Raw genomic sequence first — 71,377 nt, 5'->3', positions numbered from 1 at the left:
CCTGGGTTGGGTGATGCGTAAGGATTTAAGGGAACGAACAAAATAGACATTGTCTCTGCCTTCATGTAGCCTGCATTCCACTCAAGAAGACAGACATTAAACAAATAAATGTGCAAACAAATGCATAGTTGCAGATCATGATGAACACTATTAAGCCAGTGTGTGTGTGTGTGTGTGTGTGTGTAGGGGGCGGGGGTGACCTGAGAAGGAAGAGGGAGACTGAATTTAGATGGGAAGGGCTTCCCTGATGGCTCAGTAGTAAAGAGTCTGACTGTCTTAACAGTACAGGGGACAAGGGTTCGACCCCTGGTCTGAGAAGATCCCACATGCCTTGGAGCAGCTAAGCCTGTGCAACTACTGAGCTTGTGCTCTAGAGCCCAGGAACTGAAACAAGAGAAGCCACCACAACAAGAAACCCACCCATCGCAACTAGAGAGCAACCCCCATTCTCCACAACTAGAGAAAAGCCCGCACAGCAACAAAGACCCAGCACAGTCAAAAATAAATGAATTTTTTTAATTTAAAAAAATGTTTTAATGGGAAATATTTTGCTCCTCTAGAAGCAAAATCTGATGCAAGGTTTTGACTGTAAGGAGTTTCTTTTGAGGCGATTCTTGGAAGTACCACAGGGCAATGGGGCATGCTGCTGCTGCTGCTAAGTCACTTCAGTCGTGTCCGACTCTGTGCGACCCCAGAGACGGCAGCCCATCAGGCTCCCCCGTCCCTGGGATTCTCCAGGCAAGAACACTGGAGTGGCTTGCCATTTCCTTCTCCAATGCATGAAAGTGAAAAGTGAAAGTGAAGTCGCTCAATCGTGTCTGACTGTTCTCGACCCCATGGACTGCAGCCTACCAGGCTCCCCCGTTCATGGGATTTTCCAGGCAAGAGTTCTGGAGTGGGGTGCCATTGCCTTCTCCGAATGGGGCATGAGAGAGAGCCAATAAGGAAGCCAGAGGATGTAGTCATAAGTAGGGTACCACATGGGCAAATGTGTCACTGCCCGTTGACAGTGTAGAACACACCTCAGACTATCCCACCTGAAGGACAAGAAACTGGGGCAGTGTCAGTAGCTCAGTCATGTCTGTGACTTGTGACTTGGGACTGCAGCTCACCAGGCTCCTCTGTCCATGGAATTATCCAGGAAGAATCATGGAGTAGCCATTCCCTTCTCCAGGGGATCTTCCCCACCCAGGGATCAAACCCAGGTCTCCTGCATTGCAGGCAGATTCTGTACCGTCTGAGCCACCAGGGAAGCCCTCTAGAAACTGGGGCATCTCCCCACCAAATCCCAGTAGTCATAGTTGGGGGCAATAGTGCAGGCTACCCTCCTGTGGGCACTGCCCATTCAGACATCCAGTTAGAGCCTCAGGCAAAGGGCCCCAAGTGCTGGCGGAAGGAGCTCTCACTTGACTTGAGCCAAGGGTCAAAGTGGCCCTCCCTGAGCAAGTGCTGTCTCAGAGAAGTTCAAGCCTCAGGAACACAGGACTTGTAGATACTGTATGTTGTTTCTGTGTGTTATTTGTGGATTTTTACTAAACACGACCCCAGTGTCAGCACTTAGGACGTAGCCTTCCATAGCAATGCATTCAGGATTTTCTTCCCAATGACTATGGGTTTGCAATGACTGGCCACACTGCCCACCCTAGCCCCCACCCACCCCTCCTCCTTTGTGACTAATGGAAAAACATCGGCAAAATTGCCCACAGGCAGGCAAGGTGGAGCTGTTTGTGCCCAGGAGAGTTTTCCCTTTGTGTGAGGTTAACTGCCAGGAGTTGTGGGCACCACACCCTGCAACTGTGACCTCAGCTGAGCTTGCAACAGGGAGGCTGGCCCACCTGAAGTTACCACCTAGCAACTCACAGGGCTCATTCAAACCTAGTCAGTTCCCCAGGAGGGGAGGACGTGCATATAGTGAAATCTGGGAGGCCCCACCTTTGTTCAAGGGTGGTCACATTAGCAGAAGACCATGCTCTTGACATGTGCCCGATTCACAATCGAGGCTGGCAGGTGGTTCTCCGGCTCTGGAGCCCTTGGTGACTTTCCAAGAGAACACATGCAGTTCCTCCAAAAACCTTTGCCAGGCTGGGCTCCACCAAATCACAGGGCTGCCGCGGACCGGGCATGACGCTACAAAAACAGCATTTAATAAACTAGAGTAACAAGAGGAGAAAATAAGTGAGTAGCTGAAAGGAAAGGTATTTTTACTAAGACAATGTAATACCCTTTTATTTTCAAATAGCTAAGTAGAATTTCTATAAAATTTTCAAAGAGCGTGTTTGTCTTAATGACCCTTTTAAAGCATCCTTTTCCAATTCCATTGCTACAGAATCTCAAATATATGCTATGCCCTGGGTTAAGCAATTTTTTTAAGTTAAAAATAATAAAAATAACTGCTGAAGTAGTGAAGGCACTTGGCAGGGTGGGTGAGTGAAGTCAGGAATGGAGCTCTTGCCACTTGTCAACACATTTCCCTGCTGTGTGAGCACTGCAGTCGTCACCTGCTGCTTACCTGAGAGGCGGCTTGCTTGGGGGCTCTTGAGTGCGTTCCCAGGCAGCGGTTCATCCCTGTGTCTTGCCTGGGTCACTGCCACCCTAAGGACAGCCAAGTCAGGAAGGGGTGCAGGGAGAGGAAGAAGGAAGGAAAGGGAGTGAGGAGGGAGGAGGGAAAAAGGAAGCCAAGGTAAGGGAGAGGAGAGGAGAAAGGAGAGGAGGTGATGGGAGAGCAGATGAGGGGAGAGAATTCTACCCAGCTTGGAAAAGCCAGGAAGTCAAATTCCTAAGCCTGTGATAAATAGAATCCCAGCTGTACCAAGAACAGACCAGTGGTAAAATCATTCACACTTGGAATTCCTGACAGTGGAAAATAAACTCATCATTGCTGGCAAATGGAAACTTAGGTAGGGATGATGACGTCCGGGACTCCAGCTCCCACATCCCGGGTCCTTTGGGCACAGACACTTTAGTGGGTTAAGAAAGCAGACTGGGGGCCTGCCTGATGCGGCACCCCTGGAAGTCTTCAGGCCAAGTTGCCCAAAGTCCAGAAAGGCAGAGAAAAGAAGCCGGAAGGAGGCAGGGAAGAAGTTGAGAGTCCGGAGATGGGAAAGAAAGCAGGCTGGTCTGGAACAGGGAGGGGTAAGAAGCTGAAGCCTGAATGCAAGAAGCCGGGGCTGGGAGGGGGGCGGGCATGACCTGAAGGAGAGGTCCAGGATGAGGAGTGAAAGGAAGGAAGAAGGCTGCTGGGCTGCGGGGAAACCCCAGGCTGCAGCAACAACGATCAGAAGCCTCGCCTGTGGGATGGACAAGACTTAGTTGCTGGCATCCTGGGTCTGCCCACCCCCATGCCCAGTGGCAGGGTATCCCCGAAGGTTGGGCTTGGTCAGAAGCTCCTCAGGCTTTGGCCTCCTCTGCATCCAGCAACGCTTCCACCTGACGTGTGGGGCGAGGCCTGGGCAGTGCCTCACCTCCTGACTCCAGCCATCTTCCCAGTCCCTGACACCGGTCTCATCCATGGAGGGCAGCTGGTCTCTGGGTCACTTTTTGAATATAAGTGCCCTCCCCTCCACCTCTGACAGGTGCACCTGGGACTTGTCTGCAGGCCGCCCTCAGCTCCTGACACAGCTCGTCCTCAGAGAGTGGGTGAATCTAGGAGTTTGTAACCCCACTCCCAGGGGCACCCTGAGCAGCTGACAATGCCACGTGAGGGAGTGTAACAGCTCACTTCTCTTGCCTGGAGTCAGGACAGACTGTGAGGTATGACTTACCCTCCAGAGCCCCCCCTAAGGAATCACTTCCCCACAAATCCTGTCTCAGGGTCTGCTTCTGGGGACACGGAAGTTCTAGGGCCTATGCGCAGGACCTGAACGACAGTTAGCGTGAGTAGACACGATACCAACGGTGCTTCATCCAGTCCTCAGAACCGACGGCCCCGCTAGTACTGAGCATGCCACCCCAAAGAGGAAGCGGAAACTCCGTGATGAGAAAGGGACTCTCCCAGGGTGGCACAGCTGGTGAGCAGAGCAGCCGAGATTAAAGCCAGCTGCTGCCAGCTCTGAAGCCAGCATTTAGTCCTTGACATCCCACTGAAATGAGGTGGGGGCTGCTGGCTCTCCTGTGCAGAGCCCGGCTGCTTCAGAAGGGAGCTAACATCTCTGAGGCCAGCCGGGTGCTTAGGACGAGTGATCAAGGAGAGAGAGAAAGCTCCATTCAAGCCCTTAGTGTAGCGATCGATGTGTCTGCCTTTACCGGCTCACCTGGACCCAGGTCCCCAAATTCCTGCTGGATTTGCCTCTGCACCCAGAAGTCTTTGGCTAGGGGCCAGCTGGCTCATCAACCCTCCCCCATTCTCCATGAGTGTGGCTTTTTTTTTTTCAAGACAAACCCCCCAAAGCCAGCACTTACTAGGAAGAGGGCAAAAGCTTCCCCAAACGCCCCATGAATACATGTTCAGGGCTCCATCCACAGTGACTGATGAGTCATCTGATGACCAGCTGTCAGCACAGAGTGTTAAATATAGAAGGAGAAAGCCAGCGGGGTGTCTAGGACCTAAAGCAAAGAAGAGGAACAGGCACCTAGGAGCTGAAGCCCCAGCTAGGGGGTGAGTCTATAGGGCACCTGGAAACTGTGCCCCCCAGGTCCCCCAAATAAAGGGATCCAGATCAGCGGTGCCCCAGCACAGCATGCTGCTTGATCAGGAAAGAGACAGGGCCGGACGCGGGCGATGCCAGCGAGCTGACGATGATTACTGCTAATGATGCTAATGGTAGAATAATCGCTCGGAGAACTTCCCGCTCATCACCTAGTGTTCTTCCCATCAAACGCACAGACGGAGGATGTACTAACAGCGCTGCCACTTAGGCAGCCCAAATTGAGTTTCCGAACCCCAGGCTTGGTTAGGGTAGGCCTGCGCTATCCAATACAATGGCCACGAGCCACGTGTGGCTATGGAACACTTGAAATGTGGTCAGTCCAAATAGAGGCATGCTGTAAGCATAAAATACACACCGGGTTTTGAAGGTTTAGTCCCCCCAAAACAATGTAAATGATCTCATTAATTTTTTTTTTCCTTGACGACATGTTGAAATGATAATATTTTGGATAAAGTGGGTTAGATGGGATATGTTATTCAAATTAGTTTCACCTGTTTCTTTCTACCTTTTTCATGTGGCCACTAGAACATTCCAAAAGGGGTATGCGGCTCACATTTGTGGCTTGCATTATATTTCTATTGGACAGCACTGGGTTACAGGCTAGAGGCCAGAACCTTCAGGAAATCCTGGCTATGCCCTCTCCTGACAAATAAAGCCTGCTTCCTGGTTCAAGGCTGAGGGAGGCCAAGGCTGCTCTCCAGACAATGCCAGTGGCCAGCAGCAGCTTCACACCCTGGCTACAGCTGGCCCAGGTGGCACCCAAAAGCCCTTGGGTATCTTGCCCTTCACATCTTCAGAAAATTCCCAGCCTTCCTGGGAAGGCTGATGAATCCTTTCTGGCTTTGTCTGTCTTCCCCCAGCCCCCACTTCACCCCCAAGAAAGTTCAACTTGAGACTGTGTGATTACAAAGAAGAGACGCATAAAATGAGGCCACTTCATAAATGAAGTCCCCTTTCCCTTGCATATGCAAACAGCAGAGTCAATCAAAGGAAAGAAGGGAAATGAGAAACAGAAAGAAAAATGCAGATGAGAGTTATCACAATTCTCACCCAGAGGGAGAAACTGTATCCCTGCACAAATGTCACACCCTCTGCCCACAGAGACCTGGGGGGAAGGGGAACACGTGCATGCCAGCGTGTATGTGAGGGTACACCATGCATATGTTTGTTGAGCACAAGAGAGCACCAGAGAACGGTTTGAGGCAGACAGAAACCAAACAAGGAAGAGAAACGCCAGAGGAGGCAAAGCCAAACAGAGGCTCAGTGTGTGTGTGTGCGTGTATGTGGTGTGTGTGTCTCTCTGTGTGGTAGGGGGAGAGTTGACAGCATCCCCTTTGTGGCAAGGGCTGCCCTTCCTTTCTGTGTCAGTTTAAATTATTCACGTCAGGACAATGGAAAGAATATAGCAAAATAAAAAATGCATCGGGGCCAGGAGGGCCCTGGATTGCTGAGTGGTAGAAACATCCCGGGGGGAGGAAGGCTGCCTGCCTTGCACCCAGGAGTGGGCTGGGCTTCAAGTGGATTCAGTGGGTGGGGGGTGCCCTTCTGCTGGTTCCCATTCCTCCAGTGTTGACAGTGCCAGGGCTGCCAGGGGCCAAGCCTGGAGGGTCCCTGCAGACCACAGCCCCTCCTGCTGCCTGCCGTCTCCTTCTCACCCCACAACTGGCTCATGCTTTGTACCAGCCTCCTGCCTGCCCTCAGCTGACCCCTCACTGGTGAGTCCAGAGACCCTAGGTGGCTACCAGTTAATCCAATCAAAGCAGCTTTATGTGCTGCCAGGACAAGATCAGGGCCAAGGGGTGCCCCCACTCCAGGGCTCCCACTCCTCCCACGTAATGCATCCATGGATAGGCCTTCTGGGAACCTGTACCCGCCTTGGCCACCTCGCTGGAAGAGGGCTTTTCTAAAGGAGGGTGCAGGAAGAACGTGTTCTTCTGTTCAGGCTGCTGTAACAAATTATTCGATATTTAAGACCAGGGTGGCTTAAACAACAGAAACTTATTTGTCATGGTTCTGGAGGCTGAAAGTCCAAGATCAAGGTGTCAGCAGGGTTGGTTTCTCCTAAGGCCTCTTTCCTTGGCTTACAGACAGCCGCCTTCTTGCTATATCCTCACGTGATCTTTCCTCTGTGCAAGCAGGTCCCTGGTGTCTCTTCCTCCTCTTATAAAGGTACACACTCTTATGGGATTAGGGCTGCACCCTTGTAACCACATTTAATCTTAATTACCCCTTTAAAGGGGGCTTCCCCAATGGCTCAGAGGTAAAGAATCTGCCTGGAATGCAGGAGATGCAGGAGACTCAGACTTAACTCCTGGGTCAGGAAGATCCCCTGAAGGAGGGCAGGGCAATCCACTCCAGTATTCTTGCCTGGAAAATCCCAGGGACAGAGGAGCCTGGCAGACTGTGGTCCATAGGATCACAAAGAATCGGAGACGACTGAAGTGACTTAGCACGCATGTACACACCTCCCTAGAGGCCCTATTTCCAAACACAGTCACATTCCGTGGTACCGGGAGTTGGGATTTCACCGTATGACTTTGGGAAGACACGATTCAGCCTGTAACAACAAAGAACAGAGAAGGATAAGGCCAAGCCAGCACAAGGACAGGGGCAGAAAGTGGGGACAGTTCAGGGTGAACCACTCCCTCTACCTGCCTTTTTAGGGCTGTCTCCATGTTTGATGCCTAGGTTGGGAAGATCCCCTGGAGAAGGAAATGGCAATCCACTCCAGTATCTTGCCTGGAAAATCCCATGGACAGAGGAGCCTGTCGGGCTACAGTCCATGGGGTCTCAAGAGTTGGACATGACTCAGTGACTAAAACACCACTACTAATGTACATTTATAAAAACTGAAGAAGAATTCTCTGGGGTAGGTGTTTGGGGGAATTTTCTCCTTGCAGCTGATAGTTGCTGTTTTTTCCTGGGACCAGGAATTTTGTATCCCCAATTCCAGCTCAGTGTCTGGCTCCTAGCAAGGAAGCTATCATGGGGACAGAACAGAGGCTATTGAGCAAGACTCTGGGTCCCTAGTCATTTAGCATCTTTTTATTTATTTATTTGTTTATGTAACTTTATTGATTTATTTTTGGTTGTGCTAGGTCTTCGTTGCTGCGTACTCTTTTCTCCAGTTGCGGCAAGCAGGAGCTACTGTCTAGTTGCAGTGCATGGGCTTCTCATTGTGGTGGCTTCTGTTGTTGCAGCTCCCAGGCTCACACAGGCTCAATAGCTGTGGTGCACAGGCTTAGCTGCGCCACAGCATGTGGGATCTTCCTGGACCAGGAATAGAACCCGTGTCTCCTATCTTGGTAGGTGGATTCTTCACCACTGAGCCACCAAGGAAGCCCTCCTTTAGCATTTGGTCACTAATGGAAGTGACTCCAAAATGAATCTAGACTTAATTCACAGAGGCTCTTACAAGGTTATTTTAAAAAATTAAAGAGAAAACGTATAATGGCAGATTGCATTTTCCAAGATGGCCACAACAAGATCTCCCATGCTACAAGCCCATTTTACAATCTCATGTCATTCTCCCCATCAAGAGCTGGGATCTATGGTCCCTCCCCTTGACTCTGTCTGGATTTGTGACAGTGGTAGAAGTGTCACTATGTGACCTCTAAGGCCTCCATTCTCAGGATACTTGCTCTTACAAACTAGCTGCCATGCTGTGGGGAAGCCCAGACTACACAGAGAGGTCTCATGGCGATGTTCCAGCTGACAGCCCCAGCTGAGATCCCTGCTAACAGCCAGCATCAATGACCACATATGTGAGCGAGGAAGAAAGCCTTCCTTAGGACCTCAGCCCCAGGCATTGTCTGATGCAGTGGCACCAGACAGACACAGAGACAGAGAGAGAACTGTCTAGCTGAGGACAGACAACCCCCACAACAGCAGGAGATAATAATGAAATGATAGTTGTTTTATTTTTTTTAAGTCACTAACTTTTAGTGCAATTCATTATATAGCAATAGATAACTGGAACACAGGCCCAAAACACACACACACACCCACACACACACACATGCAGAAAAATCCCACTTCACAGAACCTGTTTAGGGGCCCTGGGTGCTCACTACGTAGGTCCTGTGGACAGGCTGCCAGGATCAAGTCCCTTTTCCAGCACTTCTGGTCTACTACCTTGGACGAGTGAATTCACACACCTCTGCCTCAGTTTCCTCATTTCCGAACAGAACAGGATGGATATGACGGCAAAATCTGATAACCCACATCAAGTGCTCAGATCGGTGCCAGGCATGCAGTAAGCACTCAATAACTGCTTGCAGTGATGATCTTAGTCAACATCGCTCTTTCCGCTTCCTAACAGGTGGGCTGAGAAACATGCCATTTCTGGCAGACGCTCTGCTGACTGTCTTTTTCCATCACACTGAGGTCACTAGCTCTGCCCCACACTTATTTGTTTTGTAAAAATGTCAGCAGCTGGGCCGGTCCCTTCCCCCAGCCCTTGTGGGAAGTCAGCTCCCCTCCCCCTGCGGTATTTGAGCTCTGCTCCCTGCCACTGTCATCTCTCTCCTTTGCCTTGCAAACCATTGATTGGCAGAAGACAAAACACTAGCTAACAGCTGACCTGAGACCTCTTTTTAAAGTCCCTGGGCCCAGCCCAGCTACCGAACTGTGGGACGCAGTATGGGCTGGCAGCGGATGACGACAGGACAACAGTTGGCTAGACAGGCCTCACCCTCTGGTCTCCCCTACTGTGGAGTGACTTAACGTTACAGCCCGGAGATGCCCACTTCCTCTACACGCTGCTGGCAGGGGGACCCACCTCCCGGGGGTGGCTCCCGCAGCCTACAGGGGACCAGGCCAGTAGAGGTTAGTTCCTGCTGGGGGGATGGTGGGGATCCACAGAGGGGCAGAGAATCCTCGGCGTAACCACAGAGGCAGAGGTCCTGCCCCTTAAGAACTGGAGAAGCCGAGAGCAGAGCAGAAGGAAGTCAGCAGCGGGGGCCCTTTTCTGCCCAGCTGAGGCTTGCCTGGCCTGGATAAGGGCCCCGCCTGCCTTTTTCTGAGGCAACCCCTTGATTCTGCCCCACCTGAAATCCCCTGTCTGGGGCACACCCCTGCCTCCTCTGACTTTGGAGCGAGGAGGGGGCCCAACCTCACAGTGAACTACCCACACAGTCTTCCTTCTCACTCCCCGATGGTGGTAACTGGCTTCCCTACATAGCACCACCCCTCCCCCCATACCTCTCCTCCTAGACCTCCTGCCACGTGGCTCCAAGTGGCCAGTGCGTCCTCAGGCCTCTCCCAGGCCTCCTTTCTTTGCAGCTACCAGCTCTGTCAATCGGACAATCCTCCCCAGGGCAAGATGTTAAGTGTCCTTGACCCCCTCCCTGGTCCTTAAATGTCAGTAGCAGCCCCTAGTCATTGTGACAACTAAAAATGTGCCCGTATTTCCAAATCCACCCCCCAGGGTGGGGAGATGGTTCCTGAACAGGGAAGCACTGTTCATCTCTGGATAAAATTCTTTTTACTCCACAACCATCGCGGAGCTGCACCTGCCTGCAGGATCAGTTATGCATGGCCCTCCTTCCGCTGTTCCCACACTCACCTGTGCACCCTGAAAGCTGGGGCTCTGAGTCCCCTAGCTCGATTCCCCTTTACTAAGGCTTAAGTTTGGGTTGCCCCTGATAGATGATTCTCGGCCTGGTGTTTACTGCGACATCCTTTGTAGAATTTCGCACCTCCCCTTCCATCGCTGGCATCACTTTAAAAACTAAATAAATAAATAAGAGCCACCATTGTGGAAGTGTTCCATGGGAGTTGTTTGTTCTTCAAGGTCTATTGAGTCAAAATTCCCAGTTTAACTTTGAATGCTCAGCTCCACTGCCTCTACTGTGAGGTTGGCATCCGTACCTTAAAAAGAGAAGGGAAATCTAGTCATCTAAAGAAAGAGAAAAGAGAATAAAATAATTCCCCCTCGACAGTGTCTACGGGATGCATCCACTTTTCAATATAACGTGGGGATGCTGGCCCCTTTCATCCGTTTCCTTTGAGCTACATTTTTACCAAAACCCACGGCCGGCTTGGCATAAAGTGCCCATACTTGGATCGACCAGGAGGGAAAGCATCTATTTTCAGAGGGACATAGCTTTGACCCTCCTGCTGACAGTGAAGCAGGTCTGTGGGTCTAGCTGAAGTCGGTCCAGACACCTTGGGCAGTTTTCCTTCTTGGAACAACTGCTCTTAACACCAGTGGGTTCTTGCCGATGTCTTAGATTTGCAATCTTATAGTCACAGCCTAGGCCTCACAGTGATAGGGCTTTTGTCTTCGGGGGTCCACTTTAACCTACAGCTTCTCTTCCCAGAACAAGTCATGTATGTGTACATGTGGGCTGTGCCCACCCCCTGTCCCACAGAATTTTTGCACACAATCACAAAGCTCCCGGAAGCCTGTCCAAAGGCAGTGGATTGAGAGTGAAGCTTTCTTTTATTCCAACAGGGAGTCTGATGTCAAAACAGCTCTGGTGACACAGAGAGATAGGATATGCTTCCAGCAAGTAAGGAGATCGACTTGGTAGTGATTCTTCCTGAAACGAGCTGAGAGCCTCATAAAGATGATGGTTGCTGTAGAGAGCACCACTGGTTTGCAAATACAGCCAGAGATAGAGAAAGCTTCCAAAACCTACTGTTGCTCCTAAGCACACCAAATATATGTGGATTACTAAGGAGGGAGGCCATAAAACAAAATAACCTTGAAAAACTCAAAACCCATTGCCCCCAAAATGAAACAGTTCATCCTGATGGCAGTTCCTGGAGTTAATGATACTGCGTTGCTTCCACGTGGATGAGGCTTTGCACAGTCCATGTTGCTTTCACGGGTGTTACTCCATCAATCTCTCAACCATTCCGTGAGGAAGCCAGGACCAGTATTCTTACCCCCATTAACAGGTTATGACAAAAAGGAAGGTTCAGAGAGCTGCAGCGGTACCTGAAAGGACATGTTGATGGGTAGTGATAAGGCTGGAAGCTGACCCCCAAGTTCAACAGTCATAGGAACCGGAGGGGGTATTATGCCATCATGGAGTAATCAACTGATAATAAATATAATAACCACAATTCGCTCTTGTAAGCCAGGTCCCTAAACTTCTACCCCCAGTGTTTTAGCAGCCCCATTGGGTTGTGAAAAGGAATAACTCTAAATGTTCTTTTCTGAAATTTAAACTCATGCCTCTACTTCCAAATATTTTCCCGTCTCTTCCTTCTTTCAACCTGGACTCAGAGGATGTTGGAGTTAAAACAGCCAGAAAAAAGCAAAGAGAAAGGAAGAAAAGACAAAGGAAAACTGGATAAAAGATAAAAGAGTCACACTGATGCTAGTAACAAAGCGATGGGATCTGTAAGCAGAAAGTGGGGCGGGGGCATATTGGGAAGCAGGAAGCTATGTGGATGGGGAAGGTCATAGTGGCAATGCTGTGCGCCCCCTTCCACCTCCCACCCCCGCCCCCGGCCAGCAAGACTCAGTCCCAGTTTTAGCAAATGTTTAGCCACTGCCAAACGTGTGTCACTATCTTTCTCTTCTCTTTGCCATCTGCCACCCAACCCTTAGCCAAGACCTTATATTTTAGAGTTTTTGTTATAGCTGAATCCCACTTCTGGTACCAACTTCTATATAGGCTAGATTATCCTGCAGTAACAATTAGCCCCCAAAATCTCACTCCTTAGTCCCCTCAAATCTTTTTTTTTTTTTTTTGGCAGCACTGCACCTACCAGGGCTCAAACCCATGCCCCCTGCGGGGTAAGTGCAGAGTCATAACCACTGAACTGCCAGGGAAGCCCCACTTTTTAAAATTTTTTTCTTTTTTTTCCCCCAGCCCCTCAAACCTGAATCATTCTCTCTGTAGTCTTCTCATCTCAAGGAGGCTAGACCAAGGCTTCTTCATATGGTGAAGGTAACAGGTCAAGTATTATAGGCCTCAATGCCCAAGCACTTGGATTATGCTTCTTCATGTCCCATTGGCCAAAATAACTCATGTGGCTAAACCTAAAGTCAGTGTGAGAGAGGCCTACCTACGGATGTGGATACTGGCAGGTATGATCCATTGGGGGCCATATTTGTAACAATCCCCCACTCACATGAGCAAAATATCTCCCCACCCACAAGGTGCCTGAAATGTCATCATTTAAGTTTTAGACTTTCAGTCTAAGCATTGCCGTCTTTTGGCTTACTCTAAAAATCAAGTATGGTTTCATTGCGTATCCTATGACCCAGCAATTTCATTTTAAGGCATATACCCAAGAGAAACAAGTGCTTATGTTCCACTAGCCCTACAAATGCACAGAGCAGTTTTATTCAGCACAGCCTCAAACTGGAAATTATCCAAATGCCCATCAAGAGGAGAATAGATAAACTGACCATGATGTAATCAGACAAAGGGACATGACACAGCATTGGAAAAAGAACAAATGACTGCTCCCTGTGACCATATGGATGGATGGATGGATGGACGGATGGATGGACGTCCTGGGCGATGTTGAGTAGGAGGAACCAGACCTGTATGAACATATACTGCATGATTCTAGTTAATGGGAGTTCTCAAACAAGTCTGTATTGTTAGAAAACAAAATAGTTACCTTTCGGGCATGTCAAAATGTAAGCTGCCAGGGGCATAAGGAACTTCTGGGCGAGTACTGATAATGTCCTGTATCTTTATTTATTGCAGTATAGTTGATTCACAATGTTATATTAGTTTCAGGTATATAGTAAAGTGAATCTGTTATACATACAATATATATCGTTTTTCAGATTATTTTCCATTATAGGTTATTACAAGATATTGAGTTCCCTGTGCTATACAGTAGGATCTTGTTGTTTATCTATTTTGTATATAGAAGGGTGTATCTATAAATCCCAAAGTCCTAACTTACCCCTCACCCGCATCTATGTCCTGTGCTTTGATCTGGGTGATCATGAATCTATACTTATATAAAAAGCCATAGACCTGTACATTTAAGATTAGTGGACTTTACCGAATATATTTTAAATCTTAATTGTTTCCAAAGTACAAAGAGTAGAAGTAAGAATAGGTTTCTTAGCTTGGTGGCTCTGAATGTGGGGGGTGGGAGAAGACAGAGCCTGAGGAGTTGGGAGTGGGAGCACCTGACCCAGTTCTGCTCCACCTTTGAAGCCAGCAGGGAAGAGACCTTGCTGCGGGGTGCGGAAGCGTTCCCCATCTCCAGCCCTGGGAGGGGGTACTTGGGGCTGGGGCCCAGTGGTGGTGGCTCTGTGGGCCCCTGTGGGGAGGGAAATGCTTTGATGGGCCTTTGTTCCGGGAATTGATCAAGGAAACGAGCTGGTAATGAACAGCAGAAATAACAATAATTAATAATGGGTAGAATAAAAATGGATTTCAAATCCTGCAGCTAATTTGCCAGGAGACTTATTTCTGTGGCAGTCAGCCACTCTCCCCTCCTCAGACTGCTGTAAACCAGGAAGTGGCAGGACCAGGGCAGCCAGTTCTTGTGTGTGGGGGCGGATTGAAGAGAGAATGACGGAGGTGGGGAGGAGGGTCAAGGAAGCACAATAACTGTAGGGAGCCTGGACTCCGGGTCCTGAGCTGGGGCATGGGCTCTGCACTCTGCTAGAAAGGGTAGGAGACCTCAAATTTCAAGGATGCCTCTCAGAGGCCAGGCAGCCCTCCGCGCCCCCATGATGGCTGCCAATCCCAGGGAACCGCCCACCGGGGCCACCCCCTCCAGCCCTTGGACCCTTGACATATACCCCCACCAGTTCTATCCCCTCCCAGGAGCCAAGGTTGAAGGGGGAGGGGAGCAAGACCGCACAACAATGGAAGGAAACCCTTTGTCAGAGAAGAAAGATTCTAATTGGAGCCCTAAATGCTCCAGAAAGATTATCTTTCCGGTTCCCATTGCACAGAGAGCAGCTAACAGTCACCCTGCCTGCTAACCCTCACTGCCCTTTTCCACCCCCCGCCCCCGCCCCCACAAACAGGCTGACTTGTATAGCTTTATCACTCCGATAAAAAGTAAGTGCTCAGAGATCCTTCCAGCTTCTCCCCAGGATGGGCAAAACGCAGGCCAGGCCTGTTTTGTTGGGTTTTAGTGCAAGATCTTTGCGGGGAGATGGTCAGTGCTTGCAAGGGTGACCATCTATTGGGTTGAGTCTAAGACCTGTTCGCACCAGGCTGAACTTAGCTACTCTTTCCACTAGGGCCCAGGCTGTTGCCCATAGCATCTAGCCTTCTAAGCCCTGCCCCCCGCTTTTTTCCAGGACCAGGGGGAAGCCCAAATCTATGGGTGCAGTGCTGTCTTTGGCCAGAGTCCTTGGAAGTAGAATGTCTTAATCCCGAGACCGGTGGACGAACTGCTTGAGCAGCTGCCTACATTGACAAACGGTTCTCTCCCATTTCAACTTTAGCAAAGTGGATTCCTCTTGCTAAAGGCTAAGTACTCGCTGAGTTGCAAGTTTTAGAAAATGAGGCCATTGTGGGGCTATTTCTGAGAGAAAGAAAGGCCAGCGGTGCCAGCGCCAGCCCCGTCCACCTCCCACAAGAACTGGGCACCATTATTTCTACATCGGGGAAAATTCCATCTCCCGTTTCAGAAAACAGCTGAATCTGGCTTCATCTTCTGCAAAAGTATGCATGGTAGGGACAGGGCAAGCATTTAACATTAAGGACAGTTCAGAGCAGGTGACCAAAAGGAAGCTCAGAATAACCGTGACTAGGAAGGCTTGACTGGCGAAGCCCCTGCAGCAAGGGTGTCAGCTGTGGAGTGAAGGGGGTAGGAGAAAGACCCTGGGGGGGCAGCGAGCTGAGAGCAAGGCTCCAGGCCAGGAAGCCAGGCCCCCAGGAAGGAGCCAGGAGAGGTGGGGCTCCCAGTAGTATTTGAAACCAGTGATATTAGTCGGCTCAGGCTGTCGTAACGAAGAACCACAGGCTGGGTGGTTTCAGCAACCGAGTTTTACTGTCTCACAGCTGTGGAGGCTGGAAGTCAGAGATTAACGTATCAGCAGGGTTGGTTTCATTCTGAGTCCTCTCTCCTTGGCTTGGAGACGGCTGTCTTCTCCCTGTGTCTTCATACCATCTTCCCTCTGTGTGGGTCTGGGTCCTAATCTCTTCTTACAAGGACACCCATCACATTGGATTAGGGCCCACCCACGTGACCACCTGTTAACTTAATTACCTTCCAAAAGACCCTATCTTCAAATAGTCACATTCTAAGATACACTGGGAGGAAGGGCTTCGACATATGAATTTTGGGGGAGATGCAATTTACCCATGACACCAGGACAGAATTTCTCTCTTGCTTCCATAATCACGACCTGTTCCCACTCCAATCAATGTAGTTGCTGGGTTGGGAGGAGCTGCAGAGCTGTGGACCCTACCTACACAAAGGGGTCCTTGTCTGCCCATTCCCCAGGCTCCTTCCTATGCAAATTCTCCTTAGCAGCCAAGTCCTGCCTCTTTCAAGAAGCCTTCCCTGACTGCCAAGTTCACATGGAGTTCCTTTTGCCAAACATCACCACACTGTGGGAAGGGTCATTAGGGTTCAGCTCTGTGACCTTAGTATAAATCTGCTTTCTTAAGTAAGACCTTTGAGGATACCCTGCTGCTGGGAAAGACTGAGGGCAGGAGGAGAAGGGGGTGACAGAGGAAGAGATGGTTGGATGGCATCACTGAGTCCATGGACATGAGTTTGAGCAAACTCCAGGAGATAGTGAAGGACAGGAAAGCCTGGCATGCTGCAGTCCATGGGGTTAAAAAGAGTCGGACATGACTGAGTGACTGAACAATAACCCCAAAGCACCCCCTCTCCCGCAACACACACACTGCCAATATCTTTTTCCTCTCTTTCCCAGCCAGACAGTTTGGAGAGTTGAGATTGGCTGTACCCCCAGCTCCAGGGATCAGCCTGATTGGTTTAATCAGAGGACATACATGACCGCATTGGTCCAATCAGAGTGAACATCAGGACTTTGGCCGGGAATGCTGGATCTCTCTCCTAGGCTGGGTTTGGTTGAGGGAGAATACCAGGCTTAGAGTACACAGCTGCAACAAAGGTGGGGGAGATGGGGTGTGGCAGGGTGCTAGATGATCCAGGGATTTGGGTGGGACAGGGCAGGGCACAAACACTATATGGAGCCACTGAAGCTTATCCAGAGGAAACAAAGCAAATAATGGGTGCTAGAGTGATATTTAAGCCTTAGATCAAGCCATACCTGAAGGAGGGTACCCCTGGATCATTCAGTAACATAAAGCCATAAATTTGTCCTTTTGCTAACATTGGTTTGAGCTGAGTTTATAATGGAAAGATCACTAACTGATAAAATTTCCTCAGATCCTCCAAAGAGCTTAACCCCATGATAACAAAGACACACAATAAATATTGGGTTGGCCAAAAAGTTCATTCAGGTTTTTTCATAAGCTGGTATGGGAAACCCAGAATGAACTTTTGGGGCAACCCAGTACTGCATGCATGCTAAGTCACTTCTGTCACGTTCGACTCTTTGCGACCCCATGGTCTGTAGCCCATCAGGCTCCTCCACCCATGGGATTCTCCAGGCAAGAACACTGGAGTGGGTTGCCATGCCCTCCTCCAGGGGATCTTCCTGACCCAGGGATCGAACCCATGTCTCTTAAGTCTCCTGCATTGGCAGACCGGTTCTCGACTACTCGAGAGAAGCCACCTGGGAAGCCCCAACCCAATACTACAGAATCACAACATGTGAAGACTCTGTAGATGAGGAAACTGGGACCAGAATTAAAGGGATTTGCTGAGTCTAGTGGCAAGTGAGTGGCAGAGCCTGGGTGAGAGCCTAGGTCTCAGTCGAGGGCCTCTGCCACTGCAGGGACAAAGGCCACTGTTCCTCCTGCCCTGCCCCCCAAACCTTGTCCCTGGGGGGAGAGGGAGGGGCCAGAGAAAGCCAGTGCGAAGCCGCAGCACCCTCAGCCCCCCAAACAGGAAGACTCGGTTGCAGCCAGGAGGCCAGAGGGGAGGTGAGGCAGGAAATTGAGTGGCTCTGTATCAACCACATGTGCCATGCCACCTGGAGACTCTGAGCAAGAAGCCGGTGCAGAGATGGGGAGCAGCTGCCAATGTGGGCAGCAGGCAGGTCCATGTCCCCAGGACCTCGGGGGGCCCCATCCCATGCTTCAAAGAGCTCTCTGCCCTCAGGAAGGCTGTCCTCAAGTGGAACGGTGGGGCTGGGAAAGCTCCAATAGGGGCAGAAATATGTGGTCCCTGGAACAGAACAGTCAGACATTTGTGACAGACAAGTGCTTATGGCCATCTGCATAGCAATCAGATGCCTTGGATTTTCAGACCAGTTGGCATTTCAGTCAACGAATGTTAAGCTCCAGAAGCCATCTTGGGCCATGAAGTGACTTTAGGAAAAAGAGCTGAACCAGTTGCTTACTGCTATGTAACAAATCACCCCAAAGCCTAGTGGCTTAAAAGAACATCATTTGATGGTCTTGTTTTGTTTTCTCATGGTCTGGGGGTTGACTGGCCTCAGTTCAGTTGTTCCTGCTCTTTTGTGTGTTTGTGGGCACATGGTGGCTGGAGTTAAATCAACTCCTTGCAATGCAGGAGACCTGGGTTCAATCCCTGGGTCAGGAAGATCCCCTGGAGGAGGGTACGGCAACCCACTCCAGTATTCTTGCCTGGAGAATCCCATGGACAGAGGAGCCTGGAAGGCTACAGTCCATAGGGTCACAAAGAGTCAGACATGACTGAGCGCTCACGCACGCACACACATACACACACACACACCTCATGCATCTGTCTCCAACATGGTGGCTTCAGAATAACCGAGCTTCTTACATGGCAGCTCAAGGCTCCAAAGACCTGTGAGAAGGGGCAGAGAAAGAACCAGATGGAAGCCATATCTCCTTTTGTGACCTCACCTCAGAAATCCCTCATTGTCACTTCTGCCTCATTTAATTCATTAGAAGAGTCTGGCCTAGGATCTTCCCTCATAGTTTAGTAGCTAAGATTCTGTGCTCCCAATGCAGGGACCCCAGGTTCAATCCCTGGTCAGGGAACTAGATCCCACATGCTGCAACTAAGACCTGGTGCAGCCAAATTATATATATATATATATATATATATATATATATATATATATGTATATGTATATATATATGTGTGTGTGTGTATATATATATATACTAAGTCACTTCAGTCGTGTCCGACTCTGTGCGACCCCATGGACGGCAGCCCACCAGGCTCCCCCGTGCCTGGGATTCTCCAGGCAAGAACACTGGAGTGGGTTGCCATTTCCTTCTCCAATGCATGAAAGTGAAAACTGAAAGTGAAGTCGCTCAGTGTCCGACTCTTAGCGACCCCATGGATTGCAGCCTAACAGGCTCCTCCATCCATGGGATTTTCCAGGCAAGAGTACTGGAGTGGGGTGCCATTGCCTTCTCCTTGTGTGTATATATATATATATATATATATAATATTTTTTTTAAAGAAGAGTCTGGCCCATATACAAAGAGAGGGGCCTTAAACTCCACCCGGTTGGAAGGACCACTGAAGAATGTTCGGACATGGTTTTCAACCACCGTTAGAAGCCATACTTGGCAAAGCAACAAGGTCAAGGGGCCTGGGTCTCACCAATGCCGGAGCTGCTGGGACTGCCTAAACCTGAACTTCTTAAACCGGAGAGAGAAATCGAACTCTGTTCTGAACATGCTGCTGTCAAGTGGGGTTTTTCGGTGACCCTCAGCCCAACTTGACCCTAATGAACAGAGAGTACAAACTGCTATGTCGGGTTCCTGGCACGGAGCAAGCTCTCAAAGGGAGGGAAGTTAGGGGGTGTGTGGCAGGGACGATCAGGCCATCAGAGCTCAAATACTCCCCTGTCCCCTAAGTTCACTTCCAGTATGTCCCCATATTGATTTGTTAAAATGAGAAAACACACAAAGGAAAGCTAAGGAAGTAGAGTGCAAACAGTAAGTGCCTATCAACGGAATCAATGAATGAATAAGTACAGAGGCTTAACGGACAAGGGAAGGTCTCCAAAGCAAAGGCTCTCACATGTGGCCGAGGGGCTCAGGGTGGCTGAAGATCACATTATGAAAAGTCCTTTGTCTTAGGATTTGTCTCTGTTCCTCTCCTCCTCTTTCTCTTTCTTCTTTCCCTTCATTTTCTCCTCTGCTTCTCGCCCTCTCCCTCTCCCTCCCTTTCAGGTTTTCCTCCTCCTCCTTCTCCCCCCAGCGGCTTCTTCGGTCTCTCTTCCCACACCCACCTAGCTCCTATTCTTCCCAAGGAAACCAGGAATGTTCTGATGCCCTGGACAGAGGAAAGAGAAAAATCAATCCCTTCATCGATCCCATGTCTTTGGCAGGCCTGGCGGATGTGGTCCCAGCCTCCATCCACCCTCTCCTCCCCTTCCCTCACCACTTCCACCCACGTGCTCCAGTCACCTCACCACATTCCTCCCCACTTCATGCCTTTGCGCAAGCTGTCCTCTCTGCAGAGATGTCTGCCTCATCTCCCCTTTCTGTTCCGGCAACATCTACTTGTCAATCACCACCCAGCTCAGATGTCACCTTCAGTGGGAAAGGCCCCAATCTGAGCCTTGGGGGAAGGCTCCTGTCCCTTGTGTGCCCAGAAGCTGGTGCTTGCGTGGTCGGAACACTCGTTCCACTGGATTGGTGCAGTTTGTCTTGGTCTTGCATTGCAGACCCTCTGAGAGTACACTTTCCAGAACATTTGCAATGCCAGCTCTAATGACTTCCTGGATCACAGCAAAGACTAACCCAGAAGAGGGTGTCTCCTGTGTTCCGACACCTGGAATGAACGTCTTCTTGGCATCTCTCAGATCAAGGCAGGTGGGCAGCCCTTATATCGTGTCTGGACCCTGGGTGTTCCTTGGACTGGTTCCCTGAAATCTGAGTTTTTAACATGTTTGAGCGATGTCTTACCCACTTATTCCCTGGACACTTCTGTTACGATCAATTGTATTTTTCAAATACGTCACGGCAATATTTCCAGTCCCATAGGTTCTTCCAGAATCTTGCCACTCCCATCAAGAGGTGGTGTCTTTTTGAACCTGGGTGGGTGTAAGTGATGCTATGCGACTTCATGCTACTTCATAAAATGCAAACAACTTTCACCTGTCTCTCTCTCCTTTGGGACCCTCACTCCTGGAACTTAGTTGCCATGCTGTGAGGAAGCCCAAGCCACCCGGAGAGGTCACTTGTAGATTTTTGGCCAACAGTCCCAACTCAGCTGACAGCCAGAATCATATGCCAGACATATGAGCAAGCCAGCCTCCTTCCTGGATGAGCACGCTTGCCTGACAAGCAGGCTCCCCCAGTATCTGCAGCAACAGAGAAGCCCCTGGCAGAAAACACAAGGCACAGATGCAAGGTTCGCACTTTGGGTGAGAGGCTGTCAGGGTGAGTTGAGAAGAAGCCCTCATGGAACTGTTGGCCGCAGCCACAGCTGGAAATGGAGGTCAGGCTGCCAGGAAGTGAGTCTGGGCACCAGAAACAAACAAAAAAAAACCTAGCAACTTCTTTAACCCCTCGGTCTCAGTTTCCTCATATGCAAACTGGCAATCCTCAAAGAGCAGTTGTGAGGATTACAGTAGATGACCCATGCAAAGCGAGGGCCATGTCGGAAAGGCTCAATGAATCTTAGTCTGCTGGGAAGGAAGAGCTTCGGGGTCTCAGGAAGACTTCCGTAAATCTGTAGCAGATCAGCTGCTCTTGAGAGCCATGAATTCCCAATGCAAGCACCCAGGGCTCGGGATAAAAACGAGTGTTCTGGAATTCTGAAAACCTACCTTCTTAGATGCCTGGGATTTAATGTTCATTCTATAGCATAACATGGAGAACAGGCAGGCATGAGAGCAGCTTTCCTGCCACAGGGAAAGGGAATAAAGTTTCCACCAGTTTGAGAGGTTGGTTAACTGGTAGAAAGGTCTCCAGGTCAACTGAAGCCTGGGACAGGCCTGAGGGTCTTACGGTACAGAGATGGGAGAGGCACGGAAAGCCCAGAGAGGTTGACCAGCGTGGAGAGGAGAGAGGGGCCCAGGCCTTGCTCCGCAGCAGCCTGTCGGGACAATTGCACAGCCTAGAGAATCCCATGCACAGAGGAGCCTGGTGGGCTACAGTGCCTGGGGTCACAAAGGGTCAGACAGGACTGAGTGAGCACACACGCATGCAGAGGTAAAGGGGCCGTGAGTACATGAGGGGCCTTGGCAGTGGTCCCGAGGTTGATGCAGGCCCTGCACACTCCAGCACAGTGGGGGGAACAGCCAAGAGCACCCATGCACCCATAGTACCCCTAAGGGTTAACTGAAGCCTCCCCCGCACACCCCGGGGCATATAAGGAAACAGCATGCCAGGCCCCTGGACCCAAGGCTGCCAAGGACATCAGGCTCTGTGTTCTAGCCTAGGAAGGACAAATGCAACTCGTCCAAGGTCAGTGAGCCCAGGGGAGGGAGGGGGAGCAGGAAGCAGGGTAGCACGTGGACCACAAAGAACTCCCTCCCTCCCTCCCCAACCCACCCTTCCCCAACCCAACCCTGCAACTCAGACCAGGGCAGAAAAGGTAAGGAGACTCAGCCCCAAAGTGACCATGATCTCAACCCAAATGAGTTGTGCCTGGACTTGCCAAGTGCAAGCTCCCCGCCACCAGCAGAAACAGGGGCTCAAGAGCCCAGCTAAGCCTGCAGTTTGGGAGAAATAGGGTAAAGCACACCTGAGGGTCAGGACTTTGGAACTTCACTCCCCTGCATGTCTTCTCTCAGGGCTTGGAAACCACAGCAGGGAATGAAGTCAGAAGGTAGAATCTGCTTGACAAGCTGGGACTTGCTCTCTGGGGGTCCATGCCCCCATGGGGGCACAGCCACCAGGTGGGGGAAGGCAGAGGGGGAGGGGCAAGATACCAGGAGTCTTTCAGACAAAAACGTGTGAGTCTCCTTTTTGGATCCTGCTGGGTCTCTCAACAACTCTTAATTACCAGCAATCAGCTCTTAATTACCTACAACAAGAGAGACCGGGAAAACACAGATAAATGAAATCCATAGATAATCCCCAAACCCCAATTTGGTCGATAATATCATCTAGCTTCCCCAAGCAACCTCTCGCCAGGACCGCTGATCTCCTGACAGGTCATGGTGTGGAATGACCCCCCGTTCCCCAGCTGGCCTGACCCTTACCCCTGGTACAGAGAGAGAAGCCCGCGGGCCCCAAATAACGCCCACCTCCCTACGATGCTCTTTCCCACCAGCCCAGGGTGGAGGTGGGGGGTGGCTACCAGGCGGCAAGCCTCCGGCACTGGACTGTTTTCACTGTGCGTTTGCCCAGCAAACAGGAGTGCTGGCTGCAAAGTCACACCACCTTGGAGGGTAGGAAGGAAGACAACAGGCCTCAGGGCAAGGGCCGCTGGAACCACAACGGTCCAAGGACTCCTGGGGGCCACCGCGTATCCCACAGACCCAGGGGCGTCTTTGTCTACACGCCCCCATGTAGGATGGCCACCCAGAGCAGGGAACCCAATTAAGGCAGGTGAGAGCCTTGAGAAAGAGCAGGAATGGGAGCAAGATGGTGCATCCCAGGGGCTCCCAGTTTCCTGACTTTCCACACTCAAGGATTCTCAAGTGTTCCCTCCTCTTGAGTGGACAGGCGGGGCAGACACCTCACGCCCCACGTCAGGGCCAGCAGAACCCTGGGAAAGCTGTCTGTACTGCAGAAAAAGAATGTCTTGTAGTCATCACTTGGGCAAAAAACGTCCAATTGTGACCCAAGAGCACCAAAAATGGTGCCCAGCCTTAATTCAAATGGTGTAGGAAATGGCAACCCACTCCAGCATTCTGGCCTGGAGAATCCCATGGACAGAGGAGCCTGGCAGGCTAGGGTCCCTGGGGTCACAAAGAGTCGGACACAACTAAAGTGACTTAGCACACATGCGTTAATTTGAAAGAAAAAAATAGAAGACAGGGGGATGCAGAGAATAAGCAACAGACCCCTCAACCCCTGCCAACTCCTCTCCTCCCCCTGCACCCCACACCCCCAGTGGCAGCCAAGCCAGAGGTCGGTACGAGTCCAGAGGAGTCGTGAAAGTTGAACACATACCCAAATGCTGCTCTCTGTTTTCTGACTTTTCCTTTTTTCCTCCAGTCCAGTTAACACAGTGGACAAGCCAATCCTCGTTCCCACCGGCCTCGTTAATGAACCTGCAGTAGCAAATGTGCCTTGTTATTGCTCGAAGCCTGGAAGCAGCACGCTCCCCACCGATGTGCAAATACCACACAGAAGGGCCCCCCTCCCCTCCCCCATCCCTGGCCGGGCCCCCACCTCTCCAGAAGCTGTTCTGAGGCTAATGCTGGCAGCTGGGTCCCCTGAGCACCACTCCCCACCACCCCCATCCCACCCATGGCCCTTACCCATCCCCCCTCCCAGATTTCTCCCCAAATCTGGAAATCTGACAAGGGGGCGGCACACAGGGAGCCCCAGGGAGGAGGCTACCCACCTGAGGAAGGACAGGATGCAAAGCTAGCACTTCACCCACGCTCAGACCTGCTCCCCCGCCTGCAAATGTGCAAATCGGGGCCAGACAGTGCATTGAAAGGGGACCACTGGGCCCAGGTTGCAAAGGAGACTAAGGGATGCTAAGAGCTATGAGGCCACAGTTGGGGAGGGCATCCCCCCACCCTCCCAGCCCGGCCCTGACCCGGTCGCGGTCCCTTCCGCACTCTAAGTGGGCATTAATGTGGCCAGAGCTAACTCGATTTCATCACAGGGAGACAGGGATCATTTGTCTCCCGTCCTCTGCTTCTGCTCCATCTCCCTCCTCTGATGGGGACACTTAGCTCTACCTCATGAGGTCAGATTTGCAGGGGTTTTGGCCTTTTCTTGCTCTCTTAATGACAACCTGGGTAAAGGAGAGGCCAAGAGAGAGAGATGGAGAAAAATACAGGCTCCGGGCACAAAGAACTTGCCTGCAATCCAAAGCCGACATGTTTCTGGGGGGTCGTTCTGCATCTCTCCCCTCACCTGGTGACCCGGGACGCCCGGGGCCCACATGGCACAGCAGGCGAGATATGCCAAGAGCCCATCTCGCCAAATGGATGGGAAATCAAACAATACAGGGAAGTATTTCTAGAAGGGAAAAGAAGAAAGACAACATTTGATTTCCCCCTGCTGAGGAGGCTGACATCACTCTCTGCCAAGCAGAAAGTGCCTGCCTTTCTCCAAGCCAGCATTCTGGAGCTGTTTTCTGATTATTTCAATCAGCCTAATAACATGTACATTTGAGACAGCTGCCTTGGTGATTTGGAGACTTTGGCTCTTCCGCTGGCTCCTGCAGAAGCATAATTTTTGCTCCCCGAAGTTCACATGCAGCTAGGGAAAAAGGGTTTGGATGGATTTCCTGACCTCAAAATAGAGCCTTCCTGGAGTTAGGTTCTAGGTCCAGAAGTCTTTGCATGTTGACTGGTCAGCTTAGAGACCCCACCACCAAATCCCCGTTGGAGCGTTTATTAATACATTCTCAGCTGGTTTCCTCCCCCCACAATAGGAACTGGGTAGTCTGGGGTTCCATTCATTCCTGTTTGCAATCCGCCGGCCTCGGAGCCCCATGGGAGTGTGCTGGGGATGATGGTTCCCCTCGTGGGTTGTTACTTCATGCCAGGCACATGTAGAGCCATCCGCCACGTACAACAGAGCCCAGAGAAATGGATGCAACTCACTAGACTGCGTTTAACTCAAGGTGGCTCTCTGGGGAGGCAAGGTTAGACTCAGGCTCCTCTCAGGCAGAAACAAAAACATTCAGAATGGCATCAGAGAAAGTTAACCAATGTATTCTATAGAGCTCCATCTATTAGAATAACAACACCCACATTTTGAGCGCCTGCTCTGAGCCTTGCATAAATTACCTCATTTAATCCTCAGGACAAGGAAGGCAGATATTACAATCACCATTTTCATTTCCCAAATCTGGAAAACCTTCCTGGGAGTTCATTTTTCTTCTGCAACTACAAAAGCTCCCTTCTCTGGGCCTATGTGTTTCCTAAACAGACACAATCCTAAATCAACCTTAAAAGATCATGGTGTTCAGAAAATAATGCAAGAAGTGGTCTGTCTTCCCGGAGGCCGGCCCTGATGGGAGGGGGAGACGGAAGGGCACCCGTCTCCTTGCTGTTCAGGGGAAGTACGCTCTTTTATCCTTTTTCTTTTTTTCTTTTTCTGGCTGCTCTGTCCCTGATTGGAAGTTTCTTTCTGACACCACTGCACACATGCACAAGTCGGTTCATATCTTTCCTCTTGGTTGCAAAGTGTGAACAGCAGCCTAACTGTCCTAAATATTTCCTGATGCCCATCATCCTGCAGGTTTTCAGAACATGAGGAGGAAGTTGTCACAGACCCTGGAAAAGCTGATGTCCACTGCCCATCGCAGGGGGAGAACCTCAGTCAAACAAGGTGTTCATGGAACAACTCTGCCCTGGGCTCCCCAGAACTCACAAAAGCCCCCACCTGAGCAGGAAACCGTCCTGCCATCCCTGAGCAAAGCAGAGCCTTCTCAGGAGAAGTCACTAACAGGGCAGTATGAGAGAGCCAGAAAACTAACGAGCACCCTAAAGGGTACCCCAGCGCACAGACACCCAAAGGTGTCTCCCTCACCGCTGACACCTGACGAGGCCACAGGTTTACTTTGATCATGCAGTCATCACTCACAACCTCGAGAAACTCCACTTTTAGAATCACTGCCAGAGGTAGTCGCCAGACCACATGAAAAATTTTGTTACATTGCATTAAGCTTAGCCTCCTACTGGCCCCCTCCCCAAAAGTATTATTTCCCACACTTACAGGCAATCTCTTTGGGAGGTGATCCCAGAAAATACAATGGAGAGGGTGGAGAAAGTGAGATAAGAAAGAGGGGAAAGGCAAAAAGGGTATGTTGGAGACTTCCCTGGTGGTCCAGCGGTAAAGAGTCCGCCTTGCAATGCAGAGGACTTGCATAGCAGGTTTGATCCCTGGTCAGGGAACTAAGATGCCACAAGCCTCGGAGCAACTAAACCCACGCACTGCAACTCCTGAGCCTGCGTGCTCTGGAGCCTGTGTGCCGCAGCTACAGAGTCCTTCCCCAGGTTCCGAACGATGCAATGAAGATCCCATGTGCCGTCATTAAGATCCAATGCAACCAAATCAATTCTTTTAAAAGGGTGCGTTAATAAGTAGATTTGCCCTGTGGTGGGACCCTCCGGGAGACTGTAGACTTGTCTCATGGTGCAATGATGAAACAGAGATATTGATGCATTACCTCCTCTGCCTCACTGGTTAATAGTCACTCCAAGGGTGTTCATTCCCCAACGCTTGCAGACCCATTATCCCACCCATAAGCCACTTGGAAGGGCCATCATTCCTTCCAAGGCCAGACAGCACCTTCTGTCAGCCACATGCAGGACACCATCAGCAGGTACAAGAATGGTCAGCAGGGGCCTCTGGGCTGGGCAGAGGGCACACCGGCGCTAACAGCACCTGCTACAGATCTTGATGACTTTCGAACCGTCAGCAAGAAATCCAATCCACCTTCACAAGGTAAAGATCACTATCAGCAGAGATGTTTATGGGAGTAATAATAATAGCTGGAGTTTACTGAGTGCTTATTGCATGCCAGCTGCTGTTGTAAGCACTTTATATGCACTAAGTCTTTTAGTTCTCACACATCTGTATAAAAGAGGCACCATTATTATAGCCTGTTTACAGATAAGGACATGGATGTACCACAAACTCCATAGGCAGTTAGTTTCACAGACCTCTTGGAGCAGTGAACCTATCATTGGAATGAACCGTCATGCAAGGGATAGTTTTAAAGAAGGAGATAAGGTAGATTTGTGTGTGTGTATATAAATATACGTATACGCAAATGGATTTGGGTATGTTTGTGAAAAGCAAAAATAGTCTTATTATTTATATATGAACCAATGAATAACCAATTGAATTTTGACCACCTTTCAGGAAGCAGGAAATACCTGTGCTGGGAATATTAAGAAAATCTTTATAGGAATGATAGGCCTAGAGCTGTGGTTAAAAGGTGAGAAATTAGCACGAAATAAATCCTAGAAGCAGGATGGAGGAGAGCATGGAGGGACTAGCTTATCTAGAATATTAGTCAAGATGGCAACCACTGCTTCCCTGGCGTATAGTAGAATGATATTGTCTTGCCCTCCTTTGAAGTTCAATGTGGCCATTTGCTTGATTTGGCCAATGAAATGTTAGTGGAACTTACTTGTGAAACTTACTTAGAGTGAAAGTTTAAAGAGCCAGGGCACTATTCGCCATGTTTTTCCCCCTCAGAGGTAATCACAGAGCACAAACTAAGACGGACTCTCCACCCTCCTGGATTACCTGAGTGACTATGACAGGAAGAGCCTCTTCTCCTGCTGACCTACACAAAACATGTAGCATGAGCAGGAAGTATAGCTTTGTCATTGTCTTGTAAGCCAATGAGACTTGGAGTTGTTGCTACAGCATAATTCCACCTATCTGACCAACATGTTTGACTTGTGCTATCATAACAAACAACTCCCAGATCTCAGTGGCTCAACCAATGGACTTCATGCCCTTGCAAGGTTCACTGCAAGGCAATGGATGAAAGGGGAAAGGTGTTCTGTTCCATACAGATCACTCGGGGACTTAGGCTAATGGAGGCTCCACCCTCGGGAACATTTCCACTACTCACCCAGCAAGACTAGGAAGAAGTTGGAGAGTCCTACAGGATCTTCCCATTGCCTCAATATAATGTATCATACATCACATCCATATGTATTAATATTTCATTGACCAGAACTGGGCACTGCCTCTACCTAACTGCAAAGGGACTCTAAGAGTCATCCCCCCCATGCTGGAGAGAGGCTATTGGTGAACACTAATAACATCCACCACACCTGGCTCCAGAATACTGGAAGGTAGTGGGTAGTTGGAGAGCATGGGCTCAGGTGAAGAATGCTTTTGAAAGCTGGAACATGACCCATGAGGTATCAGGGAGCCACTATAAGTGTGTGAGCAGGGCAGGGACATGAGAAAGGCTGATTTAAGTATCACTGGACTAGTCTAATGCTGGATAGATGGGTATTCAGGGAGCCAATGGAGGTGGCATGGGGCCTGTATGCCTATGTTCAAGGAGGTTTGTTAGGAGGTTGTTCTATTATCAACATCTATAGTGATGAGGGCTTGGTAGCCACTGTTGTCAGAGGAAGAGATGAGGAGTGAATCCTGTGATAACTTAAGGAAAGACGAAGTATGGTGTATTGGGAGCCCAGGCTTTGACATCAGACAAACCAGGATTCAAATTCCACCTCTAACACCTACTAGCTTTTTGATCTTGGACAAAATACATTAACTTCTCAGAACCTCAGTGTTCTTACCTGTAAAATGTGGATGATAATATTACTTACCTTATGCAGCTACTGTGAGGATTGAAAGATTAGTGATTATGTTTGTAAATCGGCAGTGCAAATGGTGATGGTGGTGGTGACGAAGATGATGGTGGTGGTTGTTAGTGATGGTAATGGAGACAGATGGTGGTGGAGATGGTGGGAATGGTAGCGGTGCTAATGAATCATAAAAGGACTAAGATTAAAGCTTAGGGGGATAAAGTATCTAGAATTATGGGCAAGACAAGGAAGAGGCTCCCACTATGCAAAATATAGAAGTCATAGTCAGAATATAGAAAGTGAACTATGAAATCTAGGGTCCTAGAAATCAAAGGGGAAAAGAGTTTCATTAAGAAGGCTTAAGGACACTTTAGGACACAGAAGATAGGAACAACAGCCATTAGATTTTATTACAACAAAATGACTATGACCTGGTGAAGGGGCAAGTTGGTGGCAAGGGATTAAGAGGGACTAGGCATCTGAAAGTGGGTGCCCAGAGGGTGTAGACCTGCCTCATAAGGAGCTTCCAGTGGAAGGAAGAACCATAAAAGGATCTATATCAGTCAGAAATGTTTTTGGATGCAAGTAGCAGTACTTTTATTTTAAAAAGAAGTCCGTGGAAAGAAAAAGAGGAGAAATATTTGTTAAAATGCTTTGCATTCACAGAGTTGAAAAGATCAGCCATAGCTAGAGAGGGGAAAAAATATCAATAGCTAAAATTTAAAGTGGGGCTTCCCAGGCGGCATGGTGATAAAGAATCTGCCTGCCAGTGCAGGAGACAAGAGACGCTGGTTTGATCCCTGGGTCAGGAAGATCCCTGGAGGAGGAAATGGCAAGCCACTCTTGTATCCTTGCCTGGAAAATCCCATGGACAGAGGAGACTGGCAGGCTACAGTCCATAGGGTCGCCAAGAGTCAGACCCAACTGAGCACACACAAACACACAAAATTTGAAGTAAGGCTCTATTTAACCTACAGCTCCTTTCTTATCTTAACAGATATTTATAGAGCATTTTCATTGAAGAATCCCAATATTTGGATGAAGTTGAGCCATTTTTTAAAAATATTTCTTTATTTTGGCTGTGCCAGGTCTTAGTTGCAGCATGTGGGATCTAGTTCCCTGACCAGGAGTTGAACCCAGGGCCCCTGCATTGGGAGTTCTGAGTCTTAGCCACTGGAGCACCAGGGAAATCCGAGCCATTTTTCATAGTCTTTGAACTTGTCCCTCAACATCTCCTCTCTCCTGGTTCCCTAGGAGAAAGACCCCATTTCCCGGCTAGGTGTCGTCATGTGACTAAGTTCTGGCCAATGTCCCATAAGTGTATGCACAATCTATAAGTTTCCAGGAATCTCCCTGAAAAGACTGCAGGGTCTTTTCATCCCCTTCTTTTTAGTCACTTCCTCTCTCCTGTTGCCTTAACACGTGAGTGTCATAGTTGCCATCTTGGACCACAGGACTAAAAGTCCCATTCTGAGGGCAGAGCACTGAGCTTGGGGATCCCAGATCTGTGAAAATTTCATGGTACAGAGGAGTCATTCCGGCTCTGGACTCAAGCCAAAGCCCATCCTCCCAGACACACTCCACAGGGAGGGGACAAATGGCCTGGATACCCACCGGGGTGGCCTCCGAGATTCACCCAGGGAGACCAGCCCTCTCTCTGGGGGTAGCAGTCTCACAGAGGGCTGCCCCTGTTTCCTAGGTACCACTTTGTAGGAAGGAGCAGTAATGTCCACACTGTCCTCTGCCTCCTCCTCAGGCTGGAGAAATCTTAGAAGGAAGGTGCCCGAACAGCCCTTCAGCGCAGCTTGTGAGGCCCTGGGCCTCGGCGCTGGCTGGCTGGCTGGCTGGCAGGAGGACAGATTCTGATTTCAGTTGTGCATTGCTAACAAGCGGTGACTTCACATTGGCGAAGAGAGCCGATTTGAGTGCTTTCAAGGACAAAATGTGTCCTGCTATCTGGAGGTGAAAATCAGAACCCCATCTCACCACCTTGCTATTTCTAGAGGCAAAGGAAAAGCTTTTAGAGGCTGATCCCACCCCTGCTCTGAAATGAAGGCTGCTCCTCAGTCACGCCAGCCCCTCGCCCCGTAGAGTTTCTGCGTCATTTCCCCTTATGATTCATCCAGTACATCCCACCTACTGCTTGGTTCTGTGGTCATCTCTTGGGCAGGGTCATCCCTCCCATGACCCCGTTATGAACTCCAGGGGAACAAGGAAGGTGATTTATTCGTTTTTGTAACCTCATGACATAGCACTGTGCCTGGCACGCAGCAAATGCTCAAAAAAGATTTCTGATTAATCATTCCTGCATTTCATTTGGGGATCTTTGCCTGCAAATGAGAGGCAAGTCATCTGTGCTGATCCCCTGATGCCAGGCCAGCCGAATAAAACCACATCTAGTCCATGTTGAAAACCTATCTCTCAGAACCCCTGAAGTTTCAGAGAGAACAGTCACCAGCCCACCTTGGTAAAAGGTAGTGAGAGTGGTTTTCCAATGACTAGCCTAAATTTCTCCTGTCGCAGTTGAGAACCACTCCATCTGCTCTGCACGTCAGTGTGACAGCCCAGCTGCTCACTGCCACCTACAACCTGGGCTGACATTCAGCTGCAATGCACAGCTACGACAGCTGGACAGGTTGTTAAAATATTGAAATGCTTCTGTACCGTATAGTAAATAGCCCCTGTCCTCAGCTCCTGAGTGTCCTCATCTGCCACCCTGGCCAACCTCAGCTACTCCCCTGTGATCCCCAGATTCCACTCCAGAGCACAGAAGACCTCCAAGAATGGTGGTCGGTGCCCACCTTCGAATCTCGCCCAGCTGTAGCAACTCACCTTTCTCCTCCCCAACTGAGTCCGGCAGCCCGTCCCCTCCCCTTGGGCATCACTGTCCTATGACAGCAGCCCCTGGCAGACATGTAGGCAGATGTGCCAGTCGCAGGCTGGGAAGGGATACTGTCAGCTATCTACAACGGTAGGAGGGGTGAAGTCACTCACCAGAGACAGGTGGGGATCGAATGCCCAGAGAGAGGACAGGGGGTCAAAGCCTGATCTATGAAGCCACCAAAAGCCACAACAAGGCTGCGCTGGATTCAGTGGGAGTTAGACCCGAGCAGGATGCCTGGCAGACACCAGGTTCTGGGACAAGGGTGAGGTCAAGACCAGCCAGCCAAGAGATAGGCTTATCTAAGCCCTTGCTCCCTCTCCCAGGCCTGGAAATGCCCATGAAATGAGAAGGTACCCTGTATTTCAGAAGGCAACCAAGGCCCAGTGAGAAACTCCAGGGGAGCCTTGAAGTGGTATCTGTCAGGATGGTGGGTGGCCAGGGCAGAAATGTAGGAACAGGTAAAGAAGAAGCTTTTGAACTTCGGTTTTTGAATCATTTCATCTGCCCAAGACTTTGGGACTGTTATTTCCTGCCCCCAACCCATGGCAGAAATTGGTGGCACCAGCTCATAGCAGCCAATTCCAGGGTCGTGGGGGTACAATCAGGTGACACAAGCCCACTGGATGAAGAACTGATGAAAAAAGGCGCTGGGCAGAGCAGTAGCCCCCAGGACCGATAGGCTAGAATCCAGCAAGGCTGCTCCCTCCTCTTCTGTGGACGTTGGAGGGTTGAAAGGAAAACCACCATCTGGAAGATATACCTGGTGACGTGGCTGTAAACTTGGGTGACCGACACTGGTTCTGTGGTGCCTGGCTTTCAGCCCTACCCCATGGCACATGACCTCGCAGAGCAAAGCCACGAGGCCCCTGAGGAGAACGCCCAGCACACAAGAAAGCCCTGGAACTGGACATCAGGGCCAGCAGCGGCGGGCATGCATGACTGGCACTGAAGGCCCAAGCATTTAAAATAAGCACGAGGAGGCTTTCCTGGCGGTCCAGTGGTTAAGATCCTAGGTGCTCCAATGCAGGGGGCGCAGGTTCTATCCCTGATCGGAGAACTAAAATCCCACATGCTGCGGCAAAAAGATAAAAAAAGAAATTAAAATCAGGACGAGGACTCTCTTGAAGGAGGTAACAGGAGACAAGAGCAACTTCAGAGAAGAACACAGGATCATTGAAACATAGCGAATGGAAATCAACAGAAAGAAGAGATGAAATCGAGACCATGCCGGTTGGGATAACTACCAGCACGGGGATAATTAGAGACCAAATTGGAGAGTCCGTTCTTTGTAAGTCACCCATGTCCCACGTGTATCCCTCAGGTCCCTTTCACATTTCTGTTCATGCCCAGAAGCCAGCACCAGTGTCCCTTGGCCAGAGGACCCTCCTCAGGCTGCCGGACTCACTTGATGTGAATTCAGCCCTGAACCACTCATTGGAGGGACAGGTAGTAAAATTCTTGCCCCTCATCCCAGACCAGGGCCAACTTTGAGGTGTGACCTGCCCCGTCTCCCAGTTCTCTGTGAGACTGAGTCCAAGTGCCCTCCATGGGACTCTGCATGGCAGCATACTCTGGCCTGGCCCCCTCCCCTCCCCATCCCAGTTCCCCACTCCCCAGTTTGTTTTCCCCAAAAGCAGGTTCTAACAAATCATTTTCACATACTGCCCTGGCTTGGGGGCTTGCTTCTGGGGTACTCACCCTAAGACACAGAGCAGTCTTTCTCAGTGAACACCACTGCCATCTCTCCAACTGCCCAAGCCCCAAACCATGGAAGCAACTTGCACCCCATTCTCTCTTTCACCCCCACATCCGATCCACCAGATATCCTTGGCTCTAGCCCCTCAATGCCTCTAGAATCTTCTCTCTCTCATAATCACGTCCTGCGTGGACTACGAAAACAGCTCCTAACAGCCCATCTCTTCCTGTCTTGGCCCCTCCAATCCTTCCTCCAGGAGGTGGGCCCTGGAGGGGCTGTCTGTGACCCTCAAGATAACACTCAGTCTTACTCATGCTTGCAGGGGCTCTGCTGCCCCGGCCCCCTGCCCTCATTCAGCCTCGTCTCTTACCACCCACCACCTCCCAGCCTCACTGAATGCATCACCTCCGGGTCTCACACAGGCTCTTCCTTCTGCCTGCAACAGCTGTTTCCCCTGCAGCCTGCTCTCTCAGCTTGCCCTGTTTCAGCTCTCCATCTAAACACCCCTGTCTTTGAACACCTGCCCCCCGACCCCTAGCCTGGGCCAATGCCCCTACCATTCTGGAATGGACACTTCATGTATTATCTGCCCCTTCTCCACAAGTGGCCCCCTTCCCATTCACTCGGTTTCCACAGACAGAATCGTATTAATCGCTCATAGCCCTGCCCCTTCACAGAAGTGATTGGCTTGGAGCTGGGCACCTGGCCCAGCAGAGCCAGTGAAAACCTTCCCCAGAAATCTTGGACCTGGAATGGAGAAAGGTGAATAAATCTGACTGGGTGGCTAAAGCTTCCGGGAGATAATACTCCAAAGCATCAGACATTATATTCTCTGTCACGTGAAGAAAATTAGTCTTTGTGAGAGAGAAGAGAACCACTAAAGAGCAGCAAGGAAATGGAGAGAAGAGGTTCCTGGGTTCCTAGTGTCCTGAGCGCAGACACATTACAGCCTTGAGTTCTCTGAGATGCCCGTTTCCCTGGAAATCATGGCAGAACTTGAACTCCATTTTCCTTGAAGCTAGTGTGAATTGAGTTTTGTCCCTTGCAACAAACAAGATGTAACTATTAAGCTAATGTCAGATTTACTGTAAGCATCTGTTTAGTTGGCCCTCTTCTAGTCGGCAAGCTTCTGTCCCCATCTTCTTCCCTATAGAATCAGAGGACCAAGCGCCGTGCTTGGGTCACGGTAGGTGCTCGGCGTGCGTAAGGTGGCAGCGAGTATGGCAGCTGCTCATGGCTGCAGAACAGGTGCAGGCACAGACTGGTCATCTCATCTCTCCAAAGGCTGCCCAATCTGGCAGCTCCTGCATCCCTTCTTGTGCCCTGCGGGCAGGCAGCAGGGGAGGAAGGGGCATGCGCACTGTGACTCAGTCTAATTCTGAGCTTTAGGAGTTTGAAAGGGGCTACCGAGGGGAACAGCAACCCACTCCAGCATTCTTGCCTGGAGACTTCCATGGACAGAGGAGCCTGGCAGGCTGCAGTCCATGGGGTCGCAAAGAGTCAGACACGGCTGAGCGACTCACACACACACACACACACACACACACACACACACACACACTGACAGCTTGAGCGACGCTTCTAAGGAGCTTCGGTCCTGGTGCAGGTTGAGTTATGCCCCTGCAGGCGTCTGGCTGACCTCGACCACAGGCTCAGGAGTGAATCTGCTGTTATTGCCAGAGCCTGATGAGGAGGACGACATAACCACACGGAAACACACTACCACATGGCTCCAGACACGTTCAGAGAAATGGGATCTTATTCTCACAGACCAGCACACTGACATTCAAAGAGCCAAGGAACACATCCCAGCTCGAAGTCAGCCCCAAACGTGTCTGGAAAATGCCTGTGGCATCCTTTGGAAATGTCAGTGCCTGGTCATAAGCGAGGGTGGGGAATGTTCTGTCAATGCTCAGGGACAGCACACCCCAGAAGTGGAAACACCTGCCCTTTCACCTTTAGAGAGAGGGTGTTTCCCAAGACAGAGTCACAAAGGGCAAAGCAGGTTAGGTACCGAGGTTTAAATTGGGAATAATTACTCAGCCTCCCCATTGCAGCATTGTCTTTTTTTTTTTTTTTAGATCTACGAAGACTTCTAAAAGTCAAACAATCCTGTGACTTTCCCTTTCTTTGCTCCCCACACTATTCATTTCTTATTTCTCTTTCCAGAGTTAATTTATGCAAATACAAGCAAACGCCAATACATATATTCTTATTTCTCTCCTCTATTTACATAAAAGGTAGCATACTATCCATACCACACCGCACATGGCTTTTTTCACTTCAGCTACCTTCAGGATTTTTCCATTCGTGCACAGGGGATTCTTCATCCTTTGTTCAGCTGCAAATGATGCCAGCTCTTGGATGCCATAGTTTATTTAGTCCGTCTTCTACTGATGGCCATTTCGGTTGATTCTATCACATGCAATGCTACAGTGAGTAACCATGCACAGATGTCATCACACACGCGTGGAGGACTGAACACATATGTCGTTGCATTGATGATCCCAAGCCTTTAGCTCTTCCTGTGTTCCTGCCCTTTGACCCTTGACTTTGCTGCTTCTCTCACTAAAAAGGCACAGAGCCTTTCCTTGACCCCTTAAATCTGGACTTTACCATGTAACTTGTTTAGCAGACTTGATGTAAGCAGAAACTTTAAAACATACTTGAGGTTTTAATTTCTTCTTTCATTTCTCTGAAATTGCCATGAAACATGCCCAGGCCAGCCAAGAACAAGTTCAGGCTAGCATGCTGGAGTATGAGAGCATGTAGAGTGCAGGGCCCAGTGGCCCAGCTGAGGCTGTCCCAGACAAGCCAGCTCTTAGCCAATCTGCCAGCTGACCACAGATACAGAAGTGAACTTAGCCAAGATTAGCTGAGTCCACCTTAAATCAGCAGAAACACCCCCAAACAACCAAGTAGTGAGAAATAACTGAGTTGTGGTTTTAAGATACTAAAATGTAGGGTGGTTTGTTATCCAGCAATGACTAACTGATACATCATACAATATAGAGGTAAGTAAGATAAATTCCCAGAAGTGGAATTGCCAGATCAAAGGATATGACATTTGAAATTTTGATAGATATTGCCAATGTCTCTGCATAAAGATTAGACTAGTTAACACTCCCACAACAAGGCACAAGAGCACTTGTTTGTAAACAGTATGTTATCAGGTTTTTTTTCAGTCTGGTAGATGAAAAAGAATACCTCTGTGTAGTTTTGTTTGCATTTTCTTATCATAAGCATGAACACTTATGTTTAAAAACCATTTCGACCTCCTTTTCAGTAAACTGTGTGTTGATGTTTGTGACCCATTTTTCCTATTGGATCACTATTTTTCTTACTGATTTCTAGGAACTCTTTATATATTAGAAACATAGCCCTTTGCCTATGATCACCATTCCATGAAACCATACACTCCAGATGAGAAGCTTAATGGTAGGCAAAGGGGGTAAACAAAGCCGAGATCTAGCAGAAGGTAACTTTTCCTCAATCAGCAACTATGTCTTGAGTACTTTTTTTGGTTCAGGGTTCTGGGTTAAGCATCCCAGCATACTCAGGAAAACAGTGACATGGTACATAAGGAATGTTCTAGAGATGGCTATGGTTAAATCCCCACATATATCTACCCATAGTCCCTGCCTAAGGAGTAGGCAAGGGGAACATATACATTCCTCATGGCTCAACTTCCCTGGCCACTGCTGATTGATCACAGCAATATGCCTGATCAAGGGCAAAACCAATTCGATTCTCTTTTGAGACTTTGAACTCACAGACATAAAATCAATCAGAGAATGGTGGGCCCTGAAGGTATCAGATCACTTTGCAGAGGTGGTGCTACCATTTGGTGCAGCCCTACAGAGCCATGCACAGGCAGACAAATGAACTGAGGAAGAGCCAGGGCGCAGACAGAACACAGCAGTCACTCAGACACTGGCTCGGAGAAGCAGACACAGGCCCCAGCCTGAGCGAGAGACAGACAGACTGCCCCCTCATTTCTAGCTCTTCCAGACTCAGCTCCTGCCCCCTTGCCCCCCGCCACAGTTTCTTTCTAGCTGAGTTCTGTAAGAGTCCTTTGAATCCTATTACTAAACCTCCTTGTACTAATTTAAGGAGTGTTCTTATTCTTGGTATCAAGAGTGTCTTAAGACAAGGAATTGTCATATCAGCTGAAAAAAAGAATAGAGCCTTTTCATCTCATATGGCATAGTTTTTATTTTAAAAGTTTCCTAGTTGCTATCACTTCTCATTTTATAGTGGGAGAAACCTGGGGGCTTGGCCAAGGTCACTTTGACCACAAAAGGCAGAGCTCAGCCATGAGGGGAGGAGTTTGTTGCCAAATGGCCTTTCCCCTCAACCCCACTTTGCTGCCTCCAGGCCAAAGCATTGTATAAGTGCATGCTTAATCATGAGACTAAGACTCTAGGTGCTGAACAGCTCCCAGGAGAGGGTGATCAATACAGACTACCATCGCCAGGGCATCTATCTACCCATAGTCTGTGGGAGGTAGGGAGGCTGTGGCCAGGCCCCGAGGCCCTCTCAGGTTCCCACTACACCCCCCACCCCAGGACACTCAGGGACACTTCCCACGCTCACCCGTGCTTATTTATGTGTATGACACCCTGCCTGGGAGGAGGGCTGGTTCTCTAAAGGAAAATCGCCCAAAGAGATATGCTGGCTGTTTAATGGCCCATACCTCCCACTCCACCCCCACCCCCCCCATCCCACCCTGGAAGGAACTTGCAGACGCCCTTCTGTGGGGGCAAAGGGGTCCCCTGAAAGGAGTCCCCATTGTCCCATTGTCCACAGACACATCAGAGAAAAGAGTGAGTTCACCCAGTCTTTCCTAAGTACCCACTGCATACAAGACATCCGGCAGGGCACTGGCATTGCTTCTGGAACCTTCTGGGTGCATTCTCTAAGTGGGGGAGGGGACAGGGCTGGGGCCCAGGGGGAGGGGGAGCAGGAAATTAACCTCCTGCCAAGTAGAACGGAAATTGAATTTCTTCCCCTCCCCCCTCTTCTGCCTCTCTCACCACCCCTCCCCGACAACTCACTTTTTATCTCTCTCCAATTACAGTTTTAAACATTTAGGGTGCTGCTGTTTTAGTTTTAAAATTTGTTAGGCTCAATTTATGCCACTTAGTAAAACCTCTTTTCCAAATGAAGCCAAATTAGAACTAAAACACTGCAAGCCATAAAATGTGGGCATTTCATTTGGGCTGGGTTGGCTTTTTGATTGTTTGTGTAAATGAAGCAGAGAGAAGCATTCAGGAGTCTGTCTCAGGTCTGGGAGAGGGGAGATCCCCCTGGGTCCCCCAGAGGTCTGCTGGTGGCCTGGGCCAGCCTGTCCCCTGGCCCTCAGTTTGACCCTCTTGTGCCCCTGGGTGACTAGCGAGCCTTCAAACAGGTCACTCCATACTTTGGCAATGCCCTCCCATCCCTAAGTTCTCTAACAATGGGGATCACTTCCTGCTAGCCAGTGGCACCCACTGCCACCGAACAGTGTACAATAAATCCATGGCGAATTCAATCCAACTGGCTGTGACTAGGGGTGGGAGCTGGGGGCACAGTCTGGAAATATCTCCTCTCACACCCTTGCAGTGCAATGTCTAAAAAAAAAACCCAGTCTCAGTGACCTTCGACTGGAGGGAAAGGTGAGCCCCACCCCTCTCCTGGTGGAGGAAAGGAGCCGCCGGGAAAGCGGGGAGGCAAAGGGGGGCGAGGGAGGAGATCCTGAGCCACTAATTAGGCTTCTGCTGTTGGCTGCCAAGAAGGTCAGAGAAGTTGCCGGCTGATGAGCTGGGCCTCCCAGGGGCCCTCAAGAGGTGACATCTGGGGTTCCCAGGCTGGCCCCGTCTGTGCCAGAAGAAGCGGGCAGCAAACACCGCCAGGACTGAGAGCCCAGGAGGGGAGACAGAGGCAGCAGCGATGGCCACAGTGATGAGACGGTGACTAAGGGCCAGTGTGGACCTTGCCAAGTGATTTGGCTTGTCCCCACGCCAACAATAAAGGCCCAGTGTCTGGCAGAGGATGGGGTTTTGTGTGCCGAGGGACACCTTATGACTGACCCTGGCAGAGAGCCACAACCATCAGGAACCAGCCCAAGAAGAGAGCAGACAGGAGTGGGCAGAGGAGTCCTTTATGGGAGCAGGGGCTGGACTCGGGTTGGGGGCAGGGTGTCTGAGGCGGAAGGGCAGAGGGCAGGGTGAGAGGGAGTGAAAAAACATTCATGCTGAGGACCAGTGGGGGAGTTGCCCTAACGAAGGAGTCAATTGTGTTTGGGATTATCTCTGAAAGCAAGTGGAGAGAAAACCCAGTCAGCGGAGGAAACTTTGGAAACTGTTTAAAGGAAACGGGACAAAGCCCCAGAATAAAATGCCATCTGGAGTCCTACTGGTCCCTAGGATGGAATCCATGATCCAAGGTGTAGGTGACCCTCTGTCACGGGTTTGGTTCCCCGGAAGCGGATGCTGAGATGGAGTTCGGGGGCAGAGGCGTGTTTGGGAGGGATCAAGCCCTCTGAAAGGAAGGGGGTGGAGGGGAGCAGGACTGGACAGAGCGGGGAGTCGAGTTGAAATGCAAGCCTGACAGACTCAGCCAACCTGGAGGAGAGAGCTGGGGCATTAGGCATGTCCAGGACAGGGTCCTGCCTGGAGCCAAAATGGCCAGGTCTTTATAAAGGCTTTCCTGGTGGCTCAGAGGGTTAAAAAAAGAAAAATCTGCCTGCAATGCAGGAGACCCAGGTTTAATCCCTGGGTAGGAAAGATCCCCTGGAGAAGGAAATGGCAACTCACTCCAGTATTTTTGCCTGGAAAATTCCATGGACAGAGGAGCCTGGTGGGCTACAGTCCAAGGGGGGGGGGGGTCTCAAAGAGTTGGACACAACTGAGCAACTAACACTTTATAATGGCCCCACCCCACACCAGCTCAGCCACCAGATGGGGGTCTCCCAGGAGAGGGGCCTCTGGGTGAGGTGTTCTCAGCTGCTGAGGCCGAGCCTGAATGGGCAGCAAATCCTTCCTAGAGGGGGCTCTGCTCCTCCATGTCTGTCACATCCTCCCCCTCCCTTAAGGAGCTTAAATCCCTCTTTTCCTCTGGGCCTGGTTGCCCCCTCCCTGTTCTTCAAGCCCCTGGCTGTGTGTCTGGAACCTGGTCTGACCCTAGCCCAGCCCAGTGTTTTCGATTTGCTCCATTCTCCCAGGCCCGCGGAGGAGAATTCTGGTCTTATTTCTCCATCATAATTTCCTCCTCCACTCAGGCCCTGCGTCCTGGTAACCAGCAGCCATCACAGCTGTCGACTTGCAGGGGGCCTAACGCTCATGGCTTGTTTGGGGCTCAGCCTCGGTCCTGCAGTGCTGGTCATTAAGCTTCATTGTGCTGCCCGCCAGGGCACTGGCCAGCCCAGGATAAGCCTCAGATGAACTCAGCCTCGCTTATTAACTAGGACAAACCAAGCCGGACCACAAAACGTCCACTGCTTGAGCCATCAGCTGCGGCAGATGTGGTCCTCTGCAGCCTCCAGCTCAGCCCCCTTCTGTCCGTGGCTTGCCAGCAACCAGCTGTTACTCAGCCCCATAGCTTCACGTCCACAGAATCCAGAGCACCAGTTCCACTTTGGACCTCATTAGTGGAATTACTGGCACGTTCTCCAGATACATGCCTGTTTCCTGATTTGTCCAGGCTGTTCAGAAGCACATTTTCTCTCTCTGGACTCATGGGGAGGATCCTGCAGAGAGAGGGGGACAAGTCTGGGGATGCGTAGGAAAGGAGCTAAACATTCAGGCCTGTTTTCTCTTCCTGATTTCTGTTCTAACCTCTGCAGCCCCCGAAGCCCATCCAGGATGACACAAGTTATAGCACAAAATGAGCACTGTCGAGGGGCTAAGTGAAGGCAGAGGCAGCTGACGGCTTCCGTGGTGGTGGGAAAGGAAGGCCAGGAGCCCTAATCTCCGATGAGCTGGGGGAGCCACCAGGGGGAGGGCACAGCACGCCCAGCATACATGTGCACAGAGACGGAACCAGTTAAGCCCAGCTCTACCAGTCTGCCCGCTTTGCCAGGCTCACCCCATGGCCCCAGGCCCCTGCCAGGAGGATAGTCTTGCTTGGAGGTGCCCAGCCCGCTCTCACTTATAACTCAGGTCAGCAAGAAGCTGTGGGTTTCTGGGGGTGGGATCCTGCAAGAGGCCTCCTACAGGCCTACTTAACCCCCATTACATTCGTTCCCTAATATACTTTTCACCTTCAGCAAATAGTGCAAATTTGAATTTTTACTCACTGATCAAATATTTCCCCTGTGAGCTGCCAATCTGGCTGAGCTCGGTTTCTCCAATCCTCCACGTTTGTATTAGATGAATTAGCATTTTATTGTTAGCCCACTGGTTTGGGACTCAAAGGTGAGACAGGGAAAACCAGAGGAAGCCGCTCAAGAGATTCTCCACAAAGAATGGGTTCAGTTTAGTCTTGTGTCAGGTCTCCCAAACAACTCACCAGAGACGCGAAAACAGTTATTTTGGAAGTGACAGGCAATCGTGGCTTCTGAAGAACAACTACTTTCTGTACTTCTTATCTGCACAACATACATCTTTGAAATCTGTTATCCAGGAAGGTGGGTTCAAGGTTCATCTCATGGTTTATTTGCTGTAGAAAAGCAGACAAATCAGGTCATCTCTCAGACTCTTGATTGCCTTATCAGCATAGTGGGTACAATAACATTACCCCAGGCGGAAGGTTGTTTGCAAAAGTCAAAAGAAATATTGGAGGTGACAAGGCCATAAAATGGAAGGCACTAAATGGAGAGTTGTGTAAGTTCAGAAACTGAAGCTGTTTTAAAATATAGCCCCCAGATTCTCTGATACTCCTCACGCCAAGAATTGTGGGGTCTGTGTCCCCTCCCATTGAATTGGAGTGGGCTTGTGACTCCTCCAGTGGCTAGAGTATGGAACATGTAACATTGTGTGACTGTCCAGGCTGGATCAGAAAAAACCATGCAGCTCCCCACCTGAGTCTCTGGCGACTGTCACCATGGAGGAAGCCAGTAGCCATATAGGAAGTTAATCACCCCAAAACTGCCCTGCTGGGGGGCAGATGCAGATACTCCAGGCAACCGACATGGGAGAAAAGCACCTAGACCCATCACTGGGCAGCCTGAGTAGATGCTACAAGGAGCAAAAGAACCACCCAGTTGAGCCCTGTCTGAATTCTGACCCCCAGATCTGCAAGCATAATACAATGCTTGTTATGTCACTAAGTTTGGAGTTGTTTGTTACACAGCGGTAGTAACTGGAACCCAAACAATTCATCTACGAAGTTCCTGTATCGGCTAAGAGATCAAAAGCCCCCATCACTTGTTTTCTCTCCTTGTCCCTATTTGACTCTAAGCATCGGGGTGAGGTGGGATTTATGACCCAGCTTTGTGGGTACAGGACCACAACATGTTCAAGAGTCCATGGAATCATGGAAGGCTTGAACCCAGGGGTCCTGCTTCTTGGACGCTGACCTCTCCCACAGGACAGAACAGCAGAAACCTCAAAAGGAAAGGCTATCCTCATGGGTTGTGACCTCATGAAAAAGAAAAATGAAGAAATTCCTAATTACCAAACAGTAAAGCAAGAGGGTACCACAGAACACTCCCAACAGCCCATCATCCACAATTAATTTCTTCTGGACTTGGGAATGCTGGGGAGGTTGTCGTTGAAGCAGGCTGTCTTCCCACTTATGTTTGGGCTTCTTCTAAAATTCAAGAAAAAAAAAAAAGGAAAAGAAAAAAAAAAAAAGGCTGGCCTTCCCAGAACCTCCTCTACACTGCCTGGAAGGAGCTTGGTGTGGCCCAGCAGGGCGTGATAAGCGTGCCGGCAGTGGCCTGCCAGGGATCTTAAAAATACCCTGCCTCAGACAATCCGGAAAGTGAGCAACCCACACCTGGAAAGCAGGTTGCTGGCTACACAGAGGTTTCCAAGTATGGATCCCGTTTACACTTGCCGGAGCGCAGCCTTCTAATTCCAGCCGCTCATGAAAAGGCACGTAGGTCCTCCTTGACGTCAAATAGCTCTTTCCACTGAGCATAATTTCTTTCAATGATGGGCTTGGAGGGGTTTCAGCGACGGTGGGTCTTTTTTTTTTTTTTTAATGAATCATAGACATGCAGATCAGATTTAGTGTTATGACTGTGGTGCACAGAGCGTCACTGTTAATTCTTGCTAAGCGCTGACAGCAGGATCAACCCCCAAACAGCACAGGCAAATACACCACCCCAGCCCCGGGGGCTTAGAGACTGCATAATTACAGACGACTGCACGGTACTCATTACCGCCACCGGAACATCTCAGCCCAGGCACAGCAACCCCCCACCCGGATCCAGAGAGCCCCCTGGAGCGCCTGCCAGCTCGGGTCCTCAGAGCTCACTCCCCTTCTCCAGACAGGAACGTGGTCACCAAAAACGAGCTGGGCTGAGCTACAGCAACCCTTTCTCCTGTCCTGAAGGTTGTGGTCCACGGCGGTTGAAGCTTGCTCTGAAATGCCACTGAGTTTGAGCTGGAAGGGAAGGGGTGCGAGGCTTGCTAAATGCCGAACAGCTGAACAAGTCCCCAGGGCTGAGGAAAGAGCGTTCTCCTTCCCTGTGAGCCAGTCGCTGGCTCTCCGTGTTTCTCATCAAAGGACAGGGATGGGGGGAGGTGGCGGGAGGCAGAAGTCAGAGCGCTTGCCTGGGGTGCCCTGTCACTGCGAGTTGTCCCGGGATGGCCCAGGGTCGGGGCGGGGCGGGGGGGGGGGGGGTGTGCAGTGGGAGTCACCAGCCCTCGGCTGTGTTCACACTGCTCAATCAGGGCATTAAAAAAAAAAAAAAAATCCTCATCTTGAGTTTCTGCTCCATCTTTCCTCCAAAAGGTTTAAAGGGAAAACCAAACTCCTGGGGTCTGTTGAACTCGGCAGGGTTCTCCTTGCTCCTTCTCTGTCGACCTGCAAATATTTAATGAGCCTCAACCACGTGCAAGTGATGGAGTTGGGCTAAGAAGGCTGAAAAGAAAATAGGCAGCCACCAGACCTGGAGGATGGGGAAGTGATTTTATATCTTTCGGTTCAATGTTTTCTGGCGCAGGAAGGCCAGCAATCATGCTTTAGCACCTGCTCTGTGTTCTTAGCTTCATTGACCCTGGCTCACTGGGCCCCCACAAACTCAATGGGACATGAGTATCACCACCATCCACTCAGCAGATAGGGAAACTGAGACTCCACTTCCACTGTCTACTTAAAGGCACACAGCACATGAGGCTCTGATTTTGAATGGAATTCTGTTCCAGGTCAGACCCTGGAGGTCAGCGGTCCTGACTCGGGGTCTCATACTAGAGTCCCTAGAGAGCTTTCAAAAACCCCCATGCCCAGGCCATGCTCCAGACCAACTGAGTCTGAATTCTGGGGGCTGGCATGCAGACATCAGTACTTTTTAAAGCCTCTTGCATGCGTGCTAAATCGCTTCAGTCGTGTCTAACTCTGTGATCCCATAGACTGTAGCCTGCCAGGCTCCTCTGTCCATGGAATTCTCCAGGCAAGAATACTGGAGTGGGTTGCCATTTTCTCTTCCAGGGGATCTTCCTGACCCAGGGATCAAACCCAGGTTTCCTGCTTTGGAGGCAGATTCTTTACCATCTGAGCCACCTGGGAAGCTCCATTGAGTGCTTGCTGGGCACTAGTGCACTAGATGCACTGCTTTCCCTTCCTTGAAAGCAGTGGTTCTTCAGCACACATGTCTGCACGTCCCACAAACAATCCCTAAGAGTGATGAGGGGTGACCAGACATGAGTGGGCTTGCTAGAGTGGCCAGAGTGGAGGCAGAAAACGGGGTGCAGACTCAGGACCCTCAAGGGCCCTGATCAGCCATCCTCTGGCTCTGCTCAGAGACTCCAGAAAGGAGACGAGGTGGGCAGGATATGGCGTTGATCACTCCAAGCTTGGAAATTTTATTTCTCAAGTGGCTTCTGTCTCCCCAGGAGGAGAAAGAGGTACACCAATGGAGGCCTAAGCTCAGCCTCAGGCCGACAGGGCCCCTGTAACCAAAGGGGAGCCCTTGGGCTACCTCCACTGCACCTATCCAGCCTCTGTGGTGAGCTCTGCTGGACCAAAGGGTCCCCTTCCCCATTGTCAGGGACAAAGGAGTGAGCAGCACCCTCCTTTCTATTGTATTACCAGCCCTCCTGGAAGCCAGGAAACAGTGCTGCAAATCAATTGCTTTCAAACTAAAGGGTGCTCTGATGGGCATGCTTCTCGAATTCTGCATTCAAAGGAATGCCAGGCTTCCTATGTCAAGTGAGATAAAGTGAATTTTCTTGGGCAGCCGGCAGAAATTTTTTCATCTTTCAGAAATAACATGTAGGGAAAACACTAACCCCCTCGCTTAACCAGCATCAGGGAACAATGAGCTGTTTTCAAGAAATGAATCTGCAGGCAAAGCAAAGCTCCCCCTCTGGAAACACTAAAACTTCAAAACAAAAGTGCATGTATTTTTAAATAAACCATGTCCAGGGGGAGGGATGAATTAGGATTATCAGATACACATGACTATATATAAAATAGATAACCAACAAGGACCTACTCTATAGCACAAGAAACTCTAGTCAATATTTTGAAAGAACATATAAGGGAAAAGAATCTGAAAAAAAAAACATATAATATATATATAACTGAATGACTGTGATGTACATCTGAAACTAATACAACATTATAAATCAACTCTGCTTCAATTAAAAAATAATAAAATTTTTAAAAGTAAACAGCATTACACGTTGCCTCTTTCCTTTGATGGCACAGACACAGCTGAAGTGGTCTTGGTGGCTCACTCACTGGGTACATGGACAATCATGCCGCACTCACAGATGAGGCCACCTTCTACATCCATGTGCCCCATCACTAGATGGCTCCACCCTTGCCCTCCTCCTTGATGTCTTGTTTCTGCTTTCTTCCTGTCTCTTCTTTTGCTCAGATGTGCGTAATAACACCTTCCTGTGGCTGTCAGTATCCCAGCCACATCACCCTTCCCTCCTATCTGCTCCTCCTCCTCTTGTATTCCTGACCCTGGTCAACAGCGCCTGTGTTCACCCAACCGTCGCCAGCAAAACAAAAACCAAAATGGAAGCAAGAGTTGGAGGGAACTTCAGAGTCATCTGATGTGTTAGAATAGTTTGTGACGTAAGAGTCAAGAGACGCTGATGAAAAGAGATCCCAACGTGTCTGGTAAACAGTCAATGAACTTCAGCACAGGGAATTCTTCAGCTATTTCGGCTCTTTTGGATGGTTCCCAATATTTGAGGTCACTAAGGCCAGTAACTTCTGGATAAGCAAGGTGTCATGGTTCATAGGTTTTTGCTTGTTTCCTTTGGTTTAAAGGATCGATTTTGTATTATTCCAGAAACAGGCTACAATTCAGGGACTTGATGAGAGCTTTTGACTTCTCATTTCCCCTATCACTCCATCCCCCAAAGGACCAAGACTCCCAAATCGGAAAGGGCAGCTGTCAGACCAGGATGAGTGTGAAATGAGGGCAAGGCCTCCTCCATAGTCCCTTCTCTCTTTCTCGTCCTTCTTTTCCCCACCCAGCTCTACCTGTCTCGTACACCAGTCAGTCAGAAACCAAGGCAGGAGGCAGCACTGCCCTGGAAGAAGGGCAAATAAGGCTCTTGAAATTCCAGAGGGGAACGAGCTCTCAGAACATGGGGCAGGGCCGGGCACCCAGCAGACCACCACATTCCAGAGCTGACTCAGAAATAGGATTTGGTCAGTGCACCTGGAGCAGAGGAGGGGCGGCTGGGCTTGATTCACCATCGCCACGCTGAAGAGACTGATGCAAAAGTCAGATGCCGACACAGCCATTGGCCACAGAGCCTATTCCTTTCCCGGGGCAGGAAAACCCATGCCCGCCTCCCAACCATCCTCTTTGAGGCTCCTGGGACACTGAGTCAGTGTGGCAGGTGTGTGATGCAAAAGAGAGGCCAAAGTGGAGGTCAGTGTCTGCGTAAATCCTGCTGTTGGATGGTCGCTTTGGACCTCGTGGCTCTGTGCTGACCCACTCCCTGCCTTTGACACCATCTACCAGACTTATCCCCAAAAGACAGGCTAGGCAAGAGCTGTCCCTGATGTTCCAAGATGGTAGGCCTATGTTGTAGGTGGGCTAGACTGTCCCAGCCGCCCCCAGGCCCAGCCCCGGATGAGTGCAAAGGGGAGAGGGTTTGGTAGAGAGAGGAGAATGGAGTAACCTACAGACAGCTATTTATTTTCCCAAACTCTGCAGGTCCTCACAGAAGGCCCCTATAAACCGACTCCAAGTGCCCCTGGTAAGATAAGTCCCCCCAGCCTTCCCCACCAGCTTCCAGGCACCTGAAGGCTAATCATTGTTTTAAGACTGTGGATTCTCAAAGAAAGCCTGCAAGGAACTAAGAGCAGCGACAGCATGGGGGGTTCCCTACCATGACCCCCACCACAGTTCTCCTGAGCACCAGGTTGGTCCCCCCAGCCCTGCGCCATCACTCACCAGGGGAGCCTTTCTTGACCTCGTGGAAGTTGCCTGCCTGCCTGGGGGGCCAGCCTAGCAGAATAGCTCTCCCACAGCCTGCTGCCCACCTCCCGGGGCAGTTTTTCCGAGCTGTCTCTCTGGCTAACACAGGAGCTTTGGAATAAGACAGGGAGAGAAAGACGTGAGGGGTGGGGGTGGCAGCCCTTTCTCCGAGCTTATTAAAAATCTTTTGTGTGCCATAGAATAAGTCCAGGCTTCTCATCCTGCTTCGCGCCCCCCCCCGCCTCCCCAGCACTTAACTTTTTCAGGCCTGAGGAGCATAAACGCTTCAGTTAGTCCATGTAAACCAAAGATCCTTCTGGCCTTCGACCGTGTCTGGGTCTCCTTTACGTGGCCTTTCACCATCAAGCAGCCGCCCGACCCTGTGGCCAAAGGTGCCGGCTCCGCCTCTCTACGGCCCCGTCTGTGTCTGAGGACCCACGCGTTGTGCCAGGCTGGAAGAACAGTCTGGAAGGAAAGCCCGTTGTCAAACAAATCATCTTTCTGGGAACACAAAGCCGCGGGGACCCTCCGGGTGAGGCTGACACTCGGGCCGGCAGCATCAGAGAGTCGCGTCTCCTGTGTGGCGCTAAAGCCCCAAGTGGGAGACAGAAAGCTGGCTGGCGGCCAAGAGCAGCGGCCGCGGACACCTTATCTAAATAAAGGAGAGCTCGCAGCGCGCAATGTTATCACAGGCGCACAACAGGCTCCGGGAGGGGAAGGGGTGGGTGGACGCTGCGTGGGTGGTTTCGTGTTGCGATTTTTTTTTTTTTCCTTTTGTGGCTGTTGTTTTCTTTTTTATCTATTCAGTTTTGGAGTATTCAACAGCCGGGGAGCTTGGCAAAGCCTGGCAGCGATACCCACACGGCCCTTTCCAGTCCAAACGGCTCCTGTCAACTTTTACAACCCTGCGCTAGAACTCCAGGCACGCCTCCCATTGCCGGCACCGGGTTATTTATTTGCCCGGCCTGTCTGGCCTCACATTTTTTCACGTGTGTGTTACCCCCACGGTGGCTACAACTTCCCTCCGGCTCTTAAAATGCCAGTAACCGCCCAGTCCCAGGGAGAGCTGGGAAGTGTTTCAGCCGTTCGGGGTTTCAGGATCCGGCACTGCTTCGTGTCATTTTCCTCTCCGCTCAGCGTTTTTGTGACCTGAAGGAAGAGGAAGACTTCTCCATTGTGAAAATTGCTCTTTTTTGCTGGGAAACCATTGTTACTAATAATAACCTCACCAGGCGCAGCTGTCAAAGGGCCCGCCGGCTGTCCCCTCCCGGCAGGGGTCGAGCACACACACAACTCAGAGGGGACACGGCTGGCCCAGGTCAGCGGGTGAGGGCCCCAGCCTCCGCCACTCCCGCCGCCCCCCCCATCCCCGCCCCATCCGTGATCTGGAACCCTGCTCATGTTCTCGAGCTGGGCTTTTCATTCTTTTTTAATCCTTTACACAAACAGAGAGTGTGTGTGTGTGTGTGTGTGTGTGTGTGGCTTTGAAATCATCCCCCCCCCCCAAAAAAAAAATAATAAAAAGGGTTTTCATGGTTGAGTCTGACCGGGTGCGATGCAGAATATATTATTTCTTTCAGAGCATGGATAGCAGATCTGCACGTGAAACAGATCAAACACGGCCCACAGAAACAATGATAGGAAGCATAACCAGAGTGAATCAATTCCTTGATCCTGCTGTACCAAAAAATTAAAGAGGAGCACTCCTGGGGTTTTTAACCCAGATACGTCTTCAGCCACAGCTGTGTTTCCCATGTTCTGAGATCTCTTGCTCTGGCTCCCTTTTCGTGTGTGTAATATGTGGAATACAGTAAGCAGTGTCGAGTTCTGTTTTGTTTTTTTAATTAAATACCTCCATCCAATCACCCTTAACACACACATACACACTCTCACATGCACGTGCTTGTTTTACCTTTTCCCCAGAACTCAACACTACACAGGACAGTCTCTGCCATTTCCTTCATCAGGACAACAAGAAGCCAGAGAAGTGCCTGGCAGGCATCAGGAGGAAAGAAAATCCTTATAGCAAAGAAGGTTCTATTCCCCAGCCTGAGGCCCATCCTCTCTCTCCATCCCCAAGTGATAACATGGTCCCTTTGCTCTCAAAGGTCTGTTTTAAGATGTAGGTGGTCTTGCTCAAGTCCGCTGGTTTTTATGTCGGCATTGACCCCGGGCTGACCCCAGCCCTGAAGATCCAAGATTGCCCAGCTTGGCTGAGTGCTGGAGGGTGGAGCTCACGGCCCGCCCCCAGCCTTCTGATGGGCCACCAAGGCCACCCTGTCGGGCTGGTCAGCTGCAGCCAGCGTCCTCTCCTGACCTCTGCTCTAATCCTGAGGACACCCTTTATTTAGACACCACAGTCCAGCCCTCAAGTCCCAGATTTGTTCACTGGAGACAGGCCGGCAGTGGCCACCGGCTGACTCCAGACGGCTCCTCAAAAGAGGCCTCAGGAGGGTAGACCGGGCTCAGGCAGGTGCTGCCTGCTATGGAACAGAGATCGTAGGTTTGAGTCTCCAAGGATTCAACTTCCAGCTCTCTCATTGTCTGTGACCTTGGGCTACTGTGTAAACTCCCGGCTCCTGGTATCTGCGTTCATAAAATAGAAGAGGAGAAGGTCACAAAAGGACGGGGCAGAGAGAGATAGGAAGATGCTGGCCTGATGCAGCCACAGGCCAAGGAAGGCCGGTGGCTATCGGAAGCTGGCAGAGGCAAGGGACCGATTCTTCCCTAAATTCTACAGAGGACACACAGCTGACGCCTTGATTTCCACCCCAGTGAAACCAGTTTCAGACTTCTGGCCTCCAGAATTGAGAGGGAATAAATTGCTATTTTTTTAAGACCCTGAGTTTTCGGGCATTTGTTACCTCAGCAATGCTAGACCAATACTGGCTTCCATGAGATGGGCTATGACCTGGCTGTCTGATCTGAATGGGTCTCACAAAGAGCCTATAAAATCTCTAACCAGTAATCCCTTTACTGATTAAAAATTGGAAATGCCCCCAAATTATATGTCTCGCTCAAGGTCACATGCGATTTGGTGCCAGGGTCGGGACTAGACCAATCATTCAGAACCTGGTTCCTCTCCACCACTCACCATGCCCTGGACCCACCCTTTCCCCTCTGGACAATTCTAAGCAGGTGGAAAAGAAGGCTCACCCCCTAGTGGGAGCCAGGCAAGGCCTCAGAGGACCTGGAGGATGGAGAAACCACTTTCCCAGCCCCTTCCTGGCCCCAGTGTTTGCCTTCAGAGGGTTTTCTATAGGGTGGATGCCACCACCCCGCTCCACCCCGCCCCACAGAGTTGCATCTCTCTTCCTGGAGAAGAGGGAATCCAGGGACATGAATTCTCTTTCAGTGACTCACTTCTGAGCCCTGTCAGGTCTCCCAGGCCTCAGATTCCTCCGGGGTGACATGGAAATACTAAACAGGGCTGCCCCCCCTCTTCAAGGAGCCATGGGATAAGAGAAGGCATGCCTGTACAGAAATGTCCGAGGTCAGTGGGTTAGCAGGCCCTACTCTCCCCACCAGGATTCCTCAGGAACAGGAGGGCCACAGGGAAGCTCCAGACTTGGGGGAGGCCTTGCTCAGCCTGCACCCACGTGGGCCCCAGCCATGTCTCCTGGAGCTACCCAGAGAGGCTTCCTCTTTCTCCTTCCCCTGCTGTCTTATTCTCTCATGGTGTCTGCTGCAAAGGATGCCCCAGAACTCCCCCTCGGGATCTGACTGAGGCCAGACTTCTCATGAAATGGCATCCTTGCCTAACCTCCTCTTCTCCCTCTCCTGCTTCCCTCACTCCCTCACTGGCTTCTCCTGAGAGCACGCTCTCTGTAAATCATATGCATGTCGCATGAAAAGGGGCTCAACACCGCTCATTATCAGAGAAATGCAAATCCTAACTATAATGAGATATCACCTCACACTGGTCAGAATGGCCATCATTAAAAAATCTACACATAACAAATGCTGCAGAGGGTGTGGAGAAAAGGGAACCCTCCTACACTGTTAGTGGGAGTGTAAACTGGTGCAGCCACTATGGAAAATGGTACGGAGGTTCCTCAGAAAACTAAGAATAGAGCCACCATATGATCCAGCAATCCCACTCCTGGGCATATATCCAGAGAAAACCCTAATTTTAAAAGAAACTTGCACCCCAGTGTTCATAGGAACATTATTTACAATAGTCAAGACATGGAAACACTCTACATGTCCATTGATAGGTGAATGGATAAAGAAGATATGGTACCCATATACAATAGAATATTACTCAGCCATAAAAAAGAATGAAATTATGCCATTTGCAGCAAATGGATGGACCTAGAGATTATCACACTAAGTGAAGTAAGTTGGATAGAAAAAGATAATTATCATATGATATCACTTATACGTAGAATCAGGAGATCCAACCAGTCCATTCTGAAGGAGATCAGCCCTGGGATTTCTTTGGAAGGAATGATGCTAAAGCTGAAACTCCAGTACTTTGGCCACCTCGTGCGAAGAGTTGACTCATTGGAAAAGACTCTGATGCTGGGAGGGATTGGGGGCAGGAGGAGAAGGGGACGACAGAGGATGAGATGGCTGGATGGCATCACTGACTTGATGGACGTGAGTCTGAGTGAACTCTGTGAATTAGTGATGGACAGGGAGGCCTGGCGTGCTGTGATTCGTGGGGTCGCAAAGAGTCGGACACGACTGAGTGACTGAACTGAACTGAACTGATATGTAGAATCTAAAATATGATACAAATGAACTTATTTACAAGACAGAAATAGACTCACAGAGATAGAAAACAAACTTACCAAAGGGGAAAGGGGTTGGCGAGGAGGCCCAGATTAATGAGGGGGCAGGGAAGGGAAGGGAGATGAAAAGAGAGGAGATAGGGCTACAGTCCAGCCCAGGAGGGAGCTGCTGTGTGGGGCTGGAACACGGGGGGTGACCAGGGTGGGTGGCACATGACGAGCCTGGAAAAGTCACAGGGCCTCATACAGCAGGCCTCCGGGGGCTCTGCTAAGGAGCTCCAACTTAGTCCTGAGGGTGGTAGGGAGCCAATGAAGGTTTTAGAGAGATCCGGGTTTGTTTCTGAGAACTTACCTTGGCAGGAGAACAGGAAGATTTGAGTAAGGCAACTGGAGGCATGGGTTTGAACAAGATGGCCTCTCGGATGCCTTTCAATCTGAAAGTTCTAGAAGTCTCCAGGGAAGACAGGGAGAACTGTGGGACATGGAGAATAAAGAAGGGCAAGAGCTGGCCAGTTAGCTCCCCTGGATAGCGGCTCTCAGGAGAGATGGCAAACAGAGTAAGGAGCAGGCAGAGGGCCTGTCCAAGTGCTGGATTGGCCACACACTGCCAGCAGCCCCCTGGCTCAGAGACATTCCCACTGGGGTCCATCATGTAGCCAGGACCTGGAGTGCCCAGGGCTGGCAGACAGGGGCCAACAGAGTGATGATGGACTGGGGAGATGCCCAGTGAGGCCCTGAGATGGAGCCAGGTGGGCTCCAGACCCCTTTATTCCTCTGAGGGCCCTTCTCCAGCCCTGAGCACCGCAATCCAGCATCCCTCCCCTTCCCCAGGGGGGCAGCTGCGAGGAAAGGTGTTCAGGCCACCTCCAGTGTCCCAAGAAGACAGGCTTGTGGCCTTTCTGCAAGTCTGGTGATGAGCAGAACCCGGAAAGCGGACAGAGCCCTGAGAGCCAGGAGGGGACAGTGCGAGGGCCCACTTACTCGTTAGAATGCAAAGCACTTCCGTCCATCCGAAAGTCTCTCTCCAGTGCCCTGGCCACTCCCGCCAAGAGCTGTGTGCAGAGCTGTGGGGAACAGGGGCAGGACAAGGCGCCCAGAACCAGGAGTCCCAGGAAGACAAGGAGATGCTTGTTGGGGTTCTGGGAACCAGGGGCGGCCTCAAGGCCCAGGGCAGGGAGTCAGCACCCCAGCCACTGTCCTTTTGGCCTGACTCTCTCTTCCCTGGCTTTCTAAGACCCCAGAGCCAAAGGAGACAGCTCTAATTCCTTTCAGTATCATTCTGCAAACACAGAGATCTCCTTCTAAATGGGCCTGAGTTGGAGGGTGGGGGCAGGGTGTGGTGGGCGAGAGAGGTGGGCTGGGAGTGGGGTGGTGTCTACCATGCAGCTGTAAGTTATTTTCACCCCTGCCCTCCAGAAGTTCCAGTCTAATGGGGGAGATAGATACAGTCACGACCACCCATGGTGCAATCAGATACAGAGAATAAATGATATCTATACTTAGTAACACAGGAGGAGGGCTGCTCTGAGAGGCTGACGTGCATGAACACATTTCCTTCTCATTTTACAGGTGAGGCAGCTGAGGCCCAGAGACGCTGAGCAACTTGCCCAAGGTCACACAGGGAGAGTGGGATGTGTTCTGAATGGCCTGGTTCCCTGAGTTTGTGCCCTCAACCATCAGCCCAGACAAAGGAATAATGACAGCATTGGTGTGAGACAAAGAGCTTGGGGCCTTGAGTCCGGTAGACCCTGTGTCACCCGCAGTGATCTTAGGCAAAGCCCCTGCCGCTTTGAAGCCTCAGTTTTCCTCATCAGCAAGATAGGGATAGCAACCTTCTCGAGGGGCTGCCCAGAAGAGTATAGAAGAGCAGAGGGGTGTAGGCTCTCAGCACAGTTGGATTTGCAGAGCAAAATCCCTGGGTGGGGAAGATGCCCTGGAGAAGGGCATGGCAACCCACTCCAGTACACTTGCCTGGAGAATCCCCTGGACAGAGGAGCCTGGCAGGCTACAGTCCATGGGATCACACAGAGTCAGACACAACTGAAGCAACTTAGCACACTAAGAGCCTCAAGGTGTTTGTTCTTGACCTTGATAGAGGAGGAGCCAGGTGGGGACTGTGGCGGCCTGGCATCAGGGCCCCTGGAGGGATGAGGGCTTCAGGAATGGCTTGTGGAGGGGGCCAGTGCTTGCTTCTCCCCTGAGAAATAGCCAGGTCCCCAAAGCGTCTCCCCGAAGCCACCTACTCTGGCTTCACCTCACCCCCACGAACTCCTGAGCCATCACATGACCGCATTGCTCACACCTTTCATGGCGGGGACGCCAAGACTCAGCAGCTCCCAGCACTTAAGAACAAGAGGCCTCCAGTCAGCTGCCATTCAGAGGACAGACCTGAATCCGAGGATAAGGTAGAGGGACAACAAGCTCCAGCCGGGGAAGGAAGAGGGAACGGGAGGGGAGACCCACCTGCCTCCAGCCCCCTCTCACTGAGGAGCTGCAGAGCCGGCCTGGGGTTAGCTCGCCACCGCACCCCCACCCCGCCCAACAGGAAAGCTGCCCTCGGGCCACCACCCCCTGAATGGGGATTTGCAGATGGCTCCCTGATGCGATCTAGGGCCCCCTCTGGCTGGCATCCACCAGCCTCAGATGCAATTAGGGGAAAATAATGTGTAAACAAGAGCTGGAACCCTGTTGCTGTGGGCAGGCGCCAGCGGCTCCCCACTACCTCTAGCTCCAACTTTGGGCGGCCACCCACGTCTGTGACCTTGAAGCTCTGTGACCTGGTAGTTCTGCAACCTCGAAGCTCTGTGACTTTCCACTGGCTCTTCCTTTGCTGAAAATCACCCCATTTTGTCTGCCCAGAAATGTCGATTTCCAGCCCCATCTTCTCCATGCCAGTGCGTCTGATGAAACCTCTGCATCTCATAAACACAGGCACACACCCAAGCTAAAGTCTCCCTTTCCTAATGCCCGGATCGTGGCACATATACACCTTGGTTGAAGAGAGTACCTCACAGTGCTACATTGTTTGCTCCGACCTGTCTATCCCTCGAGTCCAGTTATCTGTTCCTTCCTAACAAATTACCCACAACTTAATGGTTTAAAACAGTGCTGTTTATTTTGCTCACCAATCTGCGATTTCAGCAGGTGCAGTGGAAACAGCTCATCTCTGCTCCACTCAGCGCCAGCTGGGGCAGATAGAAGGCTAGGGCTGCCTCATCTGAAGGTCCCTCTCATGTCTGGGGGCTCGCACTAGCCATTGGCTGGGATCTCAGCTGGGAGAGGAGCTGTAGCCCCTACACATGGCTGTACACTTGGTCTCTGGGCTCCCTCTCGGCATGGCAGCAGGTTCTGAGAGGGAGCGTCCCCTTCCTGGCCTCACTTCGGATGCCACGCAGCATCATTTCTGCCATAATCACAGGCCTTTTGTTTCCCAGGGACGGAAGGCAGACCCCACATTTTAGTAGGAGAATGTCAATGACTAGTTGGAAGATGAACATGTGGGATGGCATGTGTTTTTTTTAATTTTAATTTATTGTTTATTCAAGTATCATTGAATTACAATGTTGTGTTAATTACTGCTGTACAGCAAAGTGATTCCATTAAATATATATGTATTCTTTTTCATATTCTTTTCCATTGTGGTTTGTTGCAGGAGATTGAATATAGTTCCCTGTGCTGAACAGTAGGACCTTGTTGTTGATCCATTCTATATATAATAGTTTGCATCTGCTAATGGAATGTCATGTATTGATGCAGCTATCTTTAGGAAGGACAACCTGCCATATTTCCCTACTAGACTATGATTCAGGAGGACCAGCAGCATTCAATGGTACTAAAAAAACAATGCTTGCAGAAAGAAGGGAAGGACTGAGGAAGGGAGAGAGAGAAAATAGAGGGAGGGATTTTATAACAGAAGACTTTAAAACTGGAAGCTACTGAGATGACCTAGTCTCCTGCTCCCATTTTACAGATGAGATAACTCAGATTCAGAGGTGAACACACCCTGCCCAAGGGCACCAAGCCAGTTCAGTAAGATCCAATCTCTGAGCCCCTCTTCTCTTGATGGTGGAGAAGGGGAGAGCCACTGGACACTGATCTTTACCACACCCACGCCCCTGTCCCTGCCTGCCTCCCCATGTGTGGGCTGGACTGGGACCAGTGCCCAGGGCCCAATTCCACCTGCCCTGGGCCTGCCTCGGAGCTGGAGTCTCCCCCGTCCTCCAATCAGCTGTCAGCCTTCCTGGAGCTCCACGTGTCAGCCCGTCCCAGGCTGCCTGATGGTCAGAAACCCCCACTCCCCTCCTCCCAACCCTGCCCCAAACAGTGTGGGGTCAGGCTGAGAGCATTGGCTGAGGAGTCTGACAGACATCAGTCTAAACACAGGCTCAGATTGGTGTGACCCAGGCCACGAAGCCTCCCAGCAGTTGAACAGAGGGGATTAAATGGACTCTCATCCCTGAAGGACTCACCAGCTCATTGGAGATGCCCAGAAATGGTAGTTCTTCCCTGCTTTTTCCTCATCATCAGGAGAGCAGCAGCACCCAGCCCACGGCTTTCCTTAATTCCGTAAATAGAGCTTGGGCAGGAAGAGGAAGTCTCTCCTCTCAGCCCTGGCCAGGGAAGGCAGCAGAGTCCAGCCTGCTCAGCCACTGTCCCCTGTGCTCTCTGCTCCTGGCGAGAACATCCCTCAATATCATCCAACTCCCACCTCACCATTTCTACAGTCACCAAATAGTTCAGTCATCTCTTGCTGGGTAACAAATGACCCCAAAACTTAGTGGCTTAAAACAACTGTTTTATTATTTCTCACGATGCTGGGGTCAAGAATTTAGGCAGAGCACAGCTGGGCAATTCTTCAGCAGCACCTGGCGTTGACTGGGGTCACTGGGTGGCATTCTGCTACTGGCTGTGCTGTCTGGGGCATCCAAGAGGGCTTCGCTCCTGCACCTGGCACCTTAGCAGGGGACTCAAGAGGCAAGGTCTGCTGGACCTCCCTCCCTGGACAGGGGTATCATCACCTCTCCAAAGGGGTCTCTCCAGCAGTGTGGTTCAACTTCTGACGTGGAGGCTCAGTGCCCCCAGAGAAGCTGTTGGTCCTCTTAAATGCTAAGCCTAACACTGGCACAGCATCACTTCTGTCATCCTCATTAATCAAAGCTGCCACGGCCCTGGTCAGACTCAAGGAAGAGATGACAGGCCCCGCCTCTCAGTGGAGAAGCAGCAAAGTACCCACGGTCCTCTTAGATCTGCCGGAACCAAATGACCTTCAGAACCAAGGCCTGAGCTCCTACATAGGTCTGTCTGCCCACCAGGCAGCTCTGTGCCTGGGATCAGTCCAATGATTCACATCCGACGAACTTGTTATGGGCCCAATTGTGTCCTCCACCTCCTCAAATTCATCTATTGAAGCCCTCACCCCCAGGAGCTCAGAATGAGACTGCATTTAGAAACATGGCCTTTAAAGAGGTAATTAAGTCAAAATGGGGTTGTGTCCTTACAAGAGGAGGAAATGTGGACACACGGAGGGGCAACAGGGATGTGAGCACAGAGGGAAAGCCATGTGAAGACACAGTGAGAAGGCGGCCGTCCACAAGCCGAGGAGAGAGACCTCTAGAGAAACCAGCCCTCTGACATCTTGACCTTGGACTTCCAGCCTCTCCAGAACCATGAGAAAATAAATATTTGTTGTTCAAGTCACCCAGTCAGTGATATTTTGTTTGTCGGCCTAATATAAAGCTCCTCGAGGTAATAAACACATTGGCATTTTGTATCTATCACTCTCTAGTGAATTTGGTGAACAGTCTACTGCTTCGCTGCTTTGAGACTGTGATTATCGTAAGTTCCCAGAATGGGCAGAGTGATGGGGAACTCAGTTCTGATCGTGCAGTGATAGGCTTGGGCCAGGCCCCTTGAGGAGCCCAACCAGGAGGGGGCAAGGTATGTGGCAGCCAGTCAGTGCCCACCTGTCTGCACCTCATCCACATTCCTGCATCTGGGAGAGCAGTCAGCCTTAGTGGGGCCTTGGCCAAGATCCCATGAGCCTGTTGGAGAGACCCTGAAGGGACAGATAAAGAACGTGGGTCTGAGGCTGAACATCCTGAGCGTCTAGGCATTGGCAGGGATAACAGATGTTTGTCATGTGGGTCACAGTGGGCTCCTCTATGGCTTCTGCCACCTTCCACAGCCTCTCACCCAGCTCTGGGTCACATATTCCCCCACCCACCCATGTGTACCGCTCAACCCCAAGGGAAAGTGAAGGCAGTGTCCACAGAGAACTGGAGTTTCCAGGGTGTGGGAGGTGACCACCGGGGTGGCGATGACTGTCACCATTGTCACTTCCAGCCCCTCTCAGAGAGATGCTCACCTGAGGCCCAGCTCATCCTCCCCACCCTCGGTCAGCTGACTCCCAGTCAGCCTGTCTCACTGTCAACCACTGGGCTTAGATCACCTGCTTCAGGTTTTTCTGCAGCCAGAAAAACAGGCAAGAAGAGCAAGAAGACAACAGCCCTACTGGGAGCCCCGCCTATGAGTGACAGGACCCTGCCCCCGAGCCACCAGCCTAGGCCTTGAGCTTCTCCCAGAAGCCATCCATTCACTTACCCAGGGTGGCCTGGGCTCCCGGGCTGGGGGAGGAGGGGCCACTGAGGGATGGGGTCACACAGGGCAATCTCTTCCTGTGGCTGGAAGTTGAGTAGGTGGACACCTAGCAGAAGAGGAGCTTTCAGGTCACCCTTTCCAGAAGCGTGACTGGCCTGCTACAGGTAGAAGCAGATGGACAACAATGAGAGGACAACCACGGCAGAGACCCACCGTCCCTGAGCAGGGAGCTCAGCCCTGGCCTGGGGCCTCACAGGCGGAACCCGGCTTCCTCCTCACAGTAACTTCAATGGAGGATGCTTTGTTGTATAAGGTCAAACCGAGGCTCATCAGAGAGGGCAGGGGATAGGTTTGAGGTCACACAGCTGGTAAGAGGCAGAGGCCATATTCAAAACCAGACCAGTCCAGGAATTCCCTGGTGGTCTGGTGGCTAGGTCTTGGCGTTTACACTACCAGGGCCCGGGTTCAATCCCTGGTTGGGGAACTAAGATAAAAAAATAAACCAGACTGGTGCAGTTTCCATGCCCTTAAATCCTGCTCTATGCTGTGTGCCAGGCAGGGTAGTGAGGCACAGTTGGTGGCTGTGTATCTCTGTGCATGTGTACACACACACACACACACGTGTGTATGTGTCTGTGAGTTTGGAGTCATGGAGATAGATTTCAGCATGATACGAGAAACAACTTAAATAGCACTTCACTATTTTAAAAATTCATCAGCAGTTCCTGGCATTCAGTAATTTTTCCCCAGACCGCCAATTCACGGCCACGTTCAAGGGCTTCTCCCCTTTGGTAATCTCTTTTCTTCCTGCCCCTTTGTTTCTCCACTTGCAGACCACTCCCTGGAAAATTCTTCCTAATTTCTTCAGTTCAATTCAGTTCAGTCTCTCAGTCGTGTCCGACTCTTTGCGACCCCATGGACTGCAGCACGCCAGGATTCCCTGTCCATCACCAGATCCCAGAGCCTGCTCAAACTCACGTCCATCGAGTCGGTGATGCCATCCAACCATCTCATCCTCTGTCATCCCCTTCTCTTCCTGCCTTCAATCTTTGCCATCATCGGGGTCTTTTCTAATTTCTTAGGCAGAGCAATTCTTTCTTCACTTTGCCTCCCCCACCCACCCAGTCTCAAGAAGGCTCATCAAAATGTTGCGACGGTTTGATGACAGCCAGAGAAAAACACTCTGATCCCTGCCCATCCCACCCTCTCCTGCCTTCTTTACTCTCCACATTTTGAGACACTTTCATCTGGAAAAGGCCAGCATCTGCTATAGCAACCATCTCACTCGGAAAAGGCAATGGCAACCCACTCCAGTACTCTTGCCTGGCAAATCCCTTGGACAGAGGAGCCTGGTAGGCTACAGTCCATGGGGTCGCTAGGAGTCGGACACGACTGAGCGACTTCACTTTCACTTTTCACTTTCATGCATTGGAGAAGGAAATGGCAAGCCACTCCAGTGTTCTTGCCTGGAGAATCCCAGGGACGGGGGAGCCTGGTGGGCTGCTGTCTATGGGGTCGCACGGAGTCAGACACGACTGAAGCGACTTAGCAGCAGCAGCAGCACTTTACAAAGGAGGACACTGAGGCCCATTCCAGCAACATGGCTTGTCCAATGTCAGGGAACACATTGTTTCTAGAAATTTGGGGCTAGCCAAACTTTGTAGCTTGAAAGAGCAAACATTTATCATCTTGCAGTTTCTGAGGGTCAGGAATCTGGGAGCCGCCTGGCTGAGTGGTTCTGGCTCAAGCTGCAGCCAGGTTACTGTCTGGAGCTGCAGATTCTCAAGACTTCACTGGGGAAAAAAAAAAAGACTTCACTGGGGCAGGAGTGTCTGATTCCAAGCTCTCTCCCATGGCTGTTGGCAGGAGGCCTCACTTCCTTGCTACACGGGCCTCTTTGTAGAGCTACTCATGACATAGCTCCCCCAGAGCCAGTGATCCATGAGAGAGACAGAGAACCCAAGACATAAGCAGCAGTCTTTATATAACCAAATCTCAGAAGTCATACGCCATCACTTCTGCCATATGCTACTGGTCACACAAACCAACTCTGTGACAATGTGGGAGGGGACTGTACCAAAGTGGGAGTCTCAGGAGGCAGGATCATTGAGGGCTATCTTAAAGGCTGCCTACCACAAAACACAAGAGAGTCGTGACTTAAGAGAAAAATGTATTTCCCTTTCTGATAAGTAAAGTCCATGGAAGCAGGTCAAAGTTGGTATAATGTTCCATCTTCATGGGATCTCCAGACATTTTCCCTCTTGTTTTTTTGTTACTTCATAGTCCAAGATGGCTGCTCAAGCTCTAACCATCATATCTGCACTCCAGCCAGCAGGAAGTAAAAAAAAAATGTCACCTTCCCTTTGAGTTTCCCTGATGGCTCAGTGGTAAAGAATCCACCTTTAATGAAGGAGACATGGGTTTGATCCCTGGGTCAGGAAGATCCCCTGGAGGAGGAAATGGTAACCCACTCCAGTATTCTTGCCCACAGGATCCCATGGACAGAGGGCTGCAATCCAAAGGGTCACAAAGAGTGAGCACGCACACACCTCTTCCTCTTAGGAACACTTCCTGGAACTTGCCCCCCTTACATGTCTACCTATATCCTCTTGGCCAGCAATTAATCACATCTAGCCTGCAAGGCAGTTGGGAAATGTAGTCTGTATTTCACATGGCCTATGTACCCTGAAATAATTCAGGGGCTCTGGGAAAAAAGACAAAGACAGGTATTGGGGGTCAACTGCCAATCTTGGATAACTCAGTGAAGGCTAGGAACTTTCCCTTTCACAGAAAAAAAAGAATCATATACATGCAAAATTGTGCATATATAGCTTCAACGTCTTGTGAACACCTATGAAGTCAGTTTATGGATGTCACATGAAGAACCTCTGCAGTTGTGGCCAGGACCTCACTCTGTTCCTGCGTGTGAACAGTGTTGATGCAGACCCTTGGGGCAGGAATCTATGAGAGAACAAGCCATGCTCCAAGACAGCCCCACAGTTCCTCAATGCTGTGTGGGCAGCGTCCTCCTACCTGATAGGATGCCCCACCCCAGGAATCACTGTGCCAGCATGCAGTAGAGTATGGACCGCACTGTCCGTGACTTAAAGCAAAACAAGGGCTGATAAGGTGGGAACTGAAGCAGGTTAATGTCATGGGCTATGCTGAGAGTTGGTGTTGAATGAAGAATCAACAAACAGTGTTCCTTGGAATTCCAAATCAGCTGTTCTCTGCTGATATTTCCAATGTCAGATTACAAGCACAGTCACGGAGCCATTCTCAACACTACTCGGATGACTCATACTTTCCCTGGAAACTAAAACTAGTCCAAGGTGAAAACCACAATAAGATAGCTCTTCACATCCACTGGGATGGCTAAAACTAAAATGACTCTTCCAAGTGCTGACAAGGATGAGACACAGCTGGAGTTGTGGGGCACTACTGATGGGTGTGTAAAATGGGACAGCCACCTGGGAAGACAATGTGGTAAGTTCTTATAAAATTATATATGCCCTTGCCATAAGATTCAACTATTTCACCCCTGAGGTGAAATGAACAAGAAAGCCTGTTTTCCTTCTTTTTGTCTTCATAGTTTATGCCCCCCAGCCCCCCACCCAAAATCTATTTTGTGGTGGGAGTGGGTTTCCCTGCAAATGGATTATAGTCTGTTTGGGCCAGAATAAAACATTTTTAAAGGGAAGGAAAAAATTTTAAATAAAGAAGCCCAAAAGTTGCAGGGACCTTAACTCAAGCCACAAATCAAAGGCAGTTGGTGTTTCCACACATCCGTGTCCAATGCAGTTAAGGTAGGTTTCAAACTGGCCAAGATTCAGAGAGTGGGCCTGTCAGAGAAAGCCTGCCTCCTCTCCCACAGCTGGAAGATAAGGAGATAGCCAAGACAATGGTGATCAGGGAGCCTCAGAAACCCTCTTCCTTCCCCAAGGGGCAGGCACCTCTTGAATCTCTTCAGCTCACACTAGAAAGGACCAAAATCCCAAATAAAAAGTTCCTTTCCCCCAGACTTGAGTGACGAATGACACTCGCATGTCCAGATATCTTGGAATTTCCTCCTCTTCTTCCTTCCCCTCTCATAGCTGCATCCATCTCCCTCCTACACACGTGCAATCTAGAAGCCTCACCTTGTCCCCTCTCCCCACCCCTTGTGACTTTCTAGACATCTTACTTCTGATACTAGAGCTGGTACATTTCATTGAGCTTCTTCTGTGCACCAGGCACTGTATCAGTGAGCTAGAGTACTTAGACTACAAGCAACAGAAACAGATTATGACTAACTGGGGTGAAAGGAAATTTACTAGAAGATGATTGGAGATTGGCATAATAGGTTGGAAATCTGGAGAAGAAACCTTGGTCTTGGCAGGGGCCAAAGCAGACCCAGAGACAAAACAGCCTCCTACTACTCAAGATTCAAATGTCAGACAAGGGTATAAAATGGCAGGACCGCTTTGGACAGTAGTCTGGCAGCTTCTCACAAGATTAAACATACAACTATCCTCCAATCCCATAATTCCACTCCTGGGTACTTACCCAAGAGAAATAAGAGCATACGTCCAAAAAAACACTTGAAACGTTATTCATAATAGCTCGAAACTGGAGGCAATTCAAATATCCATCAAGTGGTGACTGAAAAAACAAATTGTGATATAGCCGATATAACCGTGTAATGGAATACTACTCAGCAACAGACAGGAAGGTGCTAGCAGTACTCACCATCACTTGAATGATCTGACAGATGAATAAGTCAAGCAAAAGAAGCCGAACACAAGAGAACACAGGCAATATAATCTGTTTTTGTTTTTAATATTTATTTATTTAATTGGCTGCATCAGATCTTAGTTGTAGCACACAGGATCTTGGTTGCATCACGCTGGATCTTTTGTTGCAGCGCAGATTCTTTGGTTGTGGCACTCGTAGGCTCAGAAGTTGTGGCAGAAAGTCTTGCTTGCCCCATGGCATGTGGGATCTTAGTTCCTCAACCAGGGATCTAACCCACGTCCCCTGCATTGCAAGGCAGATTCTTAACCACTGGACCACCAGGGAAGTCCCTGTATGATCTATTTCTATAAAATCCAAGTAAAGACAAGACTAACCTACAGTGGCGGAAATCAGGACAGGGGCCTGCCTCTGGTGACCAATAGGATTTGATGGGAAGAGGATGGGGACTTTGGGGGAACCAAGGAAATGTTCTATATCTTGACTGGGGTGGTGGATCCACAGATGTGTATAGTTGCCAAAACCCATCAAACGGTACACCTTCTGCGCCTTTCAACATATGCGAATCAGGCTTTAATTAAAAAATTAAATTAGAAAGAATAGTAAGCAGGGCTTGTGCAAGGAGCTGGAGGTATGATCAGGCATAGCGGGGCCAGGCCTGTCTCTCCCCTCCTGAAGACTTGTGGCCCCCAGCACCTCACACAAGAGGGACATTTCAAGTCTTTATTTCAAAGCAGAAGAAACAGAAAATCTGCAGGCCCAGAAACCAGAATATCATTCAGAAAGCACCCAACCTTTCAAAGATTTTCCTATTCATTCTGGCCAGTGAAGAGGTTCACAGAGAGAGATCTGAAGAAGAGTCACGGAGACCCTCAGAGACCAGGGTGATGGGACAGGCAAGGCATTCGCTTTGAGGGGCTGGGGTTTGCCGGTGACCATCAGCTGTCTCCTGAGCCTGAGTTCTTTAGAGCGTCACCACACAGCAGTCAGTTACTTCATGACTGTGCATTTTGTCTCTGGCCCTTAAATCCCTAGAGCCTGGAGTGGCCAGGATAGCCCACCACTGTAGAAACAGTCACCATAGAAGCCCCAGGTGTCCCAATCCTGGGGAATGTTCTCCAGTGTCATTCCCTACATCTCCTAGTGTTCTGCAGCTGATGTCGTTCCATCACCCTGCCTTTGAGGGGTCAGTGTTACTGTCCCTGTGGTTAAAGATGGGGAAACTAACTCTTTGAGAGACTTGTGTCTTTGCTCTGAGTGACACAGACAGGAAATAGCAGAGTCGGGGCAAGAACCGAGACCCTTCAAGTCGTGCATCTGAAGCTCTTGTCCCCACATCCATTGGTACTGACAGAAACTTTCTCAGGCCCCACAAGCTTTGAGGTCAGCAAGGCTGACCAAAGGCCTGACCCCTGTGGCAAGCAGCCTCTAAGAGGGCCCCCAGGGAGCCCTCCTCTCTCTTGATATTCACACCCTCTGAGTGTGGGCTGGACTCAGGGTTGAGCTTCTAACACAAAGAACAGAGCAGAAGTGATAGGGTATCACCTCTGAGATTAGGTTTCAAAAGATGGTGACTCCCGACTCTGGCTCTCTCTGGCCCACTCATTCTCTCTCCCGCGGGTCACCAGCTGATATGTCTCGAGGACACTCTGGCAGCCTATGGAAAGCCCCAGGTGATGAGGAGCTTGGACCTGACAGCAACCATGTGAGCGAGCTCAGAGATGGATCTTCTGAGGTCACCTGCCAACAGCCATGTGTGTGAGCCGTTCTTCCAGCTCAGTCAAGCCTGGAGACAATAGTAGCCCCAGCTAATACCTTGACAGCATTTCATCAGAGATCTTGAGCTAGAATCACCCAGCTAAGCCATTCTGAAGTCCTGACCCTCAGAAACCAAGGGAGATAATAGATGCTTGTTGCTTTAAGTGGCTAAGTTGTGGGGTGGGGGGGATCATTTATTACACAGCAAAAGATAAATAATACAGCTCATAACAGCGCAATACCACCGCACAGATAACTAATACGCCCTCCCCCACCAAGGCTTCTCAGGTCAGAGCATGTGACCATGACTTTCCTGGCCTGATACACACACACACACAGAGCCTCTGATACCTTGGCATTATTTGACTTGCTTTCCTTTTCCCATTTTTGTCTCTTCCCCTTTCCCTAAAAAGCATGACCAAGTTGATCCTCCTACACAGAGAACATTTGAAATTGCAGGTGTGTACCAGTTACCTTGACCGCCTGAAATCCGTCCCCCCTGCCTTTTGCGTGACTGCCTTTGTTTCGAGCACACCCTCAATTGCCACCGTGCCACATGCTGAATGTGACCAGAAATGACACAGGATGAATAATGTGGCATATAATTATCACCACATTTCAGATGAGGGCAATATGCATTTTTCTCAGAGCCGAAGGGATGCAATTTTATTTTGTAACACAAAATGCTCCATTTGAGGGTCAGTTTTAGAGCAGCCCTTCATTCGGAAGCAATTTCATGTGAATAAAAGCATTTGTATTCATGCGCTGTGAACCGCACATTACCCCAGCCCCACTCCTGGTGTCTACTTCTCCGCACGACTCCAGCTCTTTGCAGTGTTCCAGCCCCAGATCCAAACAGGAGAAGGTGACGATGAAGATATTTTTGACTTATCCCAGGTCTCTCGATCTTTTGTCTTCTTTTCTGCCCAATGGGGATGAGCCATGTATACTACTACCATATATTCTCTATAAACTACTCTCAGACTCCGTCTCAGTGACTGGAAAAGTAGGCTCTGAGCCAGGGGTTTCAGTGCAGTAGTTTCTTTGGGAAGTATATTCACCTTCTTGGGCTGCCGTTAACAAAATACCACAGGCTGGGCAGCTTAAGCAATAGATTTCTTTCTCATTGGGGCTTCCCTGGTGGTTCAGACAGTAAAGAATCTGTCCACAATGCGGGAGACCTAGGTTTGATCCCTGGTTTGGGAAGATCCCCTGGAGGAGGGCATGGCAACCCACTCCAATATTCTTGCCTGGAGAATCTCATGAACAGAGGAGCCTGGCAGGCTACAGTCCATGGGCTCGCAGAGTTGGACATGACTGAGCGACTTTCACTTTTACTTTCTGTCTCATGGTTCTGGAAGTGGGAAATCCAAGATCGGTGCTGGCAGGGCTGGCAGTTCCTCCAAGGCTTCTCTCCTTCACTTGCAAATGGTAACCCTCTTGTTTCCTCTTCACGTGGTCATCCCTCTGCATGTTCCACTGGTATCATTTTGGGTCCAAATTCTCTCTTATAAGGACACTGGTCAGATTGGTTAGGACCCTTCCTAATGGCCTCATTTAACATAATCACCTATCTCCAAATGCAGTCACATTCTGAACTACTGAGGGTTAGGGCTGCAACATACGGATTGGCAGGGGACACAATTGGGCCCATAACGGGAGGTGAGCCAGGAAGCATGGTGAAATTGGGAAGGGAGGGTGTGTTGCTGAGCAGAGTTTTGTTGTGTGAGCAACTGAGGCCCAGAGGGGACAGTGTGGAGCACACGACAGAATTGTCCTACAAAGACAAGGGAGCCGGGCACAGATGCACCAATGGATTCTATGTCAGTCAAGGGTTCTGTCCTGGGGACTTCCCTGGTAGTCCAGTGGTTAAGAATCTGCCTTACCATTGAAACAGGTAGAATATCATGTATGAAACGAGTTGCCAGTCCAGGTTCGATGCACGATACTGGATGCTTGGGGCTGGTGCACTGGGACGACCCAGAGGGAGGGTATGGGGAGGGAGGAGGGAGGAGGGTTCAGGATGGGGAACACATGTATACCTGTGGCGGATTCATTTTGATATTTGGCAAAACTAATACAATTTGTAAAGTTTAAAAATAAAATAAAATTAAAAAAAAAAAAAAGAATCCGCCTTACAATGCAGGGGATGCAGGTTCAATCCCTGGTCTGGGCACTAGATCCCACTTGCTTCGGGGCAACTAAGCCACAACTGGAGAGAAACCCACAACCCTCAACAGAAGATCATACATGCCACAACTAAGACCTGACACAGCCAAATTAATTAGTTTTTTTTTAAAAAAAGGGTTCTCTCCTGGAGGCATTTTCCCCCACCACCACCCCCCAGCATTCCCAGATGGAGCACTATCCTACGAGTGGAGAACACTCTTAGGCAGAGCCACAGGAGACCTTGGGTGTACCCAGGAATGGCCTACAGAGGAGAGGCCTCAGAATTTCAGAGAAACCACCTTGAAAAGGAAAGAGAATATTGACAGGATTTTGATTTCTAGGTTTGAAACAATTCTCATAGAAAAGTTGCAAGTATACAATGACACCATGGGAGTTCCCTGGTGGCCTGGTGGTTAGAATTCTAGGCTTTCACTGCCGTGGCCCAGGTTTGATCCTTGGTCAGGGAACTAAGATCTCACAAGGAGCAAGTTTTCGCCAGTAAATGGATAAATAAATAAAATGATACCAACTCGGAGTTGGACCAAGCCTGAAACTTGACAAAGTGGAGGAGAGAAATGAGGAGACCGTTCACTTCCAGATGCTCTGGCCAGCGCTCTACCCATGCTAGGTGGCTGCCTCCTCACGCAACCTCCCTTCTCCCTGAGCAAGAGCAAGCTTGGATTGGCTCGTCTCCTTGCTGGCTAATAAACTCTCAGCTCACCAGAAAATGCAAATGAACAACACAGAAAAATCTAAGAAAGGTCAGGGGTCATCCCCTTCCTGACACATGCCATTTCCAACCTCCAAAGCAGCCAGATAGAGACCCCAGGAGGCCAGCTAATAAGAGAAGCCACCCCCGGCCCCAGTCACAGAAGGCTGCACAGCAAGCCAAGCCCAAGCCCCTGATGCGAGGCGAAGAAACTTCGAGAGCTGCAGGATCTTGCCAAAAGGCACCGAATCCTTCTAGGATCCCACAAAGGTCCCCTCATCCTCCAGAGTAACAGGTTCTCCCTAGAGGGTCTGCCCCACCAGTAACAATAAAACCAGACACTTTTATAGATTTCCCAATTTATGGTCCTCATTTATTCTTCACACAACAACCACGTGAGGTCAGTATCACAGGCCCCATTTTATGGATGTGCAAAGTGAGCGCCCTGGCCAGGGGAATGTCATCTAAGACCACCCCTTCAGGTAAATTAAACACTTCATCTTGAAATTGGGATGCTCGCTCGGTGAGATGAGTTTCCTCTGAGGCAGCTTGAAAGGGCTGATAGGAAAGCGAAGCTTTCTGGTTTTCATCTCTAAGGAGCACCAAGGGCTGCTGGCATCCACAATGCAGTGAAAACTCATGCATCTCTCTCCAGGGTCCATGAGGTTTCTAGAACATTCCAAGAGCAACATCCCATCAGTAAGTCACACAGAACCACTGCCAGTTATGAGCTATAGCAGAACAAGGGAAAGCCACAAAGTCTCACTTGCAGCCTGCAGAAAAGGAAGTGGCAGAGCATCAGAAGTTGGCTGAGGAGGAAGAAATCGAATTCCAGGATAGATGACCACTGAGTTTTTGGAGTCTGTTCACTTGCAGACCCAAGAATGATGAGCAGGTTTCCTCCAGAGGTCAACCAACATCCTTGGTCTCCGGACATTGCCTGTAAGATGGAAGTCAGTGGAATATTTATCCACCTGTCATCCATCCATCCATTCATCTTTTATCCAGTGAATATTAAATAAGTGCCCACTCTGTGTCAGGCATTGGTCTAGGCACTAAGGATACAGCAGTGGACCAAAAAATGAAATCTCGTCTTCCATTCTGACAGGGGAGGAATAGACAATAATCAAGATCAATGAGAAAGAAAAATGCATAATCTCATGGTAAGTGCTAAAGGAATACAAAGCAGGGAGGGGGCAGGGTGCTGGGGAGAGGGAGTTCATTTCTCAGTAGGGTGGTGGGAGAAGGCATCACTGATCAGGAGACATGAAAGAAGGGAGAGAGGCAGTCCTGCTGATGACTGAGGCATGAACCTTCTAGGCGGAGAGAACAGCAGGTGCAAAGGGCCTAAGGCTGGGTGTGTCCAGCAAGTGGGAGGGATGGCAAGGAGATCAGTTGATTGGGGAAGAGGCAGTGAAGGGGAAGTGATAGGTGACGAGGTCAGAGAGGTGATAGGGACCACTCTGTAGATAGTTGCAGGCCACATGGAGGACTGGAAGCCACCTTGAGGATGATGCCAAGCCACCAAGTGTTGTGAGCAAGAAGCGCCAGGACCTGACTTCAGTTTTAACAAGATCTCCTGACTGCTGAGTTGCTAGTGGAATGAAGAAGCACTAAAAGGGGAAACAGGAGGATCATTGTGGGGGAGGAGAGGATACTGCAATAATTCAGATAAGAGAAAGCGGAGGGTGAAGGCTGCTCCAGGGTGGGAGCAGTGCAGGTGGCGGGGCGGGACAAGTGCTAAGATTCTAGATCTATTCTGAAAGCCAGATCTACAGAATTTGTTGAAGGATTGCACACAGATTCAAGAGAGGACCCTTGGGTGACACTAAGGCTGTGGACTGCACAGTGAAAGGAAGGCTGGGGCTAGGGGAGGTGGCAGGAAGATCAGGGTGGGCGGTGGGTTCGGGACATGCTAAGTCTCTGATCTCTACCAGATATTTCAGTGGAGAGCTGGACGTGGGAGTCAGAGCTTCAGGGGAGAAGTCCAGGCTGGAGTTAGACACTGAGGGGTCTTCAACACAAAGGGACATTTAGAGCCTCGAGACTAAACAAGGAGTAGGGGGAGGCTGGGGGAGTGGGGCGCAGAGAGGCAGGGGGGACCCAAGGTCCTGAGAAAGACTAGGCTACAAGGCACTGTAGCAGGCTTCAAGAAAGTCCCAATTTGAAAACTCTCAGCCTCACCCAAGGAACCCCAAGAGTGACCAGACTCAAGGTCCAGGAGAACAGGTCTAAAGGAGAAGGCAAGTTCACCTCTGCTCAAAGTGGAATGCGCCCTTCAGCACTCCCGGGAAACAAGGCACAGTCCTCTGTCTTGGCGAAGAAGACTCCTTATGCCCTGGGGTGGGGCAAGGAGTCTGCTGGTGTGTGAAGAGCAGAGGGCGGGTGAGGGGATGGGCAGGACCCCTGGCATGAAGGACCCCCTCCTGTTTTTGCGTTTGGCTGGCTCCGGGTGAGGCATTAGCTCTAAGACAGGCGGATCCTTAGTAATGACCAGTTGCATAGGTCTCCGATCGACTAAAAAGTATACAATGAA

At 50.3% G+C, this 71,377-nt stretch overlaps 2 long non-coding RNA genes across 3 annotated transcripts; both read right to left on the bottom strand.

Moving 5' to 3' along the window:
• Positions 1-11,078: 11,078 nt before the first annotated feature.
• LOC139180893 (uncharacterized) lies at positions 11,079-23,822 on the bottom strand. Its single transcript, XR_011565097.1, has 6 exons — positions 23,717-23,822; positions 22,341-22,622; positions 20,555-20,682; positions 19,876-19,919; positions 18,396-18,470; positions 11,079-11,592 (listed from the first exon to the last, which is right to left on the bottom strand). It is a non-coding gene; the product is annotated as an uncharacterized lncRNA (long non-coding RNA).
• A 13,982-nt stretch (positions 23,823-37,804) lies between these two features.
• LOC139180892 (uncharacterized) lies at positions 37,805-48,832 on the bottom strand. Of its 2 annotated transcripts, XR_011565096.1 has the most exons (4): positions 48,400-48,832; positions 48,118-48,252; positions 42,090-42,239; positions 37,805-41,328 (listed from the first exon to the last, which is right to left on the bottom strand). It is a non-coding gene; the product is annotated as an uncharacterized lncRNA (long non-coding RNA). The 2 variants fall into 2 exon arrangements; XR_011565095.1 differs by lacking the exon at positions 48,400-48,832 and having other exon boundaries at positions 48,118-48,387.
• Between the last annotated feature and the right edge of the window lie 22,545 nt (positions 48,833-71,377).

This window comes from Bos indicus, chromosome X (genome assembly GCF_029378745.1).
Source record: "Bos indicus isolate NIAB-ARS_2022 breed Sahiwal x Tharparkar chromosome X, NIAB-ARS_B.indTharparkar_mat_pri_1.0, whole genome shotgun sequence".
Classification (NCBI taxonomy): Eukaryota; Metazoa; Chordata; class Mammalia; order Artiodactyla; family Bovidae; genus Bos; species Bos indicus.
The sequence above is the reverse complement of the archived record's forward strand: the minus strand, read 5'-3'. Positions and strand labels throughout refer to the sequence as shown.